The sequence below is a fragment of the Musa acuminata genome, chromosome BXJ3-4 (genome assembly GCF_036884655.1).
Source record: "Musa acuminata AAA Group cultivar baxijiao chromosome BXJ3-4, Cavendish_Baxijiao_AAA, whole genome shotgun sequence".
Lineage (NCBI taxonomy): Eukaryota > Viridiplantae > Streptophyta > Magnoliopsida > Zingiberales > Musaceae > Musa > Musa acuminata.
This window is the reverse complement of record NC_088352.1, coordinates 22,406,340-22,478,428: the sequence shown is the minus strand read 5'-3', so window position 1 is coordinate 22,478,428 and position 72,089 is coordinate 22,406,340. Positions and strand designations below refer to the sequence as shown.

The 72,089-nt window shown below is 38.5% G+C and overlaps 2 protein-coding genes across 3 annotated transcripts; one reads left to right on the top strand and one right to left on the bottom strand.

Annotated features, from left to right (window-relative positions):
• Positions 1–35,417: 35,417 nt before the first annotated feature.
• Positions 35,418–42,917, bottom strand: LOC135636513 (cullin-1). Of its 2 annotated transcripts, none has more exons than XM_065148212.1 (20): positions 42,699–42,917; positions 42,369–42,612; positions 42,171–42,270; positions 41,162–41,347; positions 40,971–41,018; positions 40,688–40,891; positions 40,529–40,606; positions 40,213–40,302; positions 40,043–40,123; positions 39,893–39,955; positions 39,129–39,164; positions 38,931–39,017; positions 38,708–38,857; positions 38,497–38,552; positions 38,261–38,381; positions 38,032–38,193; positions 36,939–37,082; positions 36,640–36,858; positions 36,357–36,524; positions 35,418–35,963 (listed from the first exon to the last, which is right to left on the bottom strand). In XM_065148212.1, the coding sequence occupies exons 2-20, from the start codon at positions 42,506–42,508 to the stop codon at positions 35,862–35,864; spliced, it is 2,235 nt and encodes a 744-aa protein (XP_065004284.1). In that variant the 5' UTR covers positions 42,509–42,612; positions 42,699–42,917; the 3' UTR covers positions 35,418–35,861. The 2 variants fall into 2 exon arrangements, with proteins under 2 accessions (XP_065004284.1, XP_065004285.1); XM_065148213.1 differs by having other exon boundaries at positions 42,369–42,578.
• Positions 42,918–43,656: 739 nt separating this feature from the next.
• LOC135636009 (uncharacterized) lies at positions 43,657–61,830 on the top strand. Its single transcript, XM_065147519.1, has 3 exons — positions 43,657–43,915; positions 59,930–60,057; positions 61,192–61,830. Exons 1-3 carry the CDS (start codon positions 43,753–43,755, stop codon positions 61,468–61,470), a joined length of 570 nt encoding a protein of 189 aa, XP_065003591.1. The 5' UTR covers positions 43,657–43,752; the 3' UTR covers positions 61,471–61,830.
• The last annotated feature ends 10,259 nt before the right edge of the window (positions 61,831–72,089 follow it).

Genomic DNA, 72,089 nt, shown 5'->3' with positions numbered 1-72,089 from the left:
CAAGCGGTTGTACCGCCCCAATCAGGAGGTAGTACCGCCCCAGTCAGGAGGTAGTACCGCCAGGACCCCGAAAACCTGAGAAAAGACATTTTTAAGCTTCAAATTTAAGCCAGTTTGGGGCTTATATATACCCCACCCTTTCCTACATAAAAGGGCACCGAAAATCTAATCGGACTCTATGATTTTTAGAGCTCAAAAGTGTTGTAAAGGCTAGAAGTTCTCTTTCCTCTTTTCTTTAAAGTTTTGATCTTTCAAGAGAGGCGAGAAAAGTTTGTAAGGGTTGTCTCCTAAGCTCGTCAAAAGGAGTGAAACTGTAAAAAGGTGATTGGCCTTCGCCTATTGAAGTAAGGCCTCTAGTGGACATTTGGTGACCTTATCGGAGGAGGAAGCCAAAAGTGGATGTAGGTTAAGATTGACCGAACCACTCTAAATCTCGGTTTGCATTTACTTTATGTTCTCTATCTTAACTGCAAACTGCCTCCATAGCTTTACTTTAATTGCACTTTGCCTAATCTAAGTTAAAGCAATTTCCGAATCGGCTTTCATACCGAAATCGCTTTTAACGTACGTACGCAGTTTTAATCGTCGAAAGTTTTTCACTGCACTAATTCACCCCCCCCCCCCCCCCCCTCTTAGTGCTCTTGATCCTAATACATTACTCAAAACGTAGATTAGATTATAAACTCTATCAATTGATTTTATCATCAAAATATGAGATTTAACAATCTCCCCCTTTTTTATGATGACAACCAATTGATGATCGAGTTTGAACCAAACTCCCTCTATCAATATGTCATATTGATAGAAACATAAATTTAGACTTAATTATAAATCCAAGCAATATGGCATCAAAAAATCATACATAATCAAAATTTTAATATATCATTCCATGCATGATCATTATCATAATCTTTCCCCCTTTGTCATCAACAAAAAGGAGAAGTACAACTTTTAAGATTTAGAGATATACAAGTTTAGTGATTTAGCAAATTTTTCATCACTTTAGAGTATGTAAGCTTGTGAGTTCTTTCTTCTCTTTTGAGAAGTATAAGCTAACAATTTTTGCTTCCTTTGCAATGTTCAAGCTAGCAATTTTTGAGAATATGAAGTTTAGCAAAGTTTTTGCATCCCTTTATAATATGCAAGCTAGCACCATTTTTGCTAATTTTTGTGATGCACAAGCTAGCAAGACTTTCTCCTTTGAGATGTGCAAGATAGTAATTTTCTCTCTCCCTTAGTTATTGTCAAAAGGAAGGGAAGGATACAATAGTGCAAAATATTTCAATCAAGGCATACAAGCCATAAATACAAAGGAATCATATCATGAAAGATATAATATTAAAGATCATCAAGGATTAAGTCATCAATACCAAAAGACTTGATTTATTTTGACAAATCTCCCTTTTAGTAAATAACAAAAAGTAACCTTAGGAGATTAAAGATCTTGATTTAAAAAAAATCTTAAGTATTAAACATCAAGAATTCAAGATCATGATATAGATAAAGACTTTCCTATAGCAAAAAGAGTCATAGGAGAACACATAAAGGATCTCAATTCATGTATAATATATCTTAATTCATTTTGAATCATAAAAAAAATTTAAGTTATAATTCTGAGAAATTAGAAGAGAAATCATGATTCATTTGGATAATTATCTTTAATAAAACAAAAGAATCATAGTGAACGATCTTGATTTATACAAAAATCTAAGTGATAATTATCAAGATATCAAGATCATGATTTGGATAATAACTCATTCAAATTCATATAATCAAAATCACTTTCATAGTTTAAGAGATTCAAAAAATAATAATATATATGGATAGAAAATTTTAAAAGCTTTAGAAATAAAGACATTTTCAAAAGAGATTCATTCCCCCTTTTAAGTGTTTCAATTTATATGATTTATTTCATACAAGCATGCCTTTATCTTTTATACCAAATAAAAGCATGCATCAATCATTTAAAAATAAAAAAACAAGTTTTATCTTGAAAATCATCAAGATAAATATTTAAGCATTCATAGAATTATTCTTATTTGGTATGCAAGCATTATATTCAAATTTATATCACTTATTACACAAATACTTAATGAGTTATATATGTTGAATCTCGTATTTTGATGATGAAACCAATTGATATGTGTTTATGATTTAATCTGTGTTTTGAGTGACGCAGGATACTTCGATCAGGATGAGACAATTAAAGCAGGAAAATCATGTTGTAAGAAGATTGGACATTGGGTCGGTGGATCGTTCGATGTATCGACAGAAGGCATCGGGCCTTGGATTCGGGCATCGGGCCAAGAAGAGCGGGTATTGTGCCAAGGATATCAGAGTTGTGGAGTCAACTGGCCGATTGGGCAAAAGGCCGCAAGAGAGGACGATGCGCCGAAGAATCGAACGAAGCATCGAGGGACCAATGACATGTCAGACAACTTGATTAATTGCTTAGGAGTAATTGTCTAGATCGAACTTTTGTTTTACATATGCAGGATTAACTACGATAGCTTGAAGACATAAAGCAAGTCTACCAGAGTCAAGTTCGATGGGTGTTCGAGAGTCCGAAGATTCGTCGGAGATGCTGTCGGAACCAACCGAGAAGAAATCGGGGACTTGTTGGAGTTTTCGGAAGTCCGCCGAAGAGATCATCGTGTTGAATCTCGTATTTTGATGATGAAACCAATTGATAATTGTGTTTATGTTTTAATCTGCATTTTGAGTGATGCAGGATGCTTCGATCAAGATGAGACAATTAAAGTAGGAAAAATCATGTTGTGCCGGAGGAACATGTCAAAAGATTGGACGCTAGGCTGGTGGATCGGTCGACGTATCGACAGAAGGCTTCGGGTCATGGACTCAAGTATCAGGCCAAGAAGAGCGGGTATTGCACCAAGGATATCAGGTTGCGGAGTCAACTAGCCGATTGGGCAATAAGCTACAAGAGAGGACGATGCGTCGAGGAATCGGACGAAGCGTCGAGGGACCAATGACATGCCGGACAACTTGGTTAATTTCTTAGGAATAATTGTCTTGATCGAAGTTTTGTTTTAAGTGTGCAGGATTAACTACGATGAAAGTAAGATATGCAGCAGGAGTTGAGTCGGAGTTAAAGACTATGATCACGTTGGGAGTTCGAGAGCTCGACGGAAGTCCGGACGATCGTTGGAGGTTCTACGGGAACAAATCCAAGAAGTCCAGGAGCTTGCCAAAAGAAGCTCGTCGGAACTCGCCAAGTGGCGAGTTCCGATGGATCGTCATAAGTCCAGGAGTTTGCCGGAAGTTCGCAGGAGCATAACCGAGGGTTCATCGGATGATCGACGGAAGCTCGCCGGAAGAAGCGATCAATGCACCGGAGCAAGTTGTAGTAAATGTCTTAAGAAATTCGTAGTTAGCATGATGATCAAGTTAGAAATGGGAAGTGATCCCATTAACTTAATCTTGGGGCAATTGAGCCCTTGACAGACCTAAATTGGGCTGAATGGATCAGCCCATTCGGACCCAGATTACTTGGCTAGAGGTGGCACCGCTTGGGTCGGCAGTGGCACCGCCCAGGGCTCAGTCTCCGTGCTCTGGTTGGGCGGTGCAACTGCCTCTAACAGAGGTGCAACCGCCTTAGTCAGGTGGTGGCACCGCCTGAGCTCGGTCTCTGAGCTTTGGCAGGAGGTGCAACCGCCCTTGACAAGAGGTGGCACTGCCCAGAGGCTCAGTCTTCGAGCTCTGCCAGGCGGTGCAATCGCCAAACCCCATAATTCCAGGAATTGATAGTTTTGAGCTCGGAATTCAAACTGGGTTGGAGCTTATAAATACCCCACCCTTTCAGCAATGAAAGGGCAACAAAAACACCGAAATCCTAATCTTATTCTGTGATTTTTAGAGCTCAAAAGTGTTGTAAAGGCCAAAAGTTCTTCTCCCTCTTTTCTTCCAAGTTTTGATCTTTCGAGAGAGGAGAGAAAATTCTGTAAGGGTTGTCTCCTAAGCCCGTCAAAAGGAGTGAAACTGTGAAAGGGTAGTTGGCCTTTGCCTATTGAAGGAAGGCCTCTAGTGGACGTCGGTGACCTCGTCGGTGGAGGAAGCTAGAAGTGGATGTAGGTCAAGATTGACCAAACCACTCTAAAATTACGGTGCTTTCTGGTTTGCATTTACTTTGAGCATATTATCTTTACTGCCAACCTCCTCAATAGCTTACTGCCTTCTGCGCATTTACGATCGTGTTTCAAAGTTCAGTATTTTCTGAATCGGTGTTTAGACGTAAATCAGTTTTATCATACAAACATCATATTTCAGTTTGCGCTTACATTTTGATTTCCATCATAACTGCAAACTACCTTTATAGATTTGCTTTAATTGCATCTTGCTTGATCACAAGTTAAAGTGATTTACGAATCGACTTTTCTACTGAAATCACTCTTATCGTACGAACGCAGTTTTAATCGTCGAAAGTTTTCCGCTGCACTAATTCACCCCCCCCTCTTAGTGCTCTTGATCCTACCAATTGGTATCAGAGCCTGGTATTTCTCATTTCGGATTTACACCCGAAAGAAATGACTCTTCATGGCTTTAAAGAGGGTTTTTCGGTTGTTCGTCCATCGTTGTTTAATGGATTGGACTACACTTATTGGAAAACTCGAATAAGAGTTTTCTTGATTTCTATGAATTTGGATTTATGAAATATTGTTGAAAACGATTTTCAACTTCCCTCTAAATCGATGAACGAATGGTCGGATTTGGAGAATAAGTATTTTTCTTTAAACGCAAAGGCTATGAATGCCTTATTTTGTGCTTTGGACAAAAATAAGTTCAATCGGGTTTCTTTGTGCGAAACGACTTTTGACATATGGCACACTCTTGAAATCACACACGAAGGCACTTCTAGAGTTAAAGATTCAAAAATCAACTTTTTGATGCATAATTTCGAGCGTTTTCAAATTAAGCCAAGCGAAACCATTGGTGACATGTACACCCGTTTTACAGATGTCGTCAATGGTTTAAGAGCTCTTGGCAAAGGTTTTTCGGATTTTGAACTCGTAAACAAGATTTTGTATTCTCTTTCTAAGAAGTGGGATTCAAAATTAACTACAATACAAGAAGCTAAAAACCTAAACAACTTACCACTTGAAGAACTAATTGGTTCGTTGATGACATATGAAATGGTGCACAATGCACATGATGAACAAAACAACCTTCCAAAGAACAGGAAGGATTCAGAACTCTGGACAAATGAATACCACTTGAGCGATGACTCAAGTGATGAGGACAATGATGAACTTGAACTTCGAAGACTAAATCTTAATAAGTTTATTAAACAAAAATCTAAAATAAACAATGAACTTGAAAGAAGGAAGAGGTCAAAGAAGAAGAACATAAAGTGGGATGAATCAAGCTCCTCCGAAAATGAGGAGAAAATCAAGAAAGGCGAGGTGGCAAACTATGCCTTAATCGCTTTCAATGATGAGGTAATTGAAATCCCCCTAATTTATTTTGAAATTACTTGATGCTTTCATGATGTATTTTCTTTTTTAGTTTAGAATTAATTTTCTTAAAAATTATATGTTTAAAAATAAAAATACAAAAATTATGATCATGCTAGTAATTTCGAAAATGATAATATTACATATTTTATGATAAACAAACAAAATGATTTTGATTGAAAATATGAAATCATGGTTAAGAAGTAATAATGCTTATCATGTTGATTTTCATTGTTATTTCTCGATTTTTAATGAAATCATGTTTGATTTGAAGAAATGCATAATGATGTAATATTAAATATTTTGATTAATAATTTTATGCATGAGATTTTAAGCTATATATGATGATAAGCATGTGTTACTTTCATGAGTGTATTTGAAAAACTATGGCAAAAATATGCCCGAATGCATGAACTTGTTAAGTTTATTTTTTGGACTTTCTTGATTCAATGATCAAATCACTTAATTGCCATGATGATTTTACACTATTACATGGCTTAATAACATGTTGGAAATTATGTGTTTTGGATACAAAAATTTTCATGATCATGAGCATGTTTTATCTTCATGATTGAACTTGAAAATCTATAGCAAAACCTTGTCCGAATGCATGAAAGTGTTAAATTTCATTTTCGGATTTTCTTGATCATAACAATTCATTTTTGAGAATCTATTGATCTTGATGGTTTTATGATAAAATTCATTTTTCGATCCTAAACATTGATGCATGTTTTTATTTAACATAAATGAAAAGGCATGCTAACATGAAATCAATCATTAAAATAAAATACTTAAAAAAAAGAGAGGAAAATATATTATCAATGAAATCATGAATCTACCTATGTTATGAATTTTGTGAACCATAAAAGTGATTTTGATGATTTGAATTTGAAATGAGTTTGATCAAAATCATGATATTGATTTCTTGGAATAACATGAGATTACCTTCGATGATCATTTTGGTTTATGAAATTTTAGATTCATGACTTGGTCTTACATTTATTGAAATCTTTGTACCTTTGAATTGTTCCCTTCTCCTTTTAATTTTTGAATTTATGCATGTTATATGTCAAACATTTGAAACCATGTTTTGGTATCATGCATATCTAAGAAATGTTGATTTGACAAATTGAATGAGTTGAAAATGAATGATGATTTTTCTCTTGAATATAACTTGTGATATTTTTTATATAAATCATCATTTTGATTTCTCAACATTCGATAAGATTTTATTATGAATCAAAATTTCTCATTAATCAAACTCCTACTATTCTACTTGATATTTTCATAAGAGGAGATTTTCTAAAAGAATCATGATTTTTCCTTGTGAGTTCTTGGATTTATTACTTGATTTTCTTTTAAAATAAGATATCTTCTTTGTACTCCTATGAATTTTCTTGATATTTTATTTAAAGAATATATTTACTATATGAATCATGTCTTTTGGTATTCAAATGATTTTATCCTTCATAACATGATTTCTTTGTATTTATGGCTTGCATGACTTGAAATGTTTTGGAATGATGCATGCAACACTATGATTTTTCCCTTAGATAAAAAGGCATACAACACTTTGATTTTTTTTGAAATAATATGAAAATCAATAATTATCATTTTATGATAGGATGATGATTTGGAATCATGCATGTAATGATGATGTTATATTTTATATACATGATGATTTGGCATTCTGCATGCAATACTTATGCCTTTTATTTTGATATATGTGATGTATTGCATATGATGTGAATCATGATTAAAATTGCCTTAATTTGAATTCAAGGTTTATCTCAATTATAAAATTTTGAAATAAGAATGATTACTCAACTTTGTCATGATTTAGAAATTGATGCAAAGGGTCTTCCCTTCTTTTTGACATTGACAAAGGGGGAGAAATATCGCTAGCTCATCTTGCAAAATTTAGAAACATGCACTTTGCAAAGGAAGCAAATATTTGCTAGCTTACATATTTTGCAAGGAAAAGAACTTGACATCTTGAACATCACAAAAATTTGCTACCTTGCATAATGTAAAATTTGCTAGAATTGCTAGCTTGTGATCTAAAGAGAAGCAAAAAGTTGCTATCTCAAAAGAGGCAAACTAGCTAGCTTGCACAATTTAAGACGAAAGCAAAAATTACACTTCTCAAAAGAGAAGAAATTGCTATCTTGAACATCACCAATAATTGCTAGCTTGAAATCTCAAGAAAATGCAAAAATATTCTATCTTGCCTATCTCAAGATGCTAAGCATGCTAAACTTGCACTTTGCAATGGAAACAAAATTGCGAGCTCAAACATTGCAAAGGAAGCAAAAATTTGCTAGCTTGCAAACTTGCATATTTCAAGAAGCAAGAGTTGCTTTCTTGAACATCTCTAAATTGCTAGCTTGCATGTTCTAAAATGTTATAATATTGCTAGCTTGCATGATATAGAACTTGCCATCTTGAACATTACCAAAAGTGCTATCTTGTATGCTGTAAAATTTGCATATCTAAAACTTGATAGCTTGAATGTTCTAAGCATGATGTAATACTTGGTAAATTTTCTAGCTTCAAAACTGCATAATGATAAAACTTGATATTATGTTTTTCAAGCAATGAGTTAAACTTATATTACAAACACAAAGAATAGTTGTACTTCTCCTTTATGTTGATGACAAAGGTGGAGAAGTATGTTGATGACATGACATGTTATGCATAAGTTTATGATGACGTGTTGCAAGTATTCATGATGAATATTGCAATGACTTGAATTCAAGGTTCTATCAATATGGCATTTTGATAGGGGGAGTTTGTTTAAACTCCGGGAGTTAAGTTTAACTCCCTCATCAATTGGTTGTCATCATAAAAAAGGGGGAGATTGTTGAATCTCGTATTTTGATGATGAAACCAATTGATAATTGTGTTTATGTTTTAATCTGCATTTTGAGTGACGCAGGATGCTTCGATCAGGATGAGATAATTAAAGTAGGAAAAATCATATTGTGCCGGAGGAACATGTCAGAAGATTGGACGTCGGGTTGGTGGATCGATCGACGTATCGACAGAAGGCTTCGGGTCGTGGACTCAAGCATCGGGCCAAGAAGAGCGGGTATTGCGCCAAGGATATCAGGTTGCGGAGTCAACTAGCCGATTGGGCAATAGGCTGCAAGAGAGGACGATGCGCCGAAGAATCAGACAAAGCGTCGAGGGACCAATGACATGCCGGACAACTTGGTTAATTGCTTAGGAATAATTGTCTTGATTGAAGTTTTGTTTTAAGTGTGCAGGATTAACTATGATGAAAGTAAGACATGCAGCAGGAGTTGAACCGGAGTCAAAGACTATGATCATGTTGGGAGTTCGAGAGCTCGACGGAAGTCCGAACGGTCATCGGAGGTTCTGTGGGAACAAATCCGAGAAGTCCAGGAGCTTGCCAAAAGAAGCTCGTCGGAACTCGCCAAGTGGATCGTCGCAAGTCCAGGAGTTTGCCGGAAGTCCGCAGGAGCGTCACCGAGGGTTCATCAGATGATCGACGGAAGCTCACCGGAAGAAGCGATTGACGCACCGGAGCAAGTTGCAGTAAATATCTTAAGAAATTCGTAGTTAGCACGATAATTAAGTTAGAAATAGGAAGTGATCCCATTAACTTAATCTTGGGGTAATTGGGCCCTTGACAGACCCAAATTGGGTCGAATGGATCAGCCCATTCAGACTCAGATTACTTGGCCAGAGGTGGCACCGCCTGGGTCGGCGGTGGCACCGCCAAGGGCTTAGTCTTCGAGCTTTAGTTGGGCGGTGCAACCGCTTGAGCTCGGTCTCCGAACTCTGGCTGGGTGGTGCAACCGCCCCAGTCAGGCGGTGGCACCGCCTGAGCTCGGTCTTCGAGCTCTAGCAGTAGGTGCAACCGCCCTTGATAGGAGGTGGCACCGCTTAGAGGCTCAGTCTTCGAGCTCTGCCAGGCGGTGCAACCGCTAGACCCTGAAATTTCGGGAATTAACAGTTTTGAGCTCGGAATTCAAATTCGGTTGGAGCCTATAAATACCCCACCCTTTCAGCAATGAAAGGACAACAAAAATACTGAAATCCTGATCTTATTCTGTGATTTTTAGAGCTCAAAAGTGTTGTAAAGGCCAAAAGTTCTTCTCCCTCTTTTCTTCCAATTTCTGATCTTTCAAGAGAGGAGAGAAAATTCTGTAAGGGTTGTCTCCTAAGCCTGTCAAAAGGAGTGAAACTGTAAAAGGGTGGTTGGCCTTCGCCTATTGAAGGAAGGCCTCTAGTGAACGTCGGTGACCTCGTCGGTGGAGGAAGCTAGAAGTGGATGTAGGTCAAGATTGACCGAACCACTCTAAAATTACGGTGCTTTCTGGTTTGCTTTTACTTTGAGCATATTATCTTTACTGCAAACCTACTCAATAGCTTACTGTCTTCTGTGCATTTACGATCGTGTTTCAAAGTTCAATATTTTTCGAATCGGTGTTTAAACGTAATTCAGTTTTATCGTACGAACATCATATTTCAGTTTGCGCTTACATTCTGATTTCCATCATAACTGCAAACTGTCTTTATAGATTCGCTTTAACTGCATCTTGCTTGATCACAAGTTAAAGTGATTTACGAATCGGCTTTTCAACCGAAATCGCTCTTATCGTACAAACGCAGTTTTAATCGTCGAAAGTTTTCCACTGTACTAATTCACCCCCCCCTCTTAGTGCTCTTGATCCTAACACGTCAGAGGTTTGTGGAGATCACCAAGAAGGCTCGGCTACTCGCTGAACTCGCCACAAGATCGGGAGCATTTTGGGAGTCCGCCGAAAGAAATCCGAGGGTGTATCGGAAGTCCGCTGGAAGATCACCGGAAAGCTCGCCAGAAGGAGACTCGACATTTGCCGGTTGAAAACTTTCTTAGGACTATGTTTTCAGTTACGTAGTTTGTATGTAATTAGGGTTAGGATTAAGGGATAATCCTATATCCTGGTTAGTGGTCAACTGAGCCCGATATTACCTAGTTTGGGTCAGATTTGAAGCCCATCTAGTGACCCGTAGGACTGGGCGGTGGAACTGCTGGACTGAGCTGTGGCACCACCTAGAACCCGAGGATCAGGCGGTGGTACCGCCAGACTGGGCGGTGGCACTGCCCTGCACCCGAGAGGTTCGATGGTGGCATCGCCAGGACACTGACAGATGGTGACACCGCCACTAACAAGCGGTGGCACCGCCAGCATCGGGAATCTAAGAGAATTCAAAATTTGGAGCCCAAATTTGAATCATCTTGGGGTCTATAAATACCCCTCAATTCTCAACAGAGAACACAACCTTTGAGAAGTTAGAGATTGAGAAAAAGCCTTAGCAAAGTATTTAGCAAGTCTTGTTTTTAATAGCTTAAGTGTTCACCTCCCTCTTTCTCTTTGAAAAATCTATAAGAGTGTGAACCACTTGCAAAAGGTTGTAATAGGGGTATTTGTCCTTCTCCTTCAAAGTGATTTGCTAGTGGAAGTTGGGAGCCTCATTGAAGAAGGCTTCGCAAGTGGATGTAGGTCATTTGACTGAACTACTTTAAATTGGTGTGTTCCTTGAATGTGTGAGTGTTTACCTTTCTGAAACCTTTATTTACATAGCAGCAAGCTTTTGGTTTTCATCTCCTTACTTTACTCGAGCTACTTTTACCAAGTCATTCTTTATCGAATCGAAATCTCTACGCATTTACAAAATCGTTTTCAAACTTACGAGTTTTAATCCGCTGCACTAATTCACCCCCCCCTCTTAGTGCTGCTCCGATCCTAACAATTGGTATCAGAGCCACAGTTTTCTACTTTGGTTTAACACTCAAATAGAAATGGCTCTTTTTGGCATTCAAGAGGGTTACTCTCTCATTCATCCTCTCTTTTTCAATGGGATGGACTACACTTATTGGAAAACTCGAATGAGAGTTTTCTTACTTTCTTTGGATTTGAATTTATGGCACATAGTCGAAAATAGATTTGAAATGTCTTCTCTTCGAATGAACCATTGGAATGATTTGGAGAAGAATTTGTTTTCTCTAAATACAAAGGCTATGAATGCTTTATATTGTGCACTTGACAAAAATTAATTTAATCGTGTTTCGAATTGTGATTCGGCTTTTGATATTTGGAGAACTCTTGAGGTCACTTATGAAGGTACTAGCCGAGTGAAAGAGTCCAAAATTAATATTCTTGTGCATTCTTATGAACTTTTCCGGATGAAACCAAGTGAGTCCATCGGAGGCATGTACACCCGTTTCAAGAATGTCATCAATGGACTTAAAGCTCTTGGTAAAGATTTTTCTAACTTTGAACTAGTAACTAAAATTTTATGATCCCTTCCAAAGAGTTGGGATTCAAAAGTTATGACTATTCAAGAGGCCAAGGACCTTAAAACATTTCCACTCAAAGAACTAATTGGGTCTTTAATGACCTATGAAATGAACAATGTGACAAAAAGGAAACTCGAGAACAACCTTCCTAAGGACAGGAAGGATTTAGGACATAGAACACATGAAGATCACTTGAGCATAAGCTCAAGTGATGGTGAAATTGAACTCCTCACTAATAAATTTAAAAAGTTAATGAAACAAAATTTTAAGAACAAAAAGAACAGAACTACTTGCTTTAAACGCAAGAAAAGGAACAAGAATTGGGATGAATCGAGCTCCTCCGAAGACGAGGAGAAAATGAAGAAAGGCGAGGTGGCAAATTATGCCTTAACCACTTTCAATGATGAAGTAATCAAAATCCCCCTAATTTACTTCAAAATTACATAAAGTTTTTCATAATGCACTTTTTTTTGTAATTTAGTTTTGAATCATTTTTTTAAAATTAAATGTTTAAAAAATAAAAATGCAAAAATATGTTCATGCTCATAATTTTGAAAATGACAATGAAAATTATATGTTTTATGTTAATGTAATAAAATATTAGATATAAATCTAATGATTGTACACCTAGTAAGATTAATCTTATGTATGTGCTTTAGAAGCAATAATGTGTATTTTGATGATTTTCATATTGATTTTCAATGATGATGCATGGCTTTTGAATGGAAGGCTTGATGATTTTTTTATGAACCTTGTCTTTGGTTTTCAAACATGATGTATGGTTTTGACATATGAACAAAATTTGAGCATGCTAAGATAAAGTCAATTATATAAATTAAAACTAAAGAAGTTTTAGTTATCTATAAGAATTATTCAAAATTATGTTCAATGAAACCAATGCAAAATGATGGAATGAAAATATTAAATGTTTTGATACCATTTTATGCATGAGATTTTAAAAGTTATATATGATGATCTTGATGGTTTTTATGAAGAAATTTATTTTTCGATCCTAAATGATTGATGATATATATATATATATATATATATATATATATATATATATATATATATATATATATATATATATATATATATATATATATATATATATATATATATATATATTGGCACAAAAAGGACAAAGGCATGCTTATATGAAACAACTAAATAGATAAAAGTATTTTTCTTGAAAATTCTTGGTTTGATGAATCTATTTTATCATCTTTTTATGAATCTCTTGAAAATGATTTTGATTTGATGATTTGAATTTGAATGAGCTTTATCTTGATTTTTTGAGATTTATAACTTGAGATTTACTCTATAAAAATTAAAATATTTTATCCTCAATATTCCTTTTTAGCATCTACTATCCAAATGAATTATGATTGATATCATCGCTATATTTCTTCTTATCGTGCACTAAAGAGAAAATTTTCCTAAATGAATCATGATTTTTCGGAACCACAATTCTTTTTATGATTCATAATGAATTGAGAAATTTTATATGCTTGAATTAATATCTTGTTCTCCTACAAGATTGAATGAATTTTATCTATATCATGATCTCCTAAGATTTTCCTTTGATTATTTAAGAGGAGATTTTTCAAAAGAAAACGTGTCTTTTGGTATTATCTTTTCATGATATGATTTTTATGTAATTCCTTGTACTCATGAAATATTTATCTTATCACCCAATAACTCTTCTTGATATTCCTTATGTGATGAAATGAAATAATGCATTAAATACAAATAAGAAGTTAATGATCATGCATGATAGGATGTAATGAATTTTGACATTTAGATACCATCATTTGAATAGCTATGATCATGTTGCCAAAATGATATATCATAAATGCTTGAATATCATGTATAATATGCCCATAGTGATGATTGAGTTATTTGTATCACGCATGAAAAATGAAAGGTATAGTTTTGTTCGAATTTAAAAATATGATGATGCATAATGATGAAATTGTGTAATGAAAATATTAAACATTTTGAAACCATATTTTAATGTCATGCATAATGATCCTACTTAATAAATTTCAAAATTATGCATGATGAATTTTTTGATTTATGGATTATTGATTTTTATTATAATGGAAGTGCCTTTTTTATCTTTGTTGTAATAAATCTTACACTTTCGGTTTTAAATATGATACATGTTTTTATTTGGCATAAATGAAATAAAATCATATGAATTGAAACAACTAAAAAGAGGAAAATATTTTTTCCTTGAAAAATTATTTTTCTCTATCTTATTAATCTTGATGATTATTATGATAAATCTATGTATACCATTTTGAATCTCTTGAAAGTAATGTTGAGATTTTGATGAATTTGATGATTTGAATTTGAATGAGTTTGTATTCAAATTATGATCTTGATTTCTTGGATTTACTACTTGAGATTCTTTTTTAATCATAATCTCTTTTTTGTACACCTACAATTTTTGTTATTTATAAAAAGAAGAGATTTGATAAAATGAATCATGTCTTTTGGTATTCAAATGGTCTTATCTTTGATGATATGATTTCTTTGTATCTATGATATAAATGCCTTAAAATGATTGAAATATTTTACACTTTTATGCTCTTCCCTACTTCTTTCTTATTTTTAATGATAAAATGAGGAGAAGTTTTGATCATGCATGGTAGGATATAATTTGACAAAATTGATATCATCATGATACGAAACATTTATGATTTGCAACGATGCATGCAATACTTGTGCTTTTTAATTATGATGTGATATATTACATATGATGTGAATCATGATTTAAAATGCTATGAGTTGTTGCTAAAATGATGCATTATAAATGTTGATTTAATGTTTTGTATCATGAATGCTCTAAATGATAAATGTTTGGTATCATGATCAAAATATTATTAAATAGTTAAAAATTTTAGTATCATATATGATATGCTCATAATATTGATTGATTTATTCAATATTGTGCATGAATGAAATATAAGGTTTTTGTAAAGGTGCATGTTTTAATTTGAAAATATAATAATGCATGAATAAGATTGATACTTACATTTGTCATAATTGATGTAAAGGGTCTTCCCTTCTTTTTGACAATGACAAAGGGGGAGATAGCTAGCTTGCACAAGACAAGAGAAGCAAAAAACTGCAAATGTACATATCGCAAAAAGGGGCAAAACTTATTAGTTTGCTCAACTCAAAAGCAAGAAATGCTATCTTATAATCTCTACCAAATGTGCAATCTTGCCTATCTCAAGAAGCAAAACATGCTAACTTGCACATCTAGCAAACTTGTGTATTTCAAGAAGCAAGGGATGCTTTCTTGAACATCTCAAAACTGCTAGCTTGCATGTTCTAAAAGTGTTGTAAAATTTGCTAGCTTGTATGTTGTAGTAATTGCTATCATACTACCTTACATATCGATGATAATAGCAAAATTGCATGATGATAAAACTAGGAGATTATATTTTTTCATGCAATGTATTGAACTTTATATCTCAAACACAAAGAAAGTGACACTTCTCCTTTTTATTGAGGACAAAGGGGGAGAAGCATGATCATGTTATGCATGATGACATGTTGTAAATATTCATGATGAATTTTTGCAATGACTTGAATTTGGCTTGTTTAAACTCCGGGAGTTAAGGTTAACTCCGTCATGAAATGGTTATCATCATCAAAAAGGGGGAGATTGTTGAATCTCGTATTTTGATGATGAAACCACTTGATATGTGTTTATGATTTAATCTACATTTTGAGTGACACAGGATTCTTCGATCAGAATGAGATAATTAAAGTAGGAAAATCATGTTGTCAGAAGATTGGACATCGGGCCGGTGGATCGGTCGACGTATCGACAGAAGGCTACGGGCCATGGATTCGTGCATCGGACCAAGAAAAGCGGGTATTGTGCCAAGGATATCGGAGTTGCGGAGTCAACTGACTGATTGGGCAAAAGGCTACAAGAGAAGAATGTTGAATCTCGTATTTTAATGATGAAACCAATTGATAATTATGTTTATGTTTAACTGCATTTTGAGTGATGCAGGTCTACTCGATCAGGATTAGACAATTAAGGCAGGAGGAATTGACGTTGCGCCGGAGGAGATCACGTTAGGATATTGGATGGCAGAAGGCTTTGGACGTCGGGCATCGGGCCAAGAGCAGAATTGCGCCATGGATATCGGCGTTGCGGAAGTCAACCGCCAATTGGGCAACAAGCCGCAAGAGAGGACGATGCGCCGAAGAATCGGACGAAGTGCCAACCAATGACGTGCCGGGCAACAGAATGTCAATTCGCTTTATAATAATTGTCTAGATCGGAGTAAAGTTTTTGCTTGTGTGTGCAGGATTAACTATGATAACGACGAAGACATAAAGCAAAACAAAGTGTCGGAGTCAAGCACGAAGGATTCATTGCGAGTTCGAGAGTTCGACGGAAGTTCGAAGGTTCATCGGGAATGCTGCCGGAACTAGCCAAGAATGAGTAGGGAGCTTACCGAAGGGTTTTTCGGAAGCTCGTCGGAAGGTTCGTTGGAAGTTCACGGAGCTTGCCGAGAAAGATCGGAGCTTGCCAAAGAAGCTCATCAGAACTCGCCAAGATCAAATCGTGTAGTCTAGGAGCTTGCTGGGAGTCCGCAGAATGGTTTCCGAGAGTTTATCGAAAGACCATCGGAAGTTCGCCGGAAGCTCGCTGGAAGAAGTCTTGACTTACGGACTTTGTAATAGCTTAGAAAATGTCTTTAAATTCATAGTTAGCATGTTAATTAGGATTATAATTAGGTATTAATCCTATAACCCAAGTAGGGGCCAATTGGGCCCGAGTTCGGACTGGTTTGGGACAAGTTTGGAGCCCAACCAGTGAGCTGAATTGGCCTAGGCGGTGGCACCGCTTGACTGGATGGTGGCACCGCCCAGCACTGTCAATGTCTGACAGTGACAGGCAGTGGCACCGCCAGCATCGGGAACCCAAAGAGAATTCAAATTTTGGAGCCCAAATTTGAATTCTCTTGGGGCCTATAATTACCCCTCAAGTCTCAACTGAGAACACAACTTTTTGAGCAGCAAGTGATTGAGAGAAAAGTCTTAGAAGAGTCTTTGCTAGTCTTGTTTTCAATTTGCTAGTGTTCACCTCCTTCTTTCTTGCTGAAAATCTGTAAGAGAGTGAACCGCTTGTAAAAGTTGTAAGAGGGGTATTTATCCTTCCCTTTCAAGAGATTTGCTAGTGGAAGGTGGGAGCCTCATCGAAGAGGGGCCTCGCAAGTGGATGTAGGTCATTTGACCGAACCACTGTAAAATTGGCATAATCTCTAGTTTGCATTTACTTATTGTCATTTATATTACTGCAAACCATTTGCACTTTAATGCTATACTGCTTTGTCTCCATCTTACTTATCTCTTCAAGTTAAAACGCAATCGAAACGGTTTTAAACGAAAACATTGCTTTTATCGTACGAAGTTTCCGAAAAGTGTTTAAATAGTGAAAAGTTTATCGCACTTCACCGCTGCACTAATTCACCCCCCCCCCCCTCTTAGTGCCGCTCCGATCCTAACAATTGGTATCAGAGCCCGGTATTTCTCATTTCGGATTTACACCTGAGAGAAATGGCTCTTCATGGCTTTCAAGAGGGCTTATCGGTTGTTCGTCCACCGTTGTTTAACGGATTGGACTACACTTATTGGAAAACTCAAATGAGAGTTTTCTTGATTTCTATGAATTTGGATTTATGGAATATCGTTGAAAATGGTTTTCAACTTCCCTCTAAACCGATGAACGAATGGTCGGATTTGGAGAAGAAATATTTTTCTTTAAACGCAAAGGCTATAAATGCCTTATTTTGTGCTTTGGACAAAAATGAGTTCAATCGGATTTCTACGTGCGAAACGGCTTTCGATATTTGGCGAACACTTGAAATGACGCACGAGGGAACTAGTAGAGTCATAGACTCGAAAGTTAACATTTTATTGCATGATTTTGAGTTTTTTCAAATGCAACAAAGCGAGACTATAGACGATATGTACACCCGTTTCACGGATGTCGTCAATAATCTAAGAGTTCTTGGTAAATCTTTTTTGAATTTTGATCTCGTAAGCTCTTAAGATCCCTTCCAAAAAGGTGGGACTCTAAAATAACCGCAATACAAGAAATAAAAGATTTAAATATTTTTCCACTTGAAGAACTAATTGGTTTGTTGATGACATATGAAATGGTTCGCAATGCACATGATGAACACAATGAACACTTGAACCACCTTCTAAAGAACAGGAAGGATTTGGAACCCCAGACAAATGAATACCACTTGAGCAATGACTCAAGTTATGAGGACAATGATGAACTTGAACTTCGAACACTAAATCTTAATAAGTTTACTAAATAAAAATCTAAAATAAACAATGAACTTGAACGAAGGGAGAGGCCAAAGAAGAGGAAGGCAACCAAGGATGAATCAAGAACTTCCAAAGGTGAAACGGAGAATTGGGCTTTGACGGGCTTCGACTACAAGGTAAGTAACTCAACTCTCTTGAATTATTTTGAAATTACTTGATGTTTTCCATGATGCATTTTCTCTTTTCTTTTGAATAATTATTTTTCTTGAAAATTGTATGTTTTATGTTAATAGAATAAAATGTTAGATTTAAATAATCATATATATGTGCTTGAGAAGCAAGAATGTGTATTTTGATGATTTCCATTTTAACTTCGAATGATGATGCATGGTTTTTATATGGAAGGCTTAATGATATTTTTTTTAAACCTTGTCTTTGGTTTTCAAACATGATGTATGTTTTTGACATAAGAACAAAACTTGAGCATGCTAATATAAAGTCAATCACATAAATTAAAACTAAAGATGTTTTAGTTATCTATAAGAATCATTCAAAATTATGTTCAATGAAACCATTGCATAATGATGTAATGAAAATATTAAACATTTTGAAACCATGTTTTAGTGTCATGCATAATGATCATGCTTAATAAATTTCAAAATTATGCATATGAATCTTATGATTTATGGATTATTGATTTTTATCATAATGAAAGTGCCTTATTAATCTTTGTTGTAATAAATCTTACACTTTCGGTTTTAAACATTATACATGTTTTTATTTGGTATAAGTGAAATAAAATCATATGAATTGAAACAACTAAAAAGAGGAAAATATTTTTTCCTTGAAAAATTATTTTTCTCTATCCTATTGATCTTGATGTTTATTATGATAAATCTATGTATACTATTTTGAATATCTTGAAAGTAATGTTGATAATTTGATGATTTTGATGATTTAAATTTGAAATGAGTTTTATCAAAATCATGATATTGATTTCTTGGAATAACATGAGATTACCTTTGATGATCATTTTGATTCATGGAATTTTGGATTCATGACTTGGTCTTACATTTGTTTATGAGATGGTTGAAATCTTTGTATGTTTGAATTCTTCCCTTCTCCTTTCAATTTATGCATGTTATATGTTAAAGATTTAAAACTATGTTTTGGTATCATGCATATCTAAGAAATATTGATGTGACAAATTGAATAAGTTGAAAATGAATGATAATTTTTCTCTTGAATATAACTTGTGATATTTTTTTTATATAAATCATCATCTTGATTTCTCGACATTCGATACATGAGATTTTATTATAAATCAAAATTTCTCATTAATCGATCTTCTACGATTTTACTTGATATTCTCTTGAGAGGAGATTTTCTAAATGAATCATGATTTTTCCTTGTGAGTTCTTGGAGTTATTACTTGATTTTTCTTTTAAAACAAGATCTCTTCTTTGTACTCCTATGATTTTTCTTGATATTTTATTTAAAGAAGATATTTACCATTTGAATCATATCTTTTGGTATTTAAATGATTTTATCCTTCATGACATGATTTCTTTGTATTTATGGCTTGCATGGCTTGAAATGTTTTGGTATGATGCATGCAATGATGAAATATTCATAAAGTTAAAATAATGTATGCAATACTTATGATAATGATGTACATGATGTATTTATTGCATATGATGTGTATCATGAATGCTTTAAATGATGAATGTTTGGTATCATGATCAACATGTTGATAAATGCTTGAAAATTTTAATGTTTGAGTATCATGTATGATATGCTTATTAATGATGATTGATTTATTTTTTGGTATCGTACATGAAAAATAAGGTTATTGAAATTGTGTATATTTTAATTTGAATATATAATGATGCACAAATAAGAATGATACTTACCTTTGTCATAATATGAAAATTGATATAAGGGTCTTCCCTTTTTTTTTTTTGACAATGACAAAGGGGAAGCAAGAATTTCTAGCGTGGACATCATGAAAAGAGGCAAACTAACTAGCTTGCACAATTCAAGATGAAAACAAAAATTGCACTTCTCAAAAGAGAAGATGCAAATGTAACATTTGCCAAATTGTTTGCTTGCCTCATGTAAAACATTATTTCTTGCTAGTTTGGCATTTTTGCTAGCTTGTATGTTGTAAAACTTGATCACTTTTTCAAACATTTTGCTAGCTTACACTTTGCAAAGAAAGCAAAAATGACACTTCTAGAAGAAAGAGCTTGTTATTTTGAACATCACAAGCTTGCCTATCTTAAGGAACAAAAATTGCAAAAGTGCTATCTTGCCTATCTCAAGAAGCAAAACTTACAACTTGCACATTGCAATAGGAAGCAAGAATTATGAGCTTACACAAGAAAGCTATCTTGCATTTGCTTTCGAAATTTTTGCTAGCTTGTATATTGTGAAACTTACATATCGTAAAAATTGCTAGCTTGTAGTCTAAAGAGAAGCAAAAAGTTGCTATCTCAAAAGAAGCAAATGTGCTATCTTGCCTATCTTAAGAGGCAAAATTGCTAACTTGCACATCTAGCAAAACTTGACAAATTTGTATATTTCAAGAAGCAAGAGTTGCTTTCTTGAACATCTCAATATTGCTAGCTTGCATGATGTAGAACTTGCTATCTTGAACATTACCAAAAGTGCTATCTTGTATGCTGTAAAACTTGCATATCTAAAACTTGATAGCTTGAATGTCCTAAGCATGATGCATTACTTGCTAAATTTTCTAGCTTCAAAACTGCATGATGATAAAACTTAATATTATGTTTTTCATGCAATGAGTTGAACTTATATTACAAACACAAAGAATAGTTATACTTCTCCTTTTGTCGATGACAAAGGGGGAGAAGTATGTTGATGACATGATATGCATAAGTCTATGCATGAGTTCATAATGACGTGTTGCAAGTATTCATGATGAATATTGCAATGACTTGAATTTAGTTTGAATTCAAGGTTCTATCAATATGGCATATTGATAGGGGGAGTTTGTTTAAACTCCGGGAGTCAAGTTTAACTCCGTCATCAATTGGTTGTCATCATCAAAAAGGGGGAGATTGTTGAATCTCGTATTTTGATGATGAAACCAATTGATAATTATGTTTATGTTTAACTACATTTTGAGTGATGCAGGTCTACTTGATCAGGATTAGACAATTAAGGCAGGAGGAATTGACGTTGCGTCGGAGGAGATCACGTTAGGATATTGGATGGCAGAAGGCTTCGGACGTCGGGCATCGGGCTAAGAGTAGAATTGCGCCAAGGATATCGGCGTTGCAGAAGTCAACCGCCGATTGGGCAACAAGCCGCAAGAGAGGACGATGTGCCGAAGAATCGGACGAAGTGCCAACCAATGACGGGCAACAGAATGTCAATTCGCTTTATAATAATTGTCTATATCAAAGTAGAGTTTTTGCTTATGTGTGCAGGATTAACTATGATAACGACGAAGACATAAAGCAAAACAAAGTGTCAGAGTCAAGCATGAAGGATTCATTGCGAGTTCGAGAGTTCGACGGAAGTCCGAAGGTTCATCGGGAATGCTGCCGGAACTAGCCAAGAATGAGTAGGGAGCTTGTCGAAGGGTTTTTCGGAAGCTCGCCGGAAGGTTCATTGGAAGTTCGCGGAGCTCGCCGAGAAAGATTGGAGCTTGCCAAAGAAGCTCATCGGAACTCGCCAAGATCAAATCGTGTAGTCTAGGAGCTTGTCGGGAGTCCGTAGAATGGTTTCCGAGAGTTTATCGGAAGACCGCCGGAAGCTCGCTAGAAGAAGTCTTGACTTACGGACTTTGTAATAGCTTAGAAAATGTCTTTAAATTCATAGTTAGCATGTTAATTAGGATTAGAATTAGGTATTAATCCTATAACCCAAGTAGGGGCCAATTGGGCCCGAGTTCGGACTGGTTTGGGCCAAGTTTGGAGCCCAACCAGTGAGCTGAATTGGCCTAGGCGGTGGCACCGCTTGACTGGGCAATGGCACCGCCCAGCACTGTCAATGTCTGACAGTGACAGGCGGTGGCACCGCCAGCATCGGGAACACAAAGAGAATTCAAATTTTGGAGCCCAAATTTGAATCCTCTTGAGGCCTATAAATACCCCTCAAGTCTCAGCTGAGAACACAACTTTTTGAGCAGCAAGTGATTGAGAGAAAAGTCTTAGAAGAGTCTTTGCTAGTCTTGTTTTCAATTTGCTAGTGTTCACCTCCTTCTTTCTTGCTGAAAATCTGTAAGAGAGTGAACCGCTTGTAAAAGTTGTAAGTGGGGTATTTACCCTTCCCTTTTAAGAGATTTGCTAGTGGAAGGTGGGAGCCTCATCGAAGAGGGGCCTCGCAAGTGGATGTAGGTCATTTGACCGAACGACTATAAAATTGGCGTAATCTCTGGTTTGCATTTACTTATTGTTATTTATATTACTGCAAACCATTTGCACTTTAATGCTATACTGCTTTGTCTCCGTCTTACTTATCTCTTCAAGTTAAAACGCAATCGAAACAGTTTTAAATGAAAACGTTGCTTTTATCGTACGAAGTTTTCGAAAAGTGTTTAAATCGTGAAAAGTTTATCGCACTTCACTGCTGCACTAATTCACCCCCTCCCCCCTCTTAGTGCCACTCCGATCCTAACAAAGACGATGCGTCAAACAATCGGATGAAGCGTCGAGGGACCAATGACATGTCGGACAACTTGATTAATTGCTTTGGAGTAATTGTCTAGATCGAACTTTTGTTTTATATATGTAGGATTAACTATGATAGCTTGAAGACATAAAGCAAGTCTACCGGATTCAAGTTTGATGAGTGTTCGAGAGTCTGAAGATTCGTTCGAGATACTGCCAGAACCAATTGAGAAGAAATCGGGGACTTGTCGGAGTTTTCGAAAGTCCGCCAAAGAGATCGTCGGAGGTTCGCAGAGATCATCGAGAAGGCTCGGCTACTCGTTGAACTTGCCACAAGATCGGGAGCCTGCTGGGAGTCCACCAGAAGAAATCCGAGGGTGTATCAGAAGTCCGCCGGAAGATCGCCGAAAAGCTCGTTGGAAAGAGACTCGACGTTTGCCAGTTGAAAACTTGCTTAGGACTATGTTTCCAATTGCATAGTTTATATGTAAATAGGGTTAGGATTAAGGGATAATCCTATATCCTGGTTAAGGGCCAACTAGGCCCGATATTACCTAGTTTGAGCCAGATTTGAAGCCCATCTAGTGACCCGTAGGACTGGGCGGTGGCACCGCCCAAAACCTGAGGATCGGGCGGTGGTACCGTCGGACTGGGCGGTGGCACCGTCCAGCACCCGAGAGGTTCGACGGTGGCACCGTCGGATTAGGCGGTGGCACCGCCGATACACTGTTTGTCAGACACTAACAAGCGGTGGAACCGCCACTAACAGGCGGTGGAACCGCCACTAACAAGCGGTGGCACTGCCAGCATCGGGAATCCAAGAGAATTCAAAATTTGGAGCCCAAATTTGAATCCTCTTAGGGTCTATAAATACCCCTCAATTCTTAGTAGGGAACACAACCTTTGAGAAGTTAGAGATTGATAAAAAGCCTTAGCAAAGTATTTAGCAAGTCTTGTTTTCAATAGCTTAAGTGTTCACCCCCCTCTTTCTCTTTGAAAAATCTGTAAGAGTGTGAACCACTTGTAAAAGATTGTAAGAGGGGTATTTGTCATTCCCCTTCAAAGTGATTTGCTAGTGGAAGTTGGAGGCCTCATCAAAGAAGGCTTCGCAAGTAGATGTAGGTCATTTGACCAAACCACTTTAAATTGGTGTGTTCCTTGAATGTGTGAGTGTTTACCTTTCGGAAACCTTTATTTATATAGTAGCAAGATTTTGGTTTTTATCTCCTTACTTTACTCAAGCTACTTTTGCCAAGTCATTCTTTGTCGAATCGAAATCTCTACGCATTTACAAAATCATTTTCAAACTTACGAGTTTTAATCCGATGCACTAATTCATCCCCCCCTCTTAGTGCCACTCCGATCCTAACAATATCAACTAACATAGCATCTTTAAACAAAAGTTTTGATTTGTTAATAATAATTTTAATTCCAATTATCTTCCTTTTATTATTGTTTATTGTAGTATTTTCCTTCTTTAGTGAATCTAACTCATTGTATTTAGTGCAAGGAGTCAACATACAATTGTCATGTTCATTTTTTATTTTTTAAAATCACTAGAAAGAAAAACATGATTTTTTTTATATTTCTTACTAACTAATTTAAAAGCAACTTATGAAATGTATCAAGTAATTTCATAGTAAGGTAAAGGAGTTTTGGTTGAGTCACTTACCTCATTGTCGAAAGCCACCAAGGCATAATTCGTCACTTTGTCTTTGTTGGTTTGTTCCTCGGCTTTGAATATACTCGATTCGTTCCAAGTTATATGGAGTGTTTTTTTCATCTTAGGCAACTTCTTCTTCAATTTTGTACCCTCATCTTTGAAGTGCCTCTGCCTTTTACATTCATAGCAAGTAGTTGTATCCTCTTTTAGTTTATTTTTATTTTTTGATTCTTATTTTATGAACCTTTTAAATTTTATTATCAAAAGTTATATGTCATCATCACTTAAGCTTTCACTCATGTGGTCTTCTTTTGTTCTAAGTCAAATCCTTCCTATTCTTCAGAAGGTTGTTCTCATGTTCATCTTGTGCAATACAACTCATTTCATAGGTCATTAAAGATCCAATAAGTTCTTCAAGCACAAAATTATTTAGGTCCTTTGCTTCTTGAATGGTAGTTACTTTTGGATCCCAATTTTTAGGAAGAGAACGTAAATTTTATTAACAAGTTCAAGATTCGAAAAACTCTTACCAATTGCTTTTATACCATTGATGACATCCATAAAACCGGTGTACATGTCTCCAATGGTTTCCCTTGGTTTCATACGAAACAATTCAAAATCATGCATCAAGAGAATAACTTTAGAATCTTTAACCCTACTTGTGCCTTCATGTGTGACTTTAAAAGTATATCAAATGTCATGTGCAGTTTACAAGTCGAAATACAATTAAACTCGTTTTTATTCATAGTGCAAAATAAAACATTCATAACTTTTGCATTTAATGAAAATATTTTTTTCTTAAAGTCATTTCATTCATTCATAAGCTTTGAAGGGGTTTGAAAACCAAGTACAACAATATTCCATAAATCAAAGTTCAAAGAAAGCAAGAAAACTCTCATCCGAGTTTTCTAATAAGTGTAGTCTGTCCCATTAAACATAGGAGGATGAGTAATAGAAAGTACCTCTTGATTGCCAACAAAAGCCATCTCTCTTGAGTTTAAACCAAATAGAGAGTAACCTTGCTCTGATACCAACTATTAGGACCAAGTCAGCACTAAGAGGAGGAGGGTGAATTAGTGTTTTCTATAAAATCACGTCGGTTTGAAAATTCTCGTTCGATGAAAATCGATTGGAAAGATGTTAACTTCAAAACACATTCGTAAGCATAGTAAAAGTAATAAGCAAGTAAATCAGTTTGTAATATAAATGAAAAGCATGAAAGAAATGCAAATTGAGTTTTATAGTGGTTCGGTCATCGTGACCTACATCCACTCTCAATTCCCCTTCACTCGAGACTATCGGTTTCCACTATCGATCTTCTTTGAATGAGCGAGAATCAACCACCCTAACAACTCTTTCTTCTTTTCACATGTTCAGGAGAGAACCGTTATACTTCTCTCTTTTACACTTAGACCTCACTTTTCCCTTTAAAAGAACTTCTAAATATTACAAAGATGTGACTCTATACTAAGAAGAGAGATTTACAACTTTTTTCATAAGGATTCTTCCCCCCTTTTTCAACTCAATTTCCTGCTTTTCCATTAAGGAATAGCTAGGGTATTTATAGACCTTAAATGACTTCAAAAATAGAGTCAAAAAAGGTCTCATCCCGGGTTTCCTAGATCCTGGTGGTACCACCATCGGCAGCACTGATATTGGACGGTACCACCGCCTGCAACACTAACACTAAACGGTACCACTACCTAGTCTGATGGTACTACCACCTGATAGAGCCTCGAAGACTAGGCTCTAGTGGTACCATCGCCTAGCAGCATTAACTACCGGTGGTACCACCACCTAGTCTAGGCGGTACCACCGCCCAGACCTCCTGAGAGGCTAAGCCTCAAGCGATTCCACTGCCCACCCTTGGCATGGCTCCAAGTGGCCGAGTGGGCCATCCATTTGGCCCAACTCAACCCTAACTTAGGTCCAATGGCTCCCTAATTGAGTTGGCCTAATTCCAACCTAATTACAACTTAATACTACTTAGATTTAGATAATTATTATAAAGCATTAATCATATGTTGTCCAGTATATCATTACTTCATCGACGCTTCGTCTAATCCTTCAACGCATCATCCTCTTTTGTGGTCTTTTACCCAATCGGTATGTTGACCTCCGTAACTCCGATCTCCTTGGCATAATGTCCACTCTTCTATGCCTGATGCTCGAATTCATGACACGAAGCCTTCTGCCGACACGTCGACCGATCCTCTGGCTAGATATCCAATCTTCTAACATGTTCCACTCTGACTCAACATTGATTCTTCTTGCTTTAATTATCTCTTCATGATCGAAGCTAGTCCTGTGTCACTCAAAACGTAGATTAGATCATAAACTCTATCAATTGATTTCATCATCAAAATTCAAGATTCAATACAAATTTAAATCCTTGAGATTTTGGAGTACTAACGGTACCATCACTAGTAATAGGCAGTACCACTACTAGTACTCTTTGACATTGGGTGGTACCATCGCCCAGTCTAGCAATACCACTGCTTACCATAGTCTCAAAGACGGTGTCTTGGAGATTGAGCCACTGGTGGTTCCACCGCCTGGACCGGTGGTGCCACTACCTGACCTAACTTTTGGGTCACTAAATGGGCCTTCCACTTGGCCTAAAACAGCTCCAATTCGGGCCTAGTTGACCCCTAATTGAGTTAGTCTAATTATATTCTAAACTAACATAATTAGAACTAAAACTACTTCGATCTAGACAATTATTATAAAGCATTAATCACATGTCCGACATGTCATTGGTTCATCCGACGTTTCGTCCGACCCTTCGACGCATTGTCCTCTCCTTTGGCATCTCACCCAATCAGCATATTATCTTTTTGAAACATCTGATCTCCTTAGCGTAATGTCCGATCTTCTTGGCCCGATGCCCGAACTCATGGCATGAAGCCTTTTGTTGACACGTCAACCGATCCTTCGGCTCGACATCCAATCTTCTAACATGTTCCACTTCGGCCCAACATTGATTCTTCTTGCCTTGATCAAATTGTCTCTCCATGATCGAAGCTAGTCCTGCGTTACTCAAAACGTATTACAAACTTATCAATTGATTTCATCATCAAAATCCGAGATTCAACAAAAGAATCTCATAGTCCTTAAGGAATTGGGTGAACTCTGTACTCAAGTACTCACCTCCTCGATCTGATCGAAGAGTCTTGATACTCTTTCTAGTTTGGTTCTCCAATTCATTCTTATACTTTCTGAGTTTTTCAAAGACCTCAAATTTGTACTTCATCAAGTACACATGTCCAAGCTTTGAGAAATCATTAGTAAAAGTAATAAAGTAGGAGTAACTACCTATGGCATGAGTTGACATGAGTTGACATGGGTCCACCTATAGTGGTTGACATCAAGTATGCCACGTAAGGGATTTGAAAGTAATATTTTTTGAAAATAAAGATGCAATAAAAATAAATAACATGCATGTTTTATAAAAAAATAAACAATCAAGATATGGACTTCTATCTTATTTTTTTCCAACTATTTTTCTAGCGAGTCATGCGACACCCTCAGCACGTAAAATAAAAGTCTCCAACAGATTTCTAGTGGGGATCGAGATCTAATCAGCGTCTTAACATAACCTTGAGGGACTCGATCAATCACACTAAGCCTAAAAGGTAGGCAACTCTTTCTAATCATAACTCCTTATGACTCCCATCCTATTCGGTCTCCAAACTACTATGGTCTCGAGGGACTCGACCAACCATGATGTTTAGTTAAGTCAATACCATCGTTACAAGACGAGTCTAATTCAATGATATACCCTCGAGGGACTTGACCAAGCATACTTTGTCCTCAAGTCACCGGTGATAACTCTATGTCATAGGCAAGATAGTGAATCGCAATATAGGTGAGCCTCGAGGGACTAGACAAACTCAACTTAGGTTGAGAATCAGTCCCTACCGATAATGATAGAAGGCTACATGGGTCAATCTAATTGCCTCACATTTACTGACTTAATATTATCGAGAGAGGGAATTTTGATTTGGTCTCCTAATATGACATGTCATACATATACATATTTAACATATATCTATATCGCATGCAAATATATTTACATATCTAATAGGTGTATAAATAATCACATATCACATTAGATAAACATGGACCCTAGCCTAATGTGATCAAGCCCGAGCCAGTGGGCCTAATCACTCACATCAAGATATATGTGTGTAGCGGTGCATCTTCATGCCATGTGATCATCTATCTCGTCCTCGTTAGTTCCGTTGATTCCGTCAGCATCTCGATATATCTCCATGCATCACGATCATCCATCTCGGCCTTGTGGGTCCTACTATAGCTTCCACACTCTCGATGCGCCTCTTTGTGTGATTATAACTTAATCATAGGCATATAGGCCCGACAATGAATGAAAAAAATAGAGGCTCACAAGCCCCAATAATAATAATGATCATCCGTTAAAATTATATATCACATGTACATATCACTATATAGGACTATTAGATAAATAATAATAATTAATTAATTAAATCTTTTAATTAACTAAATTTTTTTTGAAATTTAGGCCATGCAAGGAATTTTTTGAATTTTGTGGGGTATTTAAGTAATTTAGACAGAAAGGACAAACTATAAAATTTCTAAAATTCATAGGGGCAAAACAATATTTTTCCTAAACAACCCCTAATCCCCTTTCCCTGCCTTTCTTATGTTACAACCGTCGCCACTCCACGGGCGACGGTCACTATGCTAGGTGGTGTCACCTCTACCAGTGGGCGACTCGCTTATGGGTGGTTTTGCCTGCGGGTTGCACTACCCCCGCGAGCAAAACTGCTACCCCCCGGGCGGTTTTGCTCGTAGGTAGTGCTACCCCCGCGGGCGGGCGCCCTTGGGGCAATTTTGCCCATGGGCGCACCACTCATAAGCGGCACTACAATCGCCCTTAAGTGGTGCTGCCCACGCGAGTGTGCACCCCTACGGGCACCGCTGTGGGTGCCGCCCGCAGGTACCACTCGTGTGGCTGCAAGCGCAGTGCCTGCACGTAGACAGCTCTACCTACAGTTGCAACTGGGTGTAGGAACAATTGCAGGCATGGGCACCATGCCGCCTACTTGCGGGCGCCACCGCTATAGGCGGCTGCATGCACGCAGATGGTAGCAAGGCTGCCATTTGCAAGGATAGCAATAGTTGCTGCCCTTTCTCGCTTTTGTGTCAATGATTTTGACATCAAAGTCTTTCTAAAATACAACACACACAGTTTAAAATCAATCTTTCACATGAACAACCTGAATCTGATACCACTGTAGGGAAATCTAGGGGCGACATCACATGTGCAACGGAAGAATAAAAAATAAAAATCCTCAAATTTTCTAAAAAAATGTGTTCGTCATCGTGTAAAGATTAGTACACAAAAACCCATGAAACTTAAAACCACGTGTGAAATAGTTATGTTAGCTAGGGAGATGATATATGCTTGAATCCTACAGATCTGTAGGAGAGGATGAAGGATGTCAAGCGTCCTCCTCTCTAGCGGTGATCCACACAGCAGAGCTACGATTACGCTCCTCAAATCATTGCCTAAATCTCCACGCCTACTGTTTGAGGAGGAGAATGAGAGAGGAGAATATGAGGTGGCAACCAAAAGGCCTCTGGCCTATCGGTCTTTGGTTCCCTCCTATTTATAGAGGCCCCCTATCAACTTAACCCTAATGGATCCTGTCATATTGGGTATTGGATCTCAATCCAACTACCCAAGTCTCCTAGATTAGTGAATCTCTATCCAATAATCTCTCATTGTCTCTTATTGGATCTCATTTATAGGATCCAATAATTCAGGGGCTTATTGGATATCTAATAAGATATGGGCTATGATGGATATCTTATATTAGAACCTCTACTTGTCGCAACGCCTACCATATCTGTGTAACCCTCTAGGCCTAATATCAAGCTGGCCATGAGTCATACTTGTCAGAACTCCTTTTGGCTCAATGAATTATTATATTCATAATAATTCACTCGACTCATCAATTGCGAACGTACTAGGCCGTTATAGCCCCTAGATGATATTGAGGAATCCAATCCTTTAGACCTATTTATCCTCAATTACCATATATCTATAGTTCCTCATCCATTTAATACCCTAGAGATCGTATATCAGGCATGGTACTATCAAACCCATATGGTTTCTACTCGAGTCTCGCTTTAATTAGATTTTCCCAGAGAACTCTTTTTCTCTCAATCCGAATGACCCTAGCTAGGGATTTGTTTGAGCAAGAACATCTAGGATATTCCTCCTATTAGTTCTTGCTCTATCGACACTCAATAGTCCTCGTAAGGTTGATTGCTACTCACGATGACCGGTTATGCTAGATTTGAAACTTCCAAACCTATAAGTCTGATATCAAAGAGTGGAGTACTCACACAGGATATTCTTGGTATCTCAAGCCTATGGACCAAGTATACCATTGGGACAACGAAATCATTGTCTAATAATGAGGTATCATTAACCATCCATCATTTTGTAAGCAAATCAATTAGTAAACTCATTCTCCAATGAGCACCTGCATTGTAGCTCTAGTGTCCCCACACGAGCAACTATGAGATCAGCTACCTCCATCATATAAACGGGCATACAGTATATCAATTTGTCTGATTATCTCGATGTCCCTCTGGAGTAACCCTTGACCAAAATTATTTAGAGATTATGTTTAAAGGTGAATCGGTCTCATTATCATGATCTTATCACAATCTGATTCCCATTGTACAGATCCATGGACATAACAATATATATATATATGCAACAAGCAATATAAAGTGATAAAATCTCAAATAATATAATAAGAAAAAAGAATGTGTATCATGTCACATGTGTCATCAGTAGGATTATTTGGGGTCTGTGTTTAAAAGTGAATCGATCTCATTATCGTGATCTTATCATGATCTGATTCCCATTACATAGATCCATGCACATCACTATATATATATATATATATATATATATATATATATATATATATATATATATATATATATAATGATAAAATATTAAATAATATAATAAGTAAAAAAAATGTGTTTCATGTCACACGTGCTATCACTCACGTGATTGGCTTGTAGGACACCTATGACTAGCACCAATAAGAGCCAATGAAAGATTATTGGATAGAGATCCACTAATCTAAAAGGTTTGGGTAGTTGGATAGAGATCCAATACCCAATAGGGTATGATCCATTAGGGTTAAGTTGATAGGGGTCTTCTATTAATAGAAGAGAACCAAAAGGTGGCTTGGCTTCTTGGTTGCCACCTCCTATTCTCCTCTTCCCTTCTCCTCCTCAGATAGTAGGTGTGGAGATTTAGATGTCACATGTGCCATCACTCACGTGATTGGCTTGTAGAACACCAATGACTAGCACTAATAAGAACCAATGAGAGATTATTGGATAAAGATCCACTAATCTAAAAGGTTTGGATAGTTGGATAGAGATCCAATACCCAATAGGGTATGATCCATTAGGGTTAAGTTGATAGGGGGCTTCTATTAATAGAAGAGAACCAAAAGATCATAGGCTTGGCTTCTTGGTTGCCACCTTCTATTCTCCTCTCTCCTTCTCCTCCTCAGATAGTAGGTGTGGAGATTTGGATAGCAATTTGAGAAGCGTTTTCATAGCTCTTACCATGTGGACTATCGCTAGAGAGGAGGACACTTGACCTCCTTCATCCTCTCCTACAGATATGTAGGAATTCAAGTCTCCTTCTCCTCCTCAGATAGTAGGTGTGGAGATTTGGATAGCAATTTGAGAAGCGTTTTCATAGCTCTTACCATGTGGACTATCGCTAGAGAGGAGGACACTTGACCTCCTTCATCCTCTCCTACAGATATGTAGGAATTCAAGGATATACTATCTCCCTAGATAACACAACTATCTCATGCGTGGTTTTTAGTTTGTAGATTTTTGTGCACCAATCTTCGCACGACGATGAAACCTTTTTATGAAAATCTCATATTTTATTTTATGTTCTTTCATTGCGCATATGATATTGCATTGAGATTTTCCTATAACAACTAGTAATATAAGTATAAATAGAGGGGGCTAAAGATGTTCAATGGAGGTGAGAAGTGGGGGCCAACAAAACTTGCATCGCAATCAAGAACGATGAGGGCCAGGTGAGAAGAGGTAAGTTCAATGGAGACCAATAGGTATACGTAGAGGTAAAAAGGAGCTTAACAAAAGTCGACAGGGTCTGACAAGAACCACAGTACTAAGACGATAGATATTAAGGGTAATGACATCATTTAAAAAAAAAAACACTCCACAAGAATTTTTGAAAGTTACTAACTGAGAATTTTTCAAAAATAGAGATTTTTTTTTTTTGCATGAACTTACCCATTAGTTTTTTTCCTTCGTATTTAGATTATTTGATGATATATCGAAATCTAATTAAATGATAACAAGAATATTTTGTTAAACAGAAATATGGATTTGCAAGCAAAAAAAAAAAGAACAAATTCTGTAATAAAATCTAAATAATCAATTAATATGATCCAAATTTTGGTTAAAAAATAAGGTAAAATATATTAGAGTTTAAAGAAGCAAAGAAACGTTTGCAAATATCGCTGTAGAATAAAGCTACATTGGATTTGTCGCTTTAATGAATTTATGTTAAAAAATACAAAATAAATAAATATTCGATTGTCATAAATAATTATTTACATAAATATAAAAAAAGGAGATCATTGAGAATATAATATAAAACTGCATAATTTTTCTCCTAGTGTGAGTTCTCAATGAGGTTTTTTTTCCACGATATGATCCTGATGATCTCTTCTTATGCATCCATATATGAAGAATCTTGATGAAGTATCTTTCAGCAAATCAGCAATAAAATCCAAATAAGAATACTTTTTTAGTTTTCATATGTGTTTATTAAAAAATATATCTAATAAAAGGCGAATTCATGAAAAAAATCTATATTTTCAATAAATTCAAAGTTAGGGTCCCAATTTTTTTAAAAAAAATTCACAAAATATTTTTTTAAATGATAATATTATCCTTGTCGAACACCACCTCCGTCCAATTCCGTCACTTTCATCGGACCCTACTGGCTCTCATTAGACACACCCTATCTCTATAAACCTCATTAGCTCCCATCGAATTTGCCCTTACTGTTTTTGCCCTTGGCATAAGTGGTCGTTGGCCCTCGCTATCCTAACTCCCTTCCTTCTATCCCGTTGGACTTATCTATGCCTCCATAATAGTAGCCCCCTCATTCGTCGCATGCAACCCTCTTTGTTTATGCTATAGGAAAGGAGCATAAGGATGAGTTCAACTAGATAGAGAAGAAGTTAGGGTAAAGATGCCAACAATTGCTTATGCACAAGTGTGGGTCTGATGGGAGCCAACAAAGTCCATATATCTAACAAGGATAACAGGATCCGTGGAGATTGGGGTAAAATGATATTTTCAAACAAAAATGATCAAAGATATGTGTTTTGTTTTTTTTGTTTTTGGGAATTCAGGCTCTAACCAATATATGAAATTATTAATTAGATAAACAAAAAAATCGAGAAAATGATACAACTGACTGATTAACCATCATGATATTTAACAAAAAAGTATTAGGAAACAATTGGAACAGCGACAAATGACTGAAACAGAACATTTCATTAAATCGACATGATATTGTATCTCCTCTTCTGTTTCTTCCTCACTTGCTGTCCTCTTTTTTTCTTATTTTTGTTTTTCCTTTTATTTTACTCGCACAACCTGCCACCTCTAAACCTCAATTGTGTGCTTATGGTGACTATTTTTGGGCACACGATCGATGGTGAAGATCGAGATGGATCAGGTACGATAATCACGTTCTTTGTCATGCGTTGCTATTAGTTTGATACATGAAATTAATCCTTATAATTACTTTAAATACCAAGAACATTTGAAATATTTTGTTTATGAATAGAAAAACTAGAAAAACCGATTTCAAAGTAGTGTTCGATTGAATACATATTAATGTAACATTCAATTAAGAACCTCGCATGTACATAAGATAAACGAGAAACATGGCAGCTGGAATGCATAGTGGACGTGAAGATGTACAGCTTCCGAATCGAAGCAGATAACCTACTTCGAAACAACACACTCGGGGATACTAATTTCTTATTGCTTCCACACATGGGTGTAAATATTTAAATGTACTCACAAGAAGGAAATATATCTGGTTGAGGCACATATAACAAAAGTGTAGTCATATATTATTCACAATTGTGGGTGTATAAATTTATAGTTTGGATACTAAATCATGATGAGTTTTTGGGTCAGTCATGATTTGTGCTTCAGGGATACGAGGGTTGATGGTTGATAAGTAACATAAATAAAAAAATATATGCCACTAAGAAAAAAATACTCCATATTGCAACACAATGAGACAATAAGTCTAATTACCTGCAAGAAAAAAGTGGTGAAGATTTATGACTAGAAAGAAAGTACAAATATACTTTTTTTATCATATTATTTTATTAATAACATTAATTTATATTAAGTTCATTGTAGAACAACAAAATCAACAATATGCAACTTTATACTTCATATAAAGTAGCATATCTATAAGATTCAAAAAATTCATCAACAACATTTTTTTCAACCATCCAATCGAACACCCACAAAATGATAAGCGATGCAGAATAACAAACATTCTACACTCACCTTGTGAAAAAGGACGTAGAAATCTACTGTTAATCTTCCACTAAATTCATGAACTGGATATTAGATCATGTGGCAAATATATTGCTCCTTTTTTTTTGAACTATGTTCGATATAAATAGCATGAAAACCAGGAAATTCATATCCAGTAGCAGTTAACTCTTAAAACTTGATGCCAAACTAATGCCATCTACTAAACCATCAGCAACCTTGAGGGTGTCATTTATCATCTCAATATTGTGCACATGTCATTTATCAACCCAAAAAAGTTAGAAAACCCAATTCCAAGTAATAGCCTAATGCAAGTTGAAGTCAATCAAATGTACAAATGGACATTAGGCAACTAAAGAGGGAGTCTTAGACATCATTATTAATTTTGAAGACATGGTCTTGTTTACTTGGCAGTTGCTCGCAGCATTTAGGATAAAGAAAATACACCACACAATACCAGATGAAATCAAGTAATGCTACAATAAAAAAGAAAAAATATTTAAAGGTAAGATCGGGGATGATGTGACTTCAATATCAAATCCCCTTACCCACACAACTCCAGCAGAAAATTTCTTACCAAGTGTTCTCCTTTGGTGTGGAAATTGATGAAGCACTTCAACTCTGGTTTCAAGAACATACAAAAAAGATGCTCCCATAGTCTCAAAAATTTGTCATCAATCTCCAGCCTATGTGGCAACAGATTTCAACAGGCTCACTACCTCTGCAGTTGATGCAGATGGGAGCCTGAATGATGAACAGCATGTACGATTCTCCAGAGATCTAATCAATCAGGCCAAGTATCTGAAAAGATTTGGGTTGTCCTTATCACGCTCTAAATAATCTCTGGTGATCAGATCTTCCATTCGTTTCTTAATGGCTTTGAAATCAGGCTGCAAAATTAACAAATCAAGACAGCATAGATAAGTGATCAAATATATTTCAGAGATTTATACAAATGATCAACAAAATTCCTTTTAAGGTCTGGCACCAATCAGTTACAATTAGTAAAACTATGCCATTGCAATTATTAGTTCACCATAATGTCAACAGCAGATAACCACACAAACAGAACAGCTTTCACTGCTATGTCAACAACAGACCACTCAGAAACAAGAAGCTATAGCTACTGATTGTTTAGGGTCAACCCGATATATCAGCTCGGACGAAAATAGAGAGTTAACATAGATATTACAAGCATGAAAAGCCTTGTAAAATTGAAAGCGTATTGACCATAAAATATTCATATGTTTCACTAGCTGTAACAAAATGAAGAAGCCGAGTACCTTGAACATGCGACCAAGTTGTTCAACACATTCCATCACCAGTTGTTGATAGCCCAAAACTTTACGACTTTTCATAATACGCACAATGGAGGCATCAATAGCATATCTTCGATCCTGGTCAACATCTTCTATTACCTTCTTCTTCTCATCCACTGGGGGGAGAGGTATCTGCAGTTAAGAACAGCTGATGAATCCAAAGAATATGAAAAACAGATGCAACAGCCGAAGTTGCTAAGCAAAGGACAGTTGTCTGCCGCTTTTGAATGGGAAGTTATGTTGAGACCTTGATCCTTCTCATTTTGTCACTGAATTTGGAATTGAACTCAAAGACGTCGTTTGGAGAAATGGATTTTGTATTCGGCTCTTTATTAAGAATCTTATATTTGGCACAAGAAAGGGAATGGAGCAATCTGACTACATCATCGTCAGTCAAATTAAGCTGAGTGACAATCTCTGAATAACTCAATCTATCTGATGCATTGAATAGAAGCAGAGTCGCAGCCTGTACACATAAAACACAAGAATAAATCTTGTCAGCATCCATGTTAATCCAACATCAATAAAATATTATCCAATAGATACCTGATAAGTCGTCACAATAAGCTCCATTGTCTTGGGTTCAAACTTTCCATTGATGTTACATGTCCCCAAAGAATAAATCCATGTAAGCTTTCTATGTTTGGTTTTTGTCTGATAAAACTCTCTGAACACTTCTACACATTTAACCTGTAAGCAGAAATCATAATCAGCATTTGCTTAACAATTAAACAATAAATAATTGGCTAACTTATATATATATAGATCCCTAAACGCTTCTTATTTACATGATAGTCCCCCAATCTTGTGTTGTTGTGCATACCAGCGCCATTTTCTTTAGCAAAACCTTATCAAGCTGATAGGACATCGGAAAGACTGATCTAACTCTAAAAACTATTGGGTTTGATCGAAAATAAACAATTAAGAGAACAAAGAGACCTGGAGATTCTTCCTTTCATATTCTCCATCTTGCTTTAAAACTGAAGCTTCTTGATTGTTGATAAGTAATATCAAATATATTATGCTCCTCCAAAAGACAATGAATGAAAGTTGTTGGAAAAGAATAATTCTACAAATTTGTTACAACCAATGAATGAGTAAAGGGGAACAATTAGGATGGAAGGGCATACTTGCAACAGTATTTCCTACTAATCAATATGAATTTACATTAGGGTCAGGCCCATCAGTATCTTGATGACGAACTCTTTTTTTCCAAAAAATTACAAGATCTACAGAGAATCATTAATGATTATATTTGGTTAATATAATTAGTTTTGGGATAAAAGATGTGCTTCTAAGTTATAATATTATGTTAACAAAAAGATGGTGCTACTCAAAAGATATTTCTACTACATTGCTTAAATTTGTAAATGAAGAAACTGGAGGACCAAAATGCACAGTGAAGGAGGACTTCAGGGACCACCATGCAAATAAAAATATTAAGGCACCTGTCCAGAGTAAGAAAGAATTAAGGCACTATCATGAAAAAAAAAGACCTTTAGTTAAAGTAGATCAATTTTAATTAATGAGTTTGCTCAGCCTAGTGAATCCCCAAAGATACGACATAATATGACTATTCTTCAAAATGATTTCTATATTTTCATAGGATAAGAAAAAAAAATAGAACAGTTTGCCAAACCATTTCAGCAGGAAGGTTGAGATCAAATGATTTGTAACTTGGCCAGAAACCAGTTGTCAGAACAGTTACAGTTAGATCCATCCCCGGATTTGCATGAGGGTTACTGTTCAGATAGTCCTCAAAATTAGATTGGTTCTCTCTGGCAAGAGTTAGATCAGTCACCTGAAAAACCAAATCCAAGACATTAAACCACTAATTAGTATCCAACTAACAACATAATGCTACAGACCATGCCCTCCATCTTTGAGGTAAACTGTCCTCCGCATTGCTGCTTTAGCTTTGTCAAAATACTCCTCTCATGGTCATCATTAGCACTTTTGTCAAACAGCAACCTCCGAGCAAGCTTCTTCCTGCTCATTGATTTCACAATCGGAACAATGATGAAAAAGACAGCACATATTGCAGTCATGTAAACATTAACTAAAATTGAAGATTGTCTAACTCAGCATAGGTTGGGCTATATACCTATAAAACTCGGCAAACAGATCTTTGTCACTGATATAAGCAAGCAACTTTACAACCTGCAAATATAAGTATTTGTTCAATGGCTGCATCCCAAAGTAGACAACACAGTAGAGATGAGAAAGGAGGGCTTTATGAGTGAGAGGAAGAATAGGAGAGGTAAACATGAGGTAGGAAAGATGCAAAGACACAAATAATTAAACAAGTTATTTACTTTCTCAAGTGTCTCCTCAATTGCTTCGTCACTGAGTTTTTCACTTCCGCCCTTCTTAAGAATATTATCACAAAAGGTAGCCAGCAACTCAGCACTTGAACTGCCTGCAACACCCTTGTTGCAGAAAACCTCAAATGCCTCTTTCAGTGCCTAAAAAGGGACAAATAAAACTTACACAAAGCAAAGGAACATAACTTGACCAGTGGTGCATCATAAACCAAACCTTATGGAAAAGGGAGTGATTCTGAAAGCAGTCATTCACATATGCCAAGTACTTGTCATGCAGCTCAATAACTTTTCTAACAAAAACCTGAAAACCCAAAGGTATTACTTTCTGATAATCAGAAAATAACCAAAACCTCTGCCCACACTCTAACCAATCAGCTTGTGATAAAGTAAACGTCAAAACATCCCAATATACCTGTTCTTGCAGACCAACCACATCCCTTTTTTCTGCCTGCATAATTTATAGTGTCAAAATCTTAATACAATATGCATCCAAATAAGATGCTAAAACAAGGACCACAAAATATGCAAAAAACAGAAATAACTAAACGAAAAAGCAAACATAGCAAATCAGCTCAAGATATGCTAAAGATGAAGGCCATAAACCAATATAACTAACATCGGGTGAGAATAATGAATTCTGCAACACAAACTGCAGCAGATGTTCATTTGCTCCTAAGACAACAAAAAGAATGTAATATGAAATAGTACATTATGATGCTAGAGTACAGAACTAAAAATTGTAGGTTCAACTCTCATTACCATAGTTTTTGGTGCTCTTGCTCAGAGCAAGTTGCTCAGTTACTACAAAGCTAAGTATTTAAGCAAAGATTTAAATCTTGAACCGGTGCCTATTCAATAATCTATCAAACTGGTCTAGCATTGATATATTAGGTGGTATATCAACCTGTTGACTCAGTATCACTCAAAAAAATAACAAAAAATAATACCAACTGATACTGGACCTTATGGTCCAATATCAGTTCTTCATCATGGTACCGACACACTGTTTGAATCCATGCTGTTAAGAACTATGCAACATGATCAGAATTCATGAACTTGAATAACAAGGACTGAGTAGCTAATTTATTATTTTGTTTTTGCCATGAGAAAGAAATAAAAATGATTACAACATACAGAGATAAGCAATGAAAAAAAAAAAAGACGATGGAAGACTACCTTCTTGTTACTTGCAGCATCCTCTGCTTGTTTAACCAAGGCTGTACCCTCAGAAGTCACATGCTGCACCAGAGTAATAATTCAGAAAACAGACCCGTCAATATTTTACTGGAGCTCCATAAAGTCACAAATTAAAAATCAGAGGTAAACCTGCTTAAATATTTGAGAAACAGGATCTAGGCCACGAGGTATTCTGCAAAAGAGCCTATACATACGCGAGAGGTCATCCACCTAAAATGCAAAACAGATGCACAGCTGTTAAATCTTATTTAATTCCACAGGAAGAATCTTATTTTTATGCAACAAATAGGTACAGGCACCTTGTCATCTCGAAGTAAGGCATGGCACCCAGAATGTTCCTTTTCCAGAAGTTGGCTTGCATATGCAAATAGCAACTCATGTTGCACTTTCTACAAATAAAAAAAAATTGACGATGATATTTCAATTACTCAAGTAATAGTATCCAGCTGCAAATACTCAAGATTGGTGCACGTAGCTCCTAAGTCCTAACTGGTAACAATAAGTCCACGAAGTATCAAGACTTTTAAGATATCCTTTCTTTTTTAACACTTAAAAACATATTTAAATAACTGATCACTTCAGCTAGAGATGAAACTTATGACAAGAATGATATACCTCCAACAACTTCTGTTCACTGCTTGAATGCAAGTAATGAGCAACCCTATCCTTTTCCCGCTTTAAGCACTCCTCAGCCTAAAAAATGCCAGATAAGACATCAAAATGTCTCACTGTGGGATAATTAAACATAATTATGCATATTTAAGTGGGAATTACCTTTAACATGTAATCTGGACATGAATCTTCTAAAATCCAATTTGAAGCTTTCCTAGAATAATATGCTGCAGTATCTTTAAGCAGATCTGCTTCGAAGTCATTTTCGTAACACTCCATGTTACCTAGCCCAATCTCAACAAAAATGTCCAAGACATTCTTCAATAAAGCTCTATCAATTTGTTCCCCCTCTCGCTCTTGGTCAATCTATTTGAAAGACCAACTGCAGTCAAAACTAGGTAGCCAGGTGAAAATGATTAATCATCAGAAAAAAGGCCAAACTTACCAAAGAAATGACAGCATCTTTAACTTTGCCTTTAATCTCCTGATAAACCTATAAAAAAGAGAATACATGTCAAAATAAACTGCCATAAGGTCTCCAATATATTTCACTACATGTGAAATGCTTGTAACATAGAGAAAATGCAATCTTATGTTACATATTGCAGCAATTCAGCAAAAAAGGTGTTGATGTACCAGATCACGGAAGCAGGTAAGCCCAACTTCATTCAGTGGTGGAAGTGACCTCCGAGCGACAAAATATCGGTCAAGATAATGAAAAAACCGGGAAAGCCATCTGACCATAACTTTATGATTTAACCATCTTTTGACTAGCTCTCTCAACATATATTCATCATGCTTCTCTCTCAAAGATGGCAATACCTGAGCCAATAAAGAAGGAAGCTTTAATGAAATTATAAAAACATTGATACCATCACAGAGTTCTATAACATTTAGACAGTAGAACTTTTGATTAAACTACAATTTGTACTCCAATGAAATTTCAGATTTTACATGATAGAAATTTAATGATTATCGAAGATGCAAGTTAATTCGGTCTCCTGTCATTAATAAAAAATCTGAACCTTTATTCCTGCATACCAACTTTCCAAATGATAATCAAACTTGTATTGCATATAAACAATAGAATGCTACTTATTTCTCTCTTTTCTTTTATACAAATCATTTTTTTCTATTATTGCATCTTAGAGAAAGTGGAAACATGTAAATGATAAACATAATTACTGATCAAATGAGCTGCTGAACAGCAGTGAAGAATGAAGATGCTCCTTCACAAAACAACCAACAGTTTAAAGATCAAGACTTGGATCAGATTGTTTGGGCTCCCAAAACCTATATAAATTTCAGCACACCCTATGAAGCTCCAAAGCTTGACTCGATTTTGAGACACATCAAGTTATGTCATCAAAAGTCAAGCTTGTCCTTCTGAGGCTGAAAACCATAACTTTATACAACAGATGCAACAAGAAACAGATCAATGACATGCAACTAACTACTTAACCACTCAGCCTACTTAGATACTACTTCAGTCTCTACTTGATCGTGCAGAAAGATTAGTAACATAACAAAACAGGTTGCTATTGACACAAATCTTTTCTTTTTTTGTCGACAAAGCATGCAACCTGAGGTAAACGAATCGTGCTCAGGTAAACGAATCGTGCTCAGGTAAACGAATCGTGCTCACCATGGACGTGATGTATTCCTCAAACGACTCCCTGTACTTGTCATATAGCTGCTGCGAGTAATCGTGAGGGGGTTTCTGGGTGCACATGTTGTAGATAGTCCTGATCCAACGGCGAGGGCAACAAATCCGTAACCAACAAAAACACCCTTTTTCGAAGACTAGAAGATCAAGAAGCAGAGATGATAAGATGTGACGTACGTGTAGAGCATCATGTAATCCTCCGAGCTGAACTGCGACTCCGGAAGCCCCTCCAAGATGTTCTTCAGTTTAGTGATGCCCTTCTGCATGAACTCCCATCCCTGCTCCAAATCGATCGTCTTCCTCTCGTGCATCGCCATCCTCCTCGGCGATCAAGATCCCCCGCCCCTTTCCCCGCAACGAATCGGGAGCCTGTGCCCAAATCACCCTCTAGGGAAGGAACCGAAGGCGATCGAATCAAACCCTAACCAGGGATCCGAACGCCGAAACCATCGATCAAGATGCGGGAGGAGTAGGGGAGAGGAGAAAGGAGGAAGAAAAAAATCGCACCTGAGACCGATCGATTACCCTAACCCTAACAGAAGAGGTAGGAGGAGGGCCGCGGGAGTCGGAAAGCAACGAAGCAGGCGGTTGTGGTCACGATGGCAATGAAGAAGGTGTATGGCGATGAATTGGCGATCCCCAAAAAGGTTCCCCAATCTCGTATGAGATCGTAAGATCGGACCCTCATGCAATCGCATGTGTCAAAGCACAATCCATCGGCGAGCTCGTCGACGCCGGCGACGAGCCGTTCGATCGAAATGTGGCCTTTGATCCGATCCCGACCCTGTGGACGCGTTCGCATGAGTCTCCGACCAAAACAGTGCTGCGGAGAGGATAGGAGGAAGAGTCGTCGTAACGGAACATAAAGTGAAGGTATTTAAATTCACCCGCCGGGTTAGTGGCTCAGCAGTGAACCATGCCGTGGATCCCACGTCGAAGGCCATTCACGTCAATGGTAATCTCGGTCGGCTATACAAGGGTGTTATGAAAAAAGGTGCGGGTTTGGGTGCGGAAGAGGACCTCTTACAATACAGTCATTTAATGTAATAGATTTTTTAATTAAAAATAGTATTTAAAAAATCAAAAACTTTTAAAAATATTAATTATTATTTTATATGTGAAAAATTATTTGATTAGCATGAGTTAATTGGATGGAGTAACGAATATGTAGAATTTAAATATTTGAAGGTAATATATAAATCCATGACAACTTATTTATATATATAAATGATATTTATGATATATATATATATATATTATATTTTAAAATTTGACAGGAAAAATATGTTATTTCAATAGTTTTGGAAGCATAGATACTTAAAGATCTACATGTATGTTCTGGATGCCGGGTTGGGTGGGATAGGTCAGGTTTCCGGGTCGGGTCGGATGGGTCGAGCAGGCTCGGGTCGGATCGTGTCGTGTCGGATTACTGAACCTGCCACCAAAATGCTCTATTGAGGAGACGCCCGTCTGCCGACTCAAAGCTACCGAGGCGGAGGCGGCGGTAGTAGTTGGAACTGGTCGTCCCAAGAGAGAAGACATAAGGAGAGGGAGAAGGGGAATGGGGCAGGCGTTGCGGCGAGCTACAGGAAGCGTGCGAGGCGGCCGGCCCTACCCTCCGCCTCCTCCGGTCCAGAGATCCCCACGGCCGGCCAACGTGGACCCGCCCCACCCCCCTGCTGCCTCCATTGACGGCCAAGATCCTCTTGGCATCGCCGGTGCAGGTTCGCGATGCCCTTCCTTCTCCGCTTCATTACTCTCTTCTGCTTCACTTTGATTGACGCCGAAGCAAAAAACAATCCTTTTTCTTTCTCTGTTATTTAGCTTTTGGATTTTGATCTTGTTAAAAAAGATAGCCCGTCGACCTCCAAAAAATATCTCCTTGGAAGAATTTGCGCAGATTTGGGATTCACTTAATTGGCATAAGGAGTGCTTGGTATATGCTTACCTCATGTTGCGATGCTGCAAAGGACAGCGCGCCCGACTTCTTGTTGTTCTTTCTTGAAAGTTTCATGATCCAATTAGGGCATGTGATGGTAATCATCAACTTAGCAACCATACACCCCGATAGCTAAAGAGCTACGATATATATGGAATGCAAATTGATCCACTCCAACGAATTGAAACAAGAAGGATCTTTCAAGATTAAAGTGAAGGAAACTATTCTAATCACTTTATCAATGAAAATTTGATGAAGTAATAAGAACATTCTTTTGATTCCCTTAAAACGTCACAAACTAAGAAGCTTGATAAGTTGAAAAGAAAAATAAAGATTTCTGGGTTTTGAACACCACAAGTAGAAAAGCTTGATAAGTTTCAAAGTTCGTGCAAGAACTTAAAAACAAAATATTCACCGGTGTTGAAAGTTGAATACACTTCTGAATTATATTCCTTACAAAGGGAGTCAGCCTTGTTTATATAGTACAAAGGTCAAGTACAAAGAGAATGAATCCATTAAATACATTAAATGACATTCATATTCTTAATGTATGAATGTAGATTACTCATAAATCTATCTTGAATTTATTTGAGTGATTATTCATGAATAAGCCTATAATTTCTAATATGATCCAATACGGCTGAATGACCTTTATTCTTCAAAATGGGCTAAAAATTCATCTTTCTCTCAGGGTTGGATTTTCTCTTCACGATGTGGACTTATTTGAATCAGGTTGACTATTTTAGGCTCTTTTTGTATCCATAGAACCTTGATCAAGTTTTGATCAGCTTGCTCCTTCAAAATGCCTTCCAATAAACAAGTTAAGGCTTCTCTCATCCTTTTAGCTTCGGCTCTTGTCATTGGTCCTCCATGAATAGTTAAAGGGTCTTTGGCAAAATTATAATGAATTTGCTCATTCATATCATTCCACCTTTCCTTGAAAGGATTCGTTCTCGAATCAGCGCCTTCATCACCTGCATCAAATAAAGATAAATCAGAATCATTGAAGGTTGCACTAACATTGTCATACTCACCTAGTAGTTCCAACTTGTATACATTGATTGTCATTGATTTTTTGAAAGACTCGAAATGGACCATCTCCTCTTGGCATTAGTTTATACTTTGGTTAGGAAATCTTTCCTTACTCAAGTGTACCCAAACCCAATCACCAGGTTTAAATACTACTTGCTTTCGACCTTTGTTGTGTTGTTTCTCATATTGTAGAGTTTTCTTTTCAATTTGTGTCCAAACTCTTTCATGCAATGCTTTGACAAAATCACCTTTTTGCTTACCATCCAAATTGGCATTTTCCAAAGGTAAAGGTAGCAAATCCATAGGAGTTAATGGATTGAACCCGTACACAACTTCAAATGGGGAATGATTTGTTGTAGCATGCACACTTCTGTTATAAGCAAACTCCACATGTGGCAAACATTCCTCCCAATTTTTCAAATTCTTTTGAATTATGGCCCTCAAAAGTGTTGATAAAGTTCAATTTACCACCTCTGTTTGTCCATCTGTTTGTGGATGACAAGTGGTAGAATACAACAGCCTTGTACCCAACTTGCTAAAAAGTGTTTTCCAAAAGTGGCTGAGGAACTTCACATCTCTATCACTCATAATTGTCTTTGGAATGCCATGTAATCTTATAATTTCTTTGAAGAATAGCCCCGCAACATGAGTTGCATCATCTGTTTTGTGGCAAGGAATGAAATATGCCATCTTACTAAACTTGTCAACAACAACAAAAATAGAATCTCTCCCTCCATTTGACCTAGGTAAACCCAAGACAAAATCCGTGGATATATCAACCCAAGGCTCACTAATTATAAGAAGAGGAGTATACAATCCATGAGGCATTACTTTAGATTTAACTTGTTTACAAGTAATGCATTTCTCACACAATCTCTCAACATCTCTTTTCATGTACGACCAAAAGAAATGATCGCTTAACACATCTAAAGTTTTTCTAATCCCAAAATGCCCCATTAAACCTCCACTATGTGCCTCTCTCACAAGTAATTCTCTCATTGAACATTGAGGAACACACAACTTATTTTCTTTGAAAAGAAAACCATCATGCCTGAAGAACTTGTTAAAACCTCCTTTCTCACATGCCTCATAAACATTAGCAAAATCATGATCAGAATTGTATAAATTTTTAATGTACTCAAAATCCAATAATTTTGCATCAAGTTGAGAAATTAGAGCATACCTTCTAGAAAGAGCATCGACAACCACATTTTCCTTATCTTGTTTATACTTGATGATGTATGGAAAGAATTCAATAAACTCCACCCATTTTGCATGCCTACGGTTTAGCTTTCCTTGTCCTTTGAGATATTTCAAGGGCTCATGATCGATGTATATAATGAATTCCTTATACCAAAGATAGTGCTGTCATGTCTCTAACACTCTTACCAAAGCGTAAAACTCTTTGTTATATATCGGGTAGTTAAGACTTGCTCCACTTAGCTTCTCACTAAAGAACGCAATGGGTCTGCCTTCTTGCATTAAGACTCCTCAAATTTCTATTCCACTCGCATCACACTCAATCTCAAAAGTTTTAGCAAAGTTCGATAAAGCAAGCAAAATTGCTGAACTGAGTTTGTCTTTAAGCAAGTTAAAAGTATCATCTTGTTTTTCACCCCATCTAAATCCCATATTCTTTTTGATGCATTCAGTTAATGGTGCAGCAATTGTAGAAAAATCCTTAATAAATCTTCTATAAAAGCTAGCAAGACCATGAAAGCTTCTAACATCACTAACACTTGTAGGTTTTGGCCACTCCCTACTTACTTTCACTTTTTCTTGATCAACATGTATTCTTTTATCATTAACAACATATCCAAGAAAAGTAATTTCATTAGTGCAAAAAGTGCATTTCTTTATATTAGCATGTAACTTTTCTTTTCTAAGCATGTCAAAAACAATTTTTAAATGTGTTATATGCTCATCTAAAGTTTTGCTATACATAAGTATATCATCAAAATAAACTACTATAAACTTTCTAATGTAAGCACGTAAAATATGATTCATCAATCTCATGAAAGTACTAGGTGCGTTAGTTATACCAAAAGCCATAACCTATCATTCATATAAACCATGTTTAGTTTTGAAAATAGTTTTCCATTCATCACCCTCATGCATTCTTATTTGATGATATCCAGATATTAAATCAATTTTTAAAAACACATAAGAACCATGCAATTCATCCATCATATCATCTAGCCTAGGAACAGGATGTCTATACTTTACCGTGATTTTGTTGATGGCTCGACAATCAATACACATTCTCCAAGATCCATCCTTTTTAGGTACCAACAGAACATAAACTATACATGGACTCATGCTTTCTCACACATACCCCTTTTTCATAAGCTCACTTACTTGCTTTTGGATTTCCTTAGTCTCTTCGGGGTTGTATCTATATGTTGGCTTATTTGGTATGCTTGCACCTGGAATGAAATCAATTTGATGCTCAATTCCTCTAATTGGTGGCAAACCAGTAAGAACTTCTTCGGGAAAGAGATCCTTATTTTCCTGTAAAAGATCAACAATAACACTAGGCAAACTCTTATCAATTTTGTTAGAAGCAATCAAAACATCCTTGTACATAAGTATAAGTAAGGGCTGCCTCTCATGGTTAAGGCTTTCTTCACATCACTCATTTTGGCATAAACACTCATTTTTCTTCCACTCAAGCTTTCCTTGTTTTCTCTCCCCTTGTGTTTCCCAATACTCTCATTTTTACCACTCAACTCACCATTTTCTTTTTTCTCTCTTTCATGTTCCCTCCCCAAAGTTTTGGTTAATGAAGACTCAAGCTCCTCATATTGTTGTTTTATACGTATTTGGTCTTCAAAAATTGTCTTCGGAGGCAAAGGTCCAATTGATATTTCTGTCCATCCATGATCAAAGAATAACGATTCTTGAACCCATCATGTATTACCCTTCGATCATATTGCCAAGGTCTCCCCAACAACATATGACCAATATACATGGGTACCATATCACATCAAACTTCATCCTTATATCTACTAATTGAAAAAGAAACTAATACTTGCCGATTTACCTTTACTACACCACTATCATTCAACCATTGTAACTTGTAAGGTTTTGGATGCTTGATAGTAGATAATTTCAGTTTCTCCACGAGCAAGGTGCTTGCCACGTTTGTACAACTTCCACTATCAACAATCACATTACACAACTTGTTAGCAATCAAACAATGAGTATGAAATAGATTTTCACGTTGTTCACCATGTTCATCATTTTTATTTTGCAAACTAAGTGTTCGTTGAACAACTATATTTTCACCTTTAGCATACTCTACATCACTAGCATCCTCTAGAATGTCATCATCATCCTCTCTCTCACTTTCAGATTCCACAATTCCATCCCTCATGATCATAACTCTCTTATTAGGACATTCATGTGCCACATGTCCATGCCCAAGGCACTTAAAACACTTAATACCTCTAGTTTGATTAGGTAGATTCTCACCTTTACCCTTGTTGTCTAATTCATTTCTGCCTTTAGTTTCATCGATTTTAGGCTTAACAATGAGTTTATCATCCTTTTTACTCCAATTCGGTTTCCAAGAAGAAGAAGAACCCAAATAAGGTTTTGAATCATACCTTGTGCCTTTTCTTTTGAGTTGCCTCTCAATCTTCATGGCCACATTCACCATGTTGTCACGAACGGTCGTCGCGCACTCGCAACAACTCCGTTCAACGAACCGTTCGTCGCTCACACCTACATGTACAACTGCTTGACAGCATGTTTTCTCTTGGTTTTGGGTCATTTTGCTTGTAAAAATGTAAGTTCGAACAAGCTGCAGCGTTACAAAGCGACCGCTCACCGAACCGAGCAAAACAGCCCCAAAACAGCTCCGTTTTCGTGTGTCACGGGCTGATTTCTGGAATCTGCCTCCACTCACCAAAACGTCAGCCATCTCAGCCCCTTTGAACCCCTCGAGTGGCACAGGGCTGGATGGGGCTTCGGATATATACCGGCCGTTGAACACTCTTTCGCAAGTTCGCACGTTGCCTTGACGGGAACTTGTTGTCGTGCCCGGGATCAGGTGAGCGGCTGTTTGTGGGCTTGCAGCTGTTCATTCAACCTTCTAAAACCCTTGTTTTCCCCCTCTCCCTCTTTTCTCTTGTGCACGCAAGGTGCTCGTTGAATTGCTTGTAAAACTTCCCCTTTTCGCGAGACGTCGAGACTTGTCCGCCGCTCGTTCTTTCGAACTAATCAACTTTCTCTTTTTACAAGTCCTTCGGGACCTGCGAGAGGTTACAAGTGGGCTGATCCTTGCGGAGCAATATCGCAAGAGCGAAGCGCGACTTAGGCAACGCAAGCTAAGTTCGTGTCTTTGGCCGCAAGGGTGCCTCACGCCTTAGGCAATTCCAGCTAAGGCCGTGATATTGTGGTATCAGAGCGGGCAAGCATTTCGAGCGAGCAGCGAACGAACTTTGCAACTTCGCCATGGCAAAGCATCGTGGCGAATCAAGCAAGACGGGGCAAGTCGGACCCTTGCCCCAAGCAGTCGTAGGTGGGCTGCATGTGCACACTCGCTCTCATGCTGTTGGAGCCGCTCAAGAGGAGCGCGACAGCAAACATGATTAGCGAGAAGTTGGCTACTCTCCGCGAGCGGAGGAAGCGCAATCTGGAGCGCTAACTGGGAAAAAGAGGCACAAGAAGAGACTCACAACGGCGGAAACCCGCCTGGATGTTCTTGAAGCGAGCATGGAGGAACTCTACCATGGCCAACAAAGGCTTGTTGGGGTAGAGAGCTCGCAAGAGGAAGCGGAGTCCAGGATCGACAAGGTCAAGGCCCTAGTCGACCGACTGTCTGATGACACCAAAGACTCCGTGCAACACTTACAGGATGTTGTGGCGGAACTCACTTCAAAGGTGGCCATGCTCACAAGAACACTAAATGCGGGAGGAAGCAACACCCGCGTTGCACCGCCACAAAATTTGAGGGCACCCGAGCCTCATGGATATGGAGGGACCAGAGATGCTAAAGAGCTCGAGAACTTTCTGTTCGACATGGAACAATACTTCCGAGCTACGAGGCCCGATTCTGAAGATACCAAAGTTTCTATAGCAACAATGTATCTGAACGGAGATGTGAAACTTTGGTGGCGAACCCGTTGGGAAGAGATCCAACAAGGTCGGTGTCGAGTCGACACATGGGAGGACTTGAAGCGGGAGTTGAGAACTCAGTTCCTACCGGAGAACACAGAGTTCGTCGCAAGAAGGAAGTTGAGACAACTCCGCCAGAGTACCACCATCCGAGACTACGTGAAACAATTTTCTGCACTAATGCTGGACATACAGGACATGTCCGAGAAGGACAAGTTGTTCAGCTTCCTCGATGGTTTGAAGCCATGGGCTCAACAGGAGCTAAATCGAAGGAATGTTACCGATGTGGTCGGGGCAATTGCTGCTGCAGAAAGACTCACCGACTTTGTTTCCTCCGAAGACCCAGGGAGAAGGAAACAATCTTCAGGCAATCGCCCTCCAAAACATTCTCGAGGGAAGGAGCTCGGGGGCGAACAAAAGAAGAAGAGTTCCCACAAAGGGCTAAACCCGAAAGGCAAGACCTCAAAACCTGGAGGATGTTTCTTGTGCGGAGGACCGCACATGGTGAGGGAGTGCCCACAAAAACAGGCACTCAATGCTTTGACGGCTTCCATCCACCCCCCCCCCCCCGCCCCGATCGGACAAGGGCAAAGCTGTTGCTCTTAGTTCGAGCAGTTCTGAATCCAGCAGCGACGAGGAGGAGTCGCAAGGACCCCGAATGGGAGCAATGCGTTTGTTGAATGTTATGCGGGGTCAAGTGGGGGAGAACATGAAGACAAAGTTACAAAAAGCAGGAAGTAGTGAGCTGACGTATGTGGACATCAAGCTAAATGGCCAAACGACTCGTGCAATGGTGGACACGGGCGCTACCCACAACTTCATAGCCGATCGAGAAACACAGCGACTTGGGTTGATCTTGGAGAAGAGCCCAAGCCGAATGAAGGCGGTGAACTCGGAGGCCAGGTGAATCTCCGGGTTGGCGAAGGGAGTTCCCATCAAAATCGAGACGTGGAGCGGGAACACCAACATGATGGCCGTGCCATTGGATGACTTCCAAGTGATTCTTGGAATGGAGTTTATGCACGCGGCGAAGTTGGTGCCAATGCCGTTCTTGAACTCCCTATATATATGATGGGAGGCGATGACCCCTGCGTGGTTCCCGTCTCTCGGAGAGGAACCAAGGAGCCCCAACACATATCGGCATTACAACTGAAGAAAGGGGTGCGAAAAGGCGAATTGACATTCGTGGCTGCTATGAAGCTAGAGCCACTCAACGAGAAGGCCATTCAAGAACCTATTGTGGTGGCGAACGTCCTGAAAGAGTTCAAGGACGTTATGCCACCCGAGTTACCAAAGACTCTTCCACCACGCAGAGGCGTGGATCACAGCATCGAGCTGGAGCCAGGAGTGAAGCCTCCAGCGAGACCACCCTACCGCATGCCCCCGCCATAGTTGGCAGAACTCAGGAAGCAGTTAGGTGAACTGCTAAGCGGTGGTCTCATCCGCAGCTCTAAAGCACCTTTCGGAGCTACAGTTCTCTTCCAGAAGAAACAAGATGGGAGCCTCCGATTATGCGTCGACCACCGAGCCCTCAACAAAGTGACAGTGAACCAGGTATGGAGTGTTTGAGATCTTGGTGATGCCTTTAGGCTTAACCAACGCTCCGGCCACATTCTGCACTCTCATGAACCATCTATTCAAGGAGTATTTGGATAAGTTCGTGGTCGTCTACTTGGACGATATCGTTGTCTACAGTCAAACGCTCGAGGAGCACGTTAAGCACATTCGGACGATTTTCAAGGTTCTTAGAGAGAACACTTTGTTCATGAAAAGGGAGAAATGCTACTTTGCTCAAACTGAGATATTATTCTTGGGACATCGAATCGGTGATGGCTCCATTCGGATGGATAAGTCGAAGGTGTAAGCGGTTGCGGAATGACGAACTCCAAAGAAGGTGCCAGAGTTGAGATCCTTCCTTGGTTTCGTCAATTATTATCGACGCTTCATAGCAGGATATTCGAAGCGTGCAACCCCACTGACGGAGTTGCTGAAGGAGCAGCCTTGGAAATGGTCTGACAAATGAGAAATAGCATTCCAAGATCTGAAGGTTGCTGTTATGGAAGAACCAGTGCTCAAATTGCCAGACTATGGGGAGCCTTTTGAAGTCCATACAAATGCTTCAGACTTCGCTATTGGGGGAGTACTTATGCAGGAGGGTCATCCGGTGGCCTACGAGAGCCGCAAACTCAACGAGACCGAGCGGCAGTATTCAGTGCATGAGAAGGAGATGGCAGCAGTGATCCACTGTCTACGAGTTTGGCGACACGATCTCCTCGGATCGCGATTTGTGCTGAGGACGGACAACATCGCTCTGAGCTATTTCCAAACTCAGAAGAAGCTCTCCCCAAAGCAGGCGCGTTGGTAGGACTTCCTGGTTGAATTTGATATGGCAATGGAGTATAAGCTTGGGAAGGCAAATGTCGTGGCCGATGCATTGAGTCGAAAGGTGGAGCGTGTGAATGCCACACAATTGGAGGGCGAAAACCAAGTAAGTCAATTGCACTCCAACTTCCTTTCCAGAATCAGGGATGGACTGTATAGTGACCCCCAGGCAGTTATCCTGATGCAGCTCATCAAAGAAGGCAAGACACGATGATTTTGGGTCCAAGAGGGACTCGTTTACACAAAAAGGAATTGGGTTTATGTTCCCCGAGTGGACAATTTGAGGCGTGAACTCTTAAAAGAGTGTCACGATTCCCTTTGGGCTAGACACCCAAGCATTCACAGAACGTTGGCTCTCGTGGAGAGGGCCTTCTACTGGCCGAAGATGGGGACTGATGTGGAGGGATATGTTTGAACCAGTGTTTGCCATACCGAATCGTACCGCCCGGTACAGGCGGCACGTACCGGTCCGACAGGCCAGCGGTACGCAGACCGCCCGGTACCGGTCCGCACTGTAGCAGTGCTACAGTGCTTGGTACACCGTACCGTACCGGTACCGAGCCCAGGTCGAAATACCGGTACGGTACGGTATTGCGAACCTTGGTTCGAACATGCCTTACTTGCCAACAAGACAAGGTGGAGCAGCGGAAGCCGATGGGACTTTTGGAGCCTTTGCCTGTACCAGAAAGGTCGTGGGAGAGCATTTCCTTGGATTTCATATCAAGCTTGCCACTTGTAGGGAGACTCGGATCAATACTCGTGATGGTCGATTAGTTTTCAAAGTATGCAACTTTCATTGCTGCTCCCCTACACTGTTCAGCAGAGGAGGCGGCCAAGCTGATGATGAAGGATGTGGTGAAGTATTGGGGAGTCCCACACAATATCATTAGTGATCGAGATGCTCGGTTCCTGGGACGATTCTGGACCGAGCTATTCAAATTGTTGGGGTCGAAGTTATACTTCTCTACAAGCCTCCACCCTCAGACGGATGGCCAGACTGAAAGGATAAACTCGCTCCTGGAGCAATATCTCCGACACTACGTGAGTGCCAACCAACGAGATTGGGTGAAGCTGTTGGACATTGCCCAATTCTCCTACAACTTGCAATGGAGCTCTGCATCCAACAAGAGCCCCTTCGAGATCATCACAGGACAACAACCGTCGACTCCGCACACCATGGCAATTGGGTATACTGGGAGTAGTCCATCAGCCTATCATTTCGCAAAGGAGTGACATCGAAATGCAGATATTGCGCGGGCTTATTTGGAGAAGGCGGCAAAAAGGATGAAGAAGTGGGTAGACTTGGGAAGGCGACCGCAAGAGTTCAAAGTTGGCAATTTGGTGTTGGTAAAGCTCCAACCGGCATCACTCCAATTCTTTAGGAACAAAGTCCACAAAGGATTGGTGCGTAAGTATGAAGGGTCCTTCCCAATTATCAACAGGGTAGGCAACGTCTCTTACAAGTTACAACTGCCGACGTGGTTCAAAATTCACAACGTTCTTCACACCAGCAACCTAAAACCCTACCACTCGGATTCGCAAGATGCTTCCCGAAGTGTTCCAACTCGGCTACCTCCCATCACAGCCTCCTATGAGAAGCGAGTTGAAACCATTCTGGCGGACCGCAAGATAAAGCTACCCAACGGAGCTGAGTAGACAGAGTACTTAGTGAAGTGGCGAAAGCTTCCCCGAACTGAAGCCAGTTGGGAGCCTGAAGACGCCCTGCGACATGAAGAAGAAATCATCAACAACTACCAACAAGCGTCGACGAGGGTGTCGACAGTTTAAATGGGGGAGAATGTCACGAAAGGTTGTCGCGCACTCGCAACAACTCCGTTCAACGAACCGTTCGTCGCTCACACCTACATGTACAACTGCTTAACAGCATGTTTTTTCTTGGTTTTGGGTCATTTTGCTTGTAAAAATGTAAGTTCGAACAAGCTGCAGCGTTACAAAGCGACCGCTCATCGAACCGAGCAAAACAGCCCCAAAACAGCTCAAAACAGCTTCGTTTTCGCGTGCTGCGGGCTGATTTCTGGAATCTGCCTCCGCTCACCAAAATGTCAGCCATCTCCGCCCCTTTGAACCCCCCGGGTGGCACAGGGCGGGATGGGGCTTTGGATATATATCGGGTGTTGAACACTCTTTTGCAAGTTCGCACGTTGCCTTGACGGGAACTTGTTGTCGTGCCCGGGACCAGGTGAGCGACTGTTTGTAGACTTGCAGCTGTTCGTTCAACCTTCTAAAGCCCTTGTTTTCCCCCTCTCCCTCTTTTCTCTTGTGCACACAAGGTGCTCGTGAATTGCTTGTAAAGCTTCCCCTTTTCGCGAGATGTCGGGACTTGTCCGCCGCTCGTTTTTTCGAACTAATCAACTTTCTCTTTTTACAGGTCTTTCGGGACCTACGAGAGGTTACAAGTGGGCTGATCCTTGCAGAGCAATATCGCAAGGGCGAAGCGCGACTTAGGCAACGCAAGCTAAGTTCGCATCTTTGGCCGCAAGGGTGCCTCACGCCTTAGGCAATTCCAGCTAAGGCCGTGACAATGTCCTCAATCTCCACATAATGTTGCAACTCTACAAGATCAGCAATGTTCTTATTTAATCCACTCAGGAATCGAGCCATGGTGGCCTCACGGTCTTCCTTCACATTAGCCCTTATCATGGCTATCTCCATCTCCTTGTGATACTCATCAACACTCATGGAACCTTGTGTCAAGGTTTGTAGCCATTGATGCAAATCCCTATAGTAATAGCTAGGGACAAATCTCCTCATGATTTATTTCATCTCCAACCAAGTCTCCACGGGCCTTTCACCATTTCTACGCCTATCTTTACATAATTGATCTCACCAAACAATAGCATAATCAAAAAATTCAACAGCGGCTAATTTTACCTTTTTCTCTTCGGAGTAGTTGTGACATTCAAAGATCATCTCCACTTTTCGTTCCCACTCTAAATAGGCATCTGGATTATTCTTCCCTTGAAAAGAAGGAATTTTCATTTTGATGCTGCCTATGTTTCTGTCCACACCATCAAAACGTCCTCTCCTAGTTTGTCTCCTAGGATTAACATCTTGACCAATTAGAGTAACTTGGTCATTATCCACGTCATCGCCACCATCATATTCATCATTGACAAAGGTTGGTTGTCTCCCACGTTGTGGTTCACCTTGCAATCTATTAATTGCATCATCATGCCTTTCTAGATGATCTCTTACATCTCCTATCACTTTGAACATACGTTTAAATTGTTGCTACATTGCTTGAACTAAAAGATCATTTAATAAAGAACTCGCATCTTTATCTTTAAACATGTATACAACCTGAAAAAACACATTAGAACAACCTCACCAACACTCCCTCACATGTTTCACTCTAGATTTAATTCACTCCACTCGTGTTTCACATAATTTTTGGCTTTTCTCGATATTGATCTCACCACTCTTGCCTTTTACCTCTCTTGTTTTGTTATTTGAGTTCTTAGATTAACTAAGGTACCTAAACAAACAATTCAAATTATGGTAATTAAAAAATAGTGAAATTGGACAGGATTAAAAGCAAACAAAAGGGAGGCCAATTTAAAGGTGTGTGTAATACACTTTAATCATAAGCAAAGACTAGAATTCAAATATCAATTGAACAAAGAAAATTTTTTGGAATGAAGAAAGATTTCCAAACCAAAATAGGAATTCAAATGAACAAAGATAGAATCTTGTAATTTGCAAGAATTCCTTGAATCCGAAATTTTTTTTTAATTCTGATATCTTTTTTTTTAATCTTTGATTTTCTCTCTCTTTTTTGACCTTTGATTTTCACTCCTTTTTTTTTGACTTTTTGATCCTTTTTTTTTATACTATAAAGTGCGGAATTACAAAGAAGAATAGCAATAATACAAGAAGCACATTAATGAAGATGAAGAAAGAACAATAATTATAGATAGTCCAAAAAGAAGAAGATGGAGAGAAAAGGAAAATATAAAAGATAACAAATAAATGGATACGCAAACCTCAAACTTGAGTCGAGCTCTTATACCAAATGATAGAAATCATTAACTTAACAACCATACACCTCGATAGTTAAAGAGCTATAATACATATGGAATGCAAATTGACCTCCTCCAACGAATTGAAACAAGAAGGATCTTTCATGATTAAAGTTAAGGAAACTATTCTAATCACTTTATCAATAAAAATTTGATGAAGTAATTAGAACAGCACTTTGATTCCCTTAAAACGCCACAAATTAAGAAGCTTGATAAGTTGAAAGGAAAAACAAAGAATTTTGGGTTTTGAATGCCACAAGCAGAAAAGCTTGATAAGGTCCAAAGTTCATGCAATAACTTAAAAACAAAACACTCACAGGTGGTGAAAGTTAAATACACTTCTAAATTGTATTCCTTACAAAGGGAGTCAACCTTGTTTATATAGTACAAAAGCCAAGTACGAAGGGAATGAATCAATTAAATATATTAAATGACATTCATATTCCTAATGCATGAATGCAGATTACTCATGAATCTACCTTGAATTTATTAGAATGATTATTCATGAATAAACCCACTTACTCATGGTCCAATATGGCTGAATGACCTTTAGTCTTCAAAATGGGTTAAAAATTCATCATTCTCTCAAGGCTGGACTTTTTCTTCACGATGTGGACTTATTTGAATCAGGTTGACTATTTTAGGCTCTTCTTGTATCCATAGAACCTTGACCAAGTTTTGACCAGCTTGCTTCTTCCAAATACCTTCCAATAAACAAGTTAAGGCTTCTTTTATGCTTTTAGCTTTAGCTCTTGTCATTGGTCCTCCATGAATAGTTAAAGTGTCTTTGGCAGAATTATAATCAACTTACTCATTCATATCAGCATGTATGGTTGGATAAAAGTACTTTAGTTAAAAAAAGGACCATTTTGTTTTCTTTTCCATTTTTTTTGTTGTTGCCTTAGGAACCTTAGTTGATCAGTTCATCAATAACTAGCTATTAAGCTTCTACTGCAACCACATTTTGAACTCTTATGGTCCCGTCTTTAGGCCCTATTTTGTCAGTTCAAGGTATAGTAAGTTTACCTTATATTTCTGTGAAGCAAATAAATGTTGTTCTTAGTTCCTGATTGTAGCTATTGTGTGATCTTAGAAGGCATAATGACCAGCATTTTACATAATAGATCATCATGTTGGCCAATTAGATTTCCTTTTTGCAATTCTCAGGACTTTTGTTTGGAGACTTTCATTGGAACTTTTATTTTAGGGACAGTTTTCATGCAAATTTGATGCATTACTGGTCCAAAATCAAGTATCTGTCTACTAGTTTTCTATTTTGTTTCTTTACAATCCACGAACAGAATCGAGAATTGTGGAAATAAATTTTCTGTATAGTTTGCTGCTCTCCAAACAAGGAAGAGAAAATGGAGGTCACAAGTGATGTTGGTTTGTGTTTGCTGAACGAGAAAATGTTGATGCCTCTTTTCACCTGATTTGTGCATGCCACTCCGAGCCTCTCCTCCATGAGGTTCATTCTGATTACAATTTTTTTTTAATTTATACATCCGTATTGGTGCTTCAGAATGGTATTCCAATCAGTTCTGCATCATATGCCACCAAAAGGAACAACATGAGCTGAAACCTTTTCCCTTAGGACTCTAGGATGACTGAAACTTAGTTTTACAAGATTTCACTATCGACAGATTATGATCCTCAAGCCACTAAACTGCACTTTGAGCAATGGCACGTATGATTGGTGCATTGTTGGGTAGTATAGGTCGGTTTGCCTTTTCCACGTTACTTTCTCTTGGAATCAGTTGTATGTATATCATTTGTCTAGCTGAAGGTTGCCCTTAACATAGGGTTATGATAATTAATTCCTGATTGTCTGTCCAAGGATTAATTAGCTTAGTGCTGTTTATACATATATATATATATGTGTGTGTGCGTATATATATGTATGCATAGATATGTATGTATATATATACATATATATATATATATATATATATATATATATATATATATATACACACACACAAATATACAAATATATATACAAATATATATACAAGGTCTTTAATTTTGAATAATACGGTCGGTACTCGAATAATACCGCCCGTTACCATCCGCCAGCAGATCGGTACACAAACCGCCCACAATCGGACAGTATCATCGATTGGGGTTATTTCCACCCTGCACAATGACCGAGGGAGAAGAAAGAAAGGGAGAAGGGTGGTATTAAGCGAGGGAAGAAAGAAAAGGGAGAGAGGAAAACCTGGAGATCGACGTCGCTCTCCCTCCTCGTCTGTTGGCGACTTCTCTTGGTGCGGGGAGAAGAATCCGCGATCGCGGGGAGAAGAGAGGCTACGTCGCAGGCATAAAGAGGAGACGTAGCGGGCAAATTTTTCTTTTACTTATATATATATATATATATATATAAAGGCAACGTCGTAGAAAAAATTTTCTTTTTACTTATATATATTTATATTTATATATAAATATATATAAGTAAACAGGACGACGTTGCCTCGTTTTTTTTGCGACGTTGCTTTGGTGACATCGCCTCGCGTGAGGAGAGGAGAGGCAACGTCGCCTCGGCTTTCTGCCCACGTGGGGAGAAGAAGGTTTCTTCTCCCCACGCACCAAAAAGGGCGACGAGGTCGTCGGTTTTTTTTTTTTTTACTTTTATATATACCGAGCTGTATACCGAATTGTACCACTTGGTATATAGTATCGTACCATATCGAGTGAGTCTCAAAACTCCGGTACGGTACGAAATTTCAATACTTATATATATATATATACATGTGTGTGTGTGTGTGTGTGTGAACTGCAAAGGTCAAAATACTTTTAAATGGTGCCATGATTTTGTTTGATCGAGACTACCATGGTAGCAAACCTGACACAGTAGAAAGTTTGTAGTAATAGTTAAATTGGGATTTCTATTGAAACTACGACTTAATGACTAGAGGCCATCAGTTGTTTTTATTGAAATTATAGTAAGGCAGGTCTTGGCTGGGCTAAACTTGTAACAAAGTTCTTATGTTTATTTGATATATTTAATTTCTGACCTTGTAATGGAAACTTGTTTCCAATGATTCCCTTGTATCAGTGAGGCCTTATATTATCTAGTTTTGACTTGGGCCTTATACCATCTATCTTGACTTGCCAACTAAAACTATTTGATCCTTTGTTGTTGTTTGATATAACTTTAATATAATTATTTCATGTCTGAACTGGCACTTTCACTAATGATATCCTCATGTGCATTTTTATTATAGAGGTCACTGAAAGGATTAAAGATGAGAGTGGTGTCCTTGAAGAACGGGATCCAAGATATGATGAAATGCTTAGACATATGCTTGGAAAGATAACATCAAGGTCCGGAGGAAAACTAGAGATGGGTGAGGTGAGAATAATTAGGTCCATTCTTTTCTCTTTCGAAGTTTATTGTTACAACTACATATTTAGCTGGAGTTTCTACCGGTTCCTGTAGCTTTTGTTAAAATGCTATTAGTTTATGCTCTCATTCACAGAACTTTCACAGACAAACAAACGTTCTCTTAGCCTCGTGCATCATTTGAAGTACATGGAATTATTTGCACATTCATCTTGTTCAAATGTTGAAATCATAGAAACCGTTGCCTAAATTCGAGTTTACTCCAGAAGTAAATGATCTTATTCTCTTGGCCAATGCTTGTCTGCATAAAATGGTAATGTGGACACAGATATTTTTGTTATGGTAGACATCAGAAAATAGCAGAACATCTAGGATCAGGAGCTCCTCAAAAGCATGTAAAAATTGCACTTTTTCTGTTCTGTTCATCCTAGTCACTCAAATATTGTCTGGCTGCTGCTGTGTTCAATTTTTATAAGTGAATCATGGCTCAGAGTTAATATCCACTTGTAAATTGTTTGAGCATTTTTTTCATTTGTTTTCATAGTTTCTGAGAGAACTTCAGGGCTTCTCCAAGAGAAACGCTGGACTTGTTCCACCATAGGCAAGCCTGTCAACATGCTCCATAGACTGACCAACCCATGTGATTTTTGGCCTGCCTCCTCGTGTTGGATGTGTGTTGGTTGTATTTAATGTGTGCTTCTTGTTGAGGGGTTCATGATTATTTTGGTGGGTTTCTCCGACACTTGTGGATGTCACATCCTAGTAGCAATGACATTCATTTTAACTCATCCTATTACTGTTTGCAAATTAAGGTGGCCATGTTTGTAGAATCTATTTGTTAGTAAACAATCAAGGTCCTTTTGGACTTTGTTTGGCATGAACTGTAACCAAAAAAAGTTTCAGAAACTAAGCCTGGTTGCTTTTGGCATTTGCAATAGCAAATAGTTGGTCAGAAAGTATATTTTTCTGAATTCTACCTAATTTTAGTCAAACATCCATTCTTCAAGGAAAACTAATAAACCATCATACACAGAGACATGGCTAACATTCTTTTAGGTCTCATCCAATGACATCCTGCATTGACCATTGAGAGAAAAAAAAAATTGTCACTGTATAAAGTTTGAGTCTTCTGCTTGATTGCAGGCTGGCATAGTTGAAAGATATAACAGACCAATGCCAAAACTTCGTAGTTCCAGAGAAGAAGCTGGAGCAAGTGGGCAAAAACCATTACCCCCAGGAACACTCTCTGTCGAGCAAGTATGTCAAATTATCCTCCTGCATCAGGGCAAAGCTGTAGATCACCCAGGAGTCATGGATATCCAGGACATTGCTAATAAGTTTGGAGTTGATCCTGGTCAGGTTCAACAAATCACACAATTTATGTCACTGCCTCCACAAGATGGAAAGAGGGAAACACAGTAATGAGTTGCAGGTAGTGACCAATTTGTTAAGATGCTTGACATTTATTGTTTCGGAAAGTTGCATGGGGGTCTTCGCTTTTAAAGAAGGATTTGCCCTTGGGCTGCAAGGAACTTGAAGAACAAGGTTATCACCATCCCATTTTTTCCATGTGGCATACACACTGAGTAATAGTGAGAACTAATAGTGATGAGATATTTCACTTAAATAGATGAGCCTTTTGCTATTACTTTTCAGTGATTGAATGTGAATGACACTTTTGGGTGTCGTTATCTTGATTTCTGCTAATAAGTAAGCCATGGATAATGAATTGAATAAGATGATGTATTCCATATCTAATTTGAGTCTGTTGTCTTGTTCCAAGTCCTTTGTCTCGGATTATGTGTTTCGACGGTAAAAGTAGTTGTACTGGAGCCGATGTTCTCGTTGAAAGGTTGTGTTAAATTATCCAATACTCTTTTTTTTAATTTTTGGTTCTCACCACTGATGCTATAACATGAGGGCTTAGAGGAAGTTCTTGCTCACCTTGTCCTAATTTTGCCTAAGCTTATTTTGTATGTCATATTTTCATAGATAAAGTTATAAACATGGTGTTTGATGTACTATTATCGTGTAAAGGTAAAATTATTCAGAAATAAAGTATTTTGAAGGTTTTCATAGCATCTAAGAGCTATTCAAGTGACACATTGTTGGTTGGGCATTTTGGGTAGTGTCTAAGGCTAATTGGTTGTTTTGTTTCGCAACAATGTCATGTGGGCACTTTTGTGGATTTTTGATCATGGCGAACCATCTTGGATCCTTTATCACGTGATCGTTTAGAGTTTACGAAGCTTATGTTTGTAATTTGAATTGTCTATAAGTATTTATTAAAATGATTGTTTGTGGATCTCGAGTTAAATTTATTAACATGTCTTCTCTTTTATAGGTCTTTAAGAGACCATAAGAGGTTTTGGCCCTTTGCGAACAGACACGCAAGGCTACCACACAACTTTGGTAAAATCAATTAAGTCTGTGATAAATGATATCAAAGTCGGACAAGCACACTTAGAAACACTTAGCATGCAAACGTGAGGGACCCAATGAGGCTGCGTTGAGGGTAGCTAGCATACGTAACCATTTTGGGGAAACAAGTATTGAGATATAGGGAAAGGAGTTGTTTAGAGGAGCGATCATCTGAGATTGACATTTAGAATAATGGTCAACTCTTCACGGGATTGAATTCCCGATAATTGAAAACAGATATGTCTAAGGGATTGAATTCCCCTATATCGTTTGGGGACTTCGACGTAGTTGGTTAGTACGTCTACAATCGATGAGTCGAGTGAATTATTATGGAGATAATAATTCACTGAGCTAGGAATTCTGATAGGTATGAATCACAACCAGCTTGATATTGGGCTTGGAGGGTCATACACATATGGTAAGTGTTGCGACGTTTAGAGGTTTGTATATGAAATATCCGTCGGAGCCCCTATCTTATTAGATATCCATTAAGCCCCTGAATTATTAGATTTCATAGATGAGATCCAATAACAACTAATAAGAGATTCTTGGGTAGAGACCCATAAATCTGAGAGGCTTGGGTAATTGGATGAATATCCAATACCCAATAGGGCAGAATTCAATAGAGTTAAGTTGAAAGGGGACCTCTATAAATATGAGGGAACCAAAGGGCCATATGCTAGGATTTTTTATTGCATAGTGCATATAGCGAGAAAATTTGAGCAGCGATTTGAGGAGCGTCTTTGCAACCCCTTGTTAGGACTCTAGTTAGGAGAGTCCTAATTGAGACGGACATTCATGTAGGAGGTTTTTTCTTAGAGAAGAATTAGGAGTTGTAAGGGAATAGAAGTCTTGAGTAGGAATCATATTAGAAGTTGGTTAGAAGTAAGAGTCTTAAGTATGAGTCCTATTAGGAGTTGGTTAGAAGTAAGAGCCTTAAGTAGGAGTCCTATTAGGAGTTAGGGTTTAGAAGCCCTATAAATATCCATGTATTCCTTCTCTTTTCTTAAGCAATAGATGAATCTTTTCTGCAGCTTTTGAGCAGCAACTTGGAGGGAGGAACCCCTATAGTTCCAAGGAGGCCGATCCCCTAAAGAGATCAACCCCAAGTTTAGAATCTATAAGGGTTCTAACACCTGGTATCAGAGCAGCGTTCTTGGCATCTCGTTGCCCTTCCACTGCCATCCATCAACCCTCCACAACTATCCAAAGCAATTCCCACAATTGCTTAAAAGATCGTCGCCAAATTCCGCCATCATCTCCACCACAGCGGATCATTCCGCGAATTGCAACAGGTTCTGGTTTCCTACCTTACTACTGCTGCAATTTAGTTATCCCTATCCGAAAATCCAAAAAAAAAAAAATTTGTTCCTATATTGCTGCATAAACTTTTCGTCACAAAGTTTTCATCTCTACAACGAAAGATACATTGCATAATTTCAACCGCATAACACTGTTTGTTTGATCTTGATACTATATTTTCTCTATCATATAAACTAAGATATTACTGTCAATTCCCTCCTCAAATCTCTCAAATTTTTGGTGGAGATTTCGTCGAGAAACCATTGTTTCTTCGACGATAATTCTGCTCTTACAAGACAACACAATTCTGCAGCAAACTTTCACTGATTTCTATCAAACCTATACATGCCTTTAACCCATCAACAAAAGAGAGATCTTAACATCACAGATTTGGAGTCATATACTATGGCATCTGAGGAGGCAATCAATGCTAAATTTGAAGCCTTTGAGGCACGAATGGAGGAGAAGATTCGGACTCTCTTTACCGAATTCAGTTTGGGCCGACCATTAAGCCCGAAGAAATCACATCAAGGAGAGAGCTCTAACCAATCACATCATGCCCAAAGAGATGACTTCCAAGAGACGGAAGGCTCTATGACCGACCCCAACTATTCGCGCATGAGAGTGGACTTCCCTAGATGGGAAGAAGGAGACCCACTTGGTTGGATCTCGTGCGCGGAGCGATATTTTCGGTACCATAAAACTGCGGATGCATCCATGGTGGAAATTGCAGCTATACATCTTGAAGGGGATGCTATACAATGGTTTGACTGGTTTGAACACACTTATGGAGTCCTTTTATGGCGACAATTCAAAGAAGGACTACTAATCTGCTTCGGACAAACTTATTACGAGAACATTGACGGACAACTAGCAAAGATCCGACAAACCTCCACCATTCAAGAGTACCAAATCAGGTTTGAAAGGTTATCTAATCAAACTCGTGATTGGTCTGAAAAACAGTTATTGGGAACCTTTATTGAGGGCTTAAAGCCGGACATCCGGGGAGAAGTTAAGGCGTGACAACCATACACGCTTATGACAGCCATCTCTTTCGCACGACTTCAAGAGGAGCGATTGAACCATGAAGCCCGGAGGACTAGGATCACTCCACGACCTACAATACTAAAGCCCTCAACCCCCCCTACTATCAACCGAGTCCCTGTACCGAAAATGTTAACAAGAGAAGAACTTCGGGAGCGATCTGTGAAGGGGTTATGTTGGCATTGCGACGAGCCATGGAGCCGCGAGCATCGCTGTAAAAAAGACAGAGTTCTTATTATTGAACCAGTAGAAGAAGAGGTCATTGAACATCTAGAAGAGAGCCTTGAATATGAAGAAGAAGATATGGAAGAAGAGCCATAGCTGACCGACATTACGGTACATGCACAAACCGGCTACTCAAACCCGCAAACGATGAAAGTTGGAGGCCTTCTCAAACAACAACCGATCACTGTTCTCATCGACATGGGTAGCACTAATAACTTCCTGAATAGTAAGGTTGTTGCTCGGATGGCACTGCATATTGAAGGTTGCAGCAAGTTCGATGTAAAGGTTGCCGACGGCAGAATCCTAAAGTGTGACCAAAGATGCCCGCAGGTGAAACTATTACTACAAGACCAATAAATTATCACCAATTTCTTCCTCCTACCAATCAATGACTATGAGGCAGTGCTTGGTATAGAATGACTGACTACACTAGGTGATGTCTCTTGGAACTTTTCTAAATTAATTATGAAATTCTATTGTAATGGCAAACAGATCATCCTACGCGGGAAGTGCGGAAGCAACGTTACCACTATTTCGACCCAACGAATGGAGAAAGTTTTGCACAAGGTAAATTGTGGCTTTTTGATGCATCTCCAGCCACAACCAGAAGAGAAGAAAATAGAAATTGAAGATCAAAATCTTGCCCAATTGCTTACTGAATTTGTCGACATATTTGCTGAACCGCGCGGTCTTCCTCCTTCTCGGCAACATGACCATCGAATTCCAATCCTTCCGGGCAACCCACCAGCGAACACTTGACCGTACCGATATCCTCACCTCCAAAAAGATGAAATTGAAAAGATCGTAAAGGAGATGCTTGAAACATGGGTGATTCAACCAAGTTGCAGCCCCTATTCCTCACCGGTGCTACTTGTACGCAAGAAGGACGGAACTTGGCGGATGTGCATCGACTACCGAGCTTTAAATGGCATCACCATCAAGGACAAGTACCCAATACCAGTAGTGGATGAACTTCTTAATGAATTAAAAGGAGCTCGAGTCTTCACGAAGTTGGACCTCCTATCCGGTTACCACCAAATTCGGGTATGTGACGATGTCATTCCAAAAACTGCATTTCGCACACATGATGGCCATTATGAATTCTTGGTAATGCCTTTTGGACTCACTAATGCTCCTTCAACCTTTCAAAGTCTCATGAACGATATTTTTCGGAGCTTTCTTCGTAAATTTATGCTGGTATTTTTCGATGATATCCTCGTTTACAGCCCTTCTCTTGAGACTCACTTTCAGCATTTACGGATTGTTTTGACGATCCTTCGGGAGAATACTCTTTTTGTTAAGCAACCAAAGTGCAGCTTTCTCCAGCAAAAAGTAGAGTACCTTGGGCATATAATATCAGAAGGAGTGGCGGTAGACCCAACAAAAATTGGGAAGATCAGTGCACCACTCACTTCTTTACTGAAAAAAGATGCTTTCCAATGGTCGAACAAAGCTTCTGCTGCCTTCAACAAACTTAAAGCAGCCATGACAACGACGCCGGTGCTTGCGCTACCAGATTTCAATAGACCCTTCATCATTGAGGCCGACGCATCTGGAGTCGGAATTAGAGCCGTTCTCATGCAAAATGGTTGACCACTCGCATACACTAGCAAGGCATTATCTCCCTCCCATCAAAACATGTCAGTATATGATAAGGAGATGCTCGCCATTGTACACGTAGTAACGAGGTGGAGACCCTACCTGATCGGCCGACGATTTCAAATTAAAACTGACCATAAAAGCCTCAAGTACTTTTTTGAGCAAAAGATATCATTTCCTGAGCAGCAAAAATGGGTAACCATACTTCTTGGATTTGATTATGAAATTATTTACAAAAAGGGGAAAGAAAACGTTATTGCAGATGCACTCTCACGGCTACTTGAACAAGCTAAGGTTTCAGCCATCTCCCTTTCTACCACCGGTCTCCTCGAGGACATTAGGGAAGAATGGAAGAAGGATCCAGAGATCAGCAACATCATAAAAAAATTGGAGGAGGATCCAAGTACAATAGCCCACTACACCTAGGATTCGAGGGATCTACGCTACAAGTGTTGCATTGTGCTTATACCTGACTCCCCTTGCATCACAATCATCTTGCATGAAATGCACTCCATACCTTCAGCAAGGCATTCTGGATTCCTAAGAACCTACAAAAGAGTGAAGCAAAATTTTTATTGGAGAGGGATGAAAAAAATTATTGCTGAATATGTGGCACAATGTGATGTATGTCAACAGCACAAGGGTGAAACTGTGGCAAATCCAGGGAAGCTACAACCACTACCCATACCAGACTCAGTGTGGACTGACATCTCCATGGACTTCATTGAAGGGCTACCATCTTCCAAAGGTAAAAGCACGATTCTCATGGTGGTTGATCGACTTACGAAATATGCTCATTTTTGTGCTGTGAGAAATCCCTACACTACTATTAGTATTGCCTAGATTTTCATAGAAAATATTGTTAAACTGCATGGGATGCCAAGGTCCATCGTAAGTGATCTTGACAGGATCTTCACTAGTAAATTTTGGACCGAGTTATTTCAATTACAAGGCACCAAACTCAAGATGAGCACAGCGTATCATCCACAAACTAACGGCCAAACAGAGGTGGTAAATAGGTGCTTAGAGACGTACCTCCGGTGTTTCGCTAGCGACCGACCAAAAGAGTGGGCGAAATGGCTTCCCTGGGCCGAATGGTGGTATAATACTATATATCATTCATCTACAAAATGTGCCCCTTATGAAGCATTGTATGGTCGACCAGCCCCTGTGATTCCAAAGTATATAATTGGCTCGGCCAAGGTAGATCAGGTTGACCAAGAATTGATTGATAAGGACAAACTCTTACAACTGTTAAAAGATAATCTCTCTACCGCTCAAGCCAGAATGAAGCAGTAAGCTGACACACGACGAAGTGAAAGAGAATTTTCAGTGGGAGATTGGGTTTATCTTCGCCTACAACTATACAAGTAACTCTCTATCAACATTCGAACCTCTATGAAGCTATCCCCACGTTTTTATGGGCCCTATTAGATCACAGAGCATATTGGAGCCGTGTCGTACAGACTTAAATTACCCGAGGATGTCAAAATTGACCCTGTCTTCCACGTATCATGCCTAAAGCCCAAGTTGGGAGAAAACGAGTCACCCCAGATCCAACTGCCCAACACAACTGAGGATGGAGTTATTCAAGCCCAACCACAAGCCATCCTCGATCGCAGAATCGTGATGCGTCGTCGACATCCCTCTACTGAAGTACTAGTGCATTGGAATAATCTACCACTTGAAGACGTCACATGGGAACCATATGAGGAGCTGAAGACCCGATTCCCTGAGTTCATGGAATCTCAGCCTTGAGGACAAGGCTGATTTGAAGAGGGCAGATCTGTTAGGACTCTAGCTAGGAGAGTCCTAATTGAGAGGGACATTCATGTAGGAGGTTTTTTCTTAGAGAAGAATTAGGAGTTGTGAGGGAATATGAGTCTTGAGTAGGAGTCCTATTAGGAGTTGGTTAGAAGTAAGAGTCTTAAGTATGAGTCCTATTAGGAGTTGGTTAGAAGTAAGAGCCTTAAGTAGGAGTCCTATTAGGAGTTAGGGTTTAGAAGCCCTATAAATAGCCATGTATTCCTTCTCTTTTCTTAAGCAATAGATGAATCTTTTCTACAGCCTTTGAGCAATAACTTGGAGGGAGGAACCCCTATAGAGTTCCAAGGAGGCCGATCCCCTAAAGAGATCAACTCCAAGTTTAGAATTTGCAAGGGTTCTAACACCCCTACTATGTGGATCACCACTATAGAGGAGGGCACTTGACCTCCTTCATCCTCTCCCATTGATTTATAGGAATTCATGGATATACGATCTCCCTAGGTAATCTTACGCGTAGTTTTAGTTTCACGGGTTTTGGCGCACCAATCTTTGTACGATAATAAGAAACCTTTTTTCTGTGAGAAATCTATGATTTTTATTTCTGTTCTTTCGTTGTGCATGTGATGTCGCCCTAAATTTCCCAATAATGGTATCAGAGCCAGGTTACTCGTGCAATAGATTGGTTTTTAAACTGCGTGTGTTGTATTTAATCGCGTAAAATTGTTTTACATGATTGTTGTGATTTTTTGGTCATATTCTTCAAATCTATGCTGCACATTTTCTTGTTGTTATCAAGTGTTTTATATGTTGAATCTCGGATTTTGATGATAAAATCAATTGATGAGTTTGTGGTCTAATCTGTGTTTTGAGTGACGTTAGACTAGCTTCGATCAAGGAGAGGCAAACTGATTGAAGCAGGAGGAATCAGACGTTGAACATATCAGGAGATTGGATGTTGGGCAAAAGGATCGATTGACGTGTCGGTATAAGGACTTCGTGTCGTGAGTTTGGGCATCGGGTCGAAGGATCAGACATTGCACCAAGGAGATCGGAAGTTGTGGGAGTCAACATGCCAATTAAGTAATACGCCGAAGAGGACGATGCACCGAAGGATCGGATGAAGCGTTGGAAGAACCAATGACATGCCAGACAATATATGATTTATGCTTTGTAATAATTTGTCTAGATCGAGTTAGTTTAGGTCTAATTGAGTCGATATTTGGGTGAAATAATGTCAACTCAATTAGAGGTCAATTAGGCCTGAATCAGAGTTGAATTGGGCCTGCTGTTTGGCCTATTTAGTGTCCTATAGCAAGTCTGGCAGTGGTACCACCCAAACACAGTATTCAAGACTATGTCAGGCGGTGGTACCATGCAGTGTTAGAGAGTACCGACGGTGGTACCGCCAATACCCCGAAAACCCAAGGATTTGAATTTTGGCTCCAAGTTTTGAAGCCATTTGGGGTCTATAAATACCCCATAAATTTGTGCTTGGAACATACACAAAAATAGAGCAAAAACTCTATTATTCCAAGGTTGTAAACTCTTTTAAGTATAGAATCCCTCCTCCAAGAGCTTAGTGATAGTCCTAAGGGAGGTGTGTGAGGGAACACTTGTAAAAGAGGGGTGTAAAGGTTCTCTCCCGAACTTGTGAAAAGGAGAAAAATAGTTGTGAAAGCGTAGTTGATCTTTGCCCGTTGAAAGAAGATCGGTAGTGGAAGCCGGTGGCCTCGAGTGAAGACGAATCGGGAGTAGACGTAGGTCATGACGATCGAACCACTATAAAACTCGGTTTGTATTTCTGTTTTACTTTTCATTATCAGCAATATTCCTTTAACTGCTTATTGCACTTATTCTAAGTCAAGCATACCTTCAACATTTCTGACACTATTTTTAATCGAATGAAAGTTCGAATCGTTGAGTGTTTTATCGAAGCACTAATTCACCCACCGCCTTTTTTTAGGGTCGATTTCGGTCCTAACATTAGAGAGGGCTTTTGATGTCAAATTAATTGACACAAAAGGAGAAAAAAGGGTAACAACCGTTGTTGCCCTTTGGATTGGTCGAAGGCTACTTGCAACCTTGGCCGAGAGCTTTACTTTGCTGCTCTCAGCTTGGCCAAAAGTTGCAAGGCTGAGAGCATCATGGGGGCTCTTAGCCATGGGGGTTGCAGCCCCTATAGCCGGGTTTCCTGGCTATAAGGGGCACCTTAGGTGGCTAGGGTTTCCTAGCCGCCCAAGAGCCCCTAGCGGCTAAGACTCCTAACCGCATGGGGCAATGTGGTGGCTAGGGTTTCCTAGCCACCTATTCTCACCTTGTAGCCAGGGTTTCCTAGTTATAAAGGCAACTTTAGAGGCTAGGGACCCCTAACCACCTAAGGCAGTCCTACGGCCAGGGTTTCCTGGCTATAGGGGTAACCCTAGTGGCCAGGGTTTCATGGCCACATGGGGCACCTTAGGGTAGGGTACCCCAAAGGGCTACAAAATAATTAATTAAATAGTTTAATTAATTATCATTATTATTATCTAGTAGTCCTACATGATGATATGTATATGTGATGTGTGATGTGGATGGATGATCATGGACCGTGTGATGTGTGTGTACATGTGATGTGATTATTATTGTTATTGAGACCTGCGAGCCTCCAATTTTTTCTCATTTATTGTCAGGCCTACATGCTTGTGATTATATTGTAATTACATAATGAGGCAAAGCGGGAGCGTGGAGGTGATAATGAAACCCATGAGGCCGAGACAGATGATCGCGACGCATATAGATGCATCGAGATGCCGACGAAACCAGCTAGGATGAGATGGACGATCACAAGGCATGGAGATGCGCCGTTGCACACATAGATCTTGATATGAGTGATTAGACCCACTGGCTCGGTCATGATCATATTGGGATATGGTCTATGAACATCTAGTATGATTGCTCATGTGATGTATGATTACTAATAATTTGCTTGCAATGTAGATATATATTAAATATGTATGTGTGTGACATGTCATATGAAACCAAATCAAAATCCTATCTCTTGATAATATTAAGTTGGTAAACGTGAGGTAATTAGATTGATCCACATGTGGCCTTCCATCATTATAGGAATCGATTACCGACATAGGTTGAGTTGGTCGAGTCCCTCGAGGCTCACTTATATTATGATTCAATATCTTGTCTATAACATAGAGATGTCACTGGTGACATGAGGATATGATATGCTTGGTCAAATCCCTCAAGGGCATATTATCGAATTAGACTCATCTTGTAACGATGGTGATGACTTAATCGAACATCATGGTTGGTCAAGTCCCTTGAGGCCATGGTGGTTCATAGGTCAAACAACATGAGAATCACAAAGAGTTGTGATTGACAAGAGTTGCATACCTTTATAGCCTTAGCTTGATTGGTTGAGTCCCTCGAGGTTATGTTAAGACGTCGATTGGATCTCGATCCCCATTAGAGATTCACCCGGGGTCTTCGATTCACATATCGGAGGGAGTTGTGTGTTTCGCAAAAAAATAGTGGGAGTAGACTAAGATAGAAGTTACTATCTTAATTGTTTATTTTTATAAAATCTACATGTTATTTATTTCTATTGCATCTTTATTTTTAGAAAAATATCGCTTTTGAATCTCTTACGTGGTATACTTGATATCAATCGCCTCATTGGTCCAAATTAT

Bases quoted from the DNA above. Each gene is read 5' to 3' on its own strand.
- LOC135636513 (XM_065148212.1), bottom strand. From the start codon at position 42,508: ATGGCGATGCACGAGAGGAAGACGATCGATTTGGAGCAGGGATGGGAG. The intron at 38,194-38,260 runs GTCTGTAGCATT...TTGGTTTTTCAG, and splicing joins CCTCAAAGATGGAGGGCATG to GTGACTGATCTAACTCTTGC. The intron at 36,525-36,639 runs GTCTCAACATAA...TCTTAACTGCAG, and splicing joins ACAAAATGAGAAGGATCAAG to ATACCTCTCCCCCCAGTGGA.
- LOC135636009 (XM_065147519.1), top strand. From the start codon at position 43,753: ATGGGGCAGGCGTTGCGGCGAGCTACAGGAAGCGTGCGAGGCGGCCGG. The intron at 43,916-59,929 runs GTTCGCGATGCC...TTTTTATTATAG, and splicing joins TCTTGGCATCGCCGGTGCAG to AGGTCACTGAAAGGATTAAA. The intron at 60,058-61,191 runs GTGAGAATAATT...GCTTGATTGCAG, and splicing joins GAAAACTAGAGATGGGTGAG to GCTGGCATAGTTGAAAGATA.